The sequence below is a fragment of the Astatotilapia calliptera genome, chromosome 22 (assembly GCF_964374335.1).
Source record: "Astatotilapia calliptera chromosome 22, fAstCal68.1, whole genome shotgun sequence".
NCBI classification, from domain to species: domain Eukaryota; kingdom Metazoa; phylum Chordata; class Actinopteri; order Cichliformes; family Cichlidae; genus Astatotilapia; species Astatotilapia calliptera.
This window is the reverse complement of record NC_137442.1, coordinates 17,454,510-17,509,204: the sequence shown is the minus strand read 5'-3', so window position 1 is coordinate 17,509,204 and position 54,695 is coordinate 17,454,510. Positions and strand designations below refer to the sequence as shown.

General features: G+C 42.8%; 2 protein-coding genes and 1 long non-coding RNA gene across 3 annotated transcripts in view; 2 read left to right on the top strand and 1 right to left on the bottom strand.

Moving 5' to 3' along the window:
• Window positions 1-4,000: 4,000 nt before the first annotated feature.
• On the top strand, window positions 4,001-14,073 carry stmn2b (stathmin 2b). The gene is made up of 5 exons (XM_026155816.2): window positions 4,001-4,206; window positions 10,134-10,229; window positions 10,344-10,516; window positions 11,099-11,290; window positions 12,227-14,073. Exons 1-5 carry the CDS (start codon window positions 4,188-4,190, stop codon window positions 12,284-12,286), a joined length of 540 nt encoding a protein of 179 aa, XP_026011601.1. The 5' UTR covers window positions 4,001-4,187; the 3' UTR covers window positions 12,287-14,073.
• Window positions 14,074-16,929: 2,856 nt separating this feature from the next.
• Window positions 16,930-19,642, bottom strand: hey1 (hes-related family bHLH transcription factor with YRPW motif 1). Its single transcript, XM_026156142.2, has 5 exons — window positions 19,451-19,642; window positions 19,257-19,332; window positions 19,084-19,167; window positions 18,887-18,968; window positions 16,930-18,689 (listed from the first exon to the last, which is right to left on the bottom strand). Exons 1-5 carry the CDS (start codon window positions 19,534-19,536, stop codon window positions 18,022-18,024), a joined length of 996 nt encoding a protein of 331 aa, XP_026011927.1. The 5' UTR covers window positions 19,537-19,642; the 3' UTR covers window positions 16,930-18,021.
• A 19,039-nt stretch (window positions 19,643-38,681) lies between these two features.
• Window positions 38,682-54,695, top strand: part of LOC145423437 (uncharacterized) — a 21,366-nt gene continuing 5,352 nt past the window's right edge. Inside the window, exons 1-2 of the long non-coding RNA XR_013904473.1 lie at window positions 38,682-38,820; window positions 48,802-48,864. This is a non-coding gene — a long non-coding RNA (uncharacterized LOC145423437). The remainder of the gene's footprint in view (window positions 38,821-48,801; window positions 48,865-54,695) is intronic.

The window sequence follows — 54,695 nt, the reverse complement described above, 5'->3', positions numbered from 1 at the left end:
AACATTGCATAAGATACTTTAATAAATAACAGAGGAAATAAAGTTCATCGCGTGTCGCTTCTCACCCTATTGTTAGCATTTCGGGTGAGCGATGATTTGATCTGTTTGAAGAGTAGACAGTAAGACAGTTGAAGCTCTGTCAAGCAATGAAAATGGATTTTTTTTCTTTAGCTCTGGAGACTGTGGGTGGGTACACTGTAGTCATAAAAGATGGACCAGTAATCATATAGACTGTAGTTTTTTATGTAACGTTTAGTTGATTTTAAAGGGCTCAAAGTGTGCCAGGAAAATACTCCCCACACAGGGGCGGATCTAGAAGGGTGGCATGTGCCACCCTAAAATGATCACTTGCCATCTTGGTTTTGAATATGACAATGTTGTTTATTAAAAAAAGATAGCATTAACACTTTGAGCCTAGCTACAGTTAACCCTGAATATAAATTCTAAAACTGAATATATTGCATAATGTTACCCCCCACCACCACCACCAATATTAACAAATGGTTCAGCCCATAGCACAGAAAATTGTTAATTTAAGCATGTAACAATTTGATTTTTTTTCTAACAAAAAACAGTGAAACTTAAGTTATACTTGTGTCTGTAAATGAACCGCCCCATGTGGTATAGCTTTCTGTGGATTTTGATTGTATAAATATATTCGTTTATTTCTTATAAAGGCTATACAGTGCATAAAATCAAAATGCACATGTTTTATGTAACTGAAATGTTTAATTATGAGGGCTACAGAGAATAATTAAGTTATACATCCATTCGCTTCCGCTTATCCTTTTCAGGGTCGCGGGGGTGCTGGCACCTATCCCAGGTGTCATAGGGCGAGAGGCAGGGTACACCCTGGACAGGTCGCCAGTCTGTCACAGGGCCAACACACAGGGACAGACAACCATTCGCACTCACATTCATCTGCACCTAGTGACAATTTGGATTATCCAATTAACCTATCCCCACAAGCTGCATGTCTTTGGACGGTGGGAGGAAGCCGGAGTACCCGGAGGGAACCCACGCAAACACAGGGAGAACATGCAAACTCCACACAGAAAGACCCCGGCCTGATGTTGGAATTGAACTCAGGACCTTCTTGCTGTGCGGCAACAGTGCTAACCATCGTGCCACCGTGCTGTCAAGTTATACAATATTTATATAATATTTATATGAAACGTGTATATTTACTACATTTGAATCATTTTAACCATAATGGGATGGCTTTATTTCGCCACCCCATTTCATTTCCATGCCACCCTAAGAAAATTTCTCTAGATCCGCCCCTGTCCCCACACCATTACACCACCAGCACGAGCCTGAACTGTTGAGCCTATCCCTACTATCACAGGGCGAGTGGCAGGGTACACCCTGACAGGTTGAAAGTCTTACACAGGGCAAACGCAGAGACAGACACCCTTTATTTCATGTTATTTACATTCTTCCACTCTTCTGCTGTTCAGTTTTGGTGAGCCCATGGGAATTATACCATCAGTACTGACAGCAGTGGCACCAAGTGTGGTCTTCTGCTGCTGTAGCCCATCTGCTCTTCAGAGAGACTTTTTCACCCAACTGCTGCTCACTGGATATCTTCTCTTTTTGAGACCAAAATAATTGAAATCTTCTTTCTTTCAAATTATGCTGGTCAATTAAAACTTCAGTAGGTCGACCCGTACTGATTTACAGCCATGTGATTGGCTGATCAGATATTTGCATTAATGAACTATTGAACAGGTTTATGTAATAAGTAGTAACTGTACATCAGTAGAATCCCATAAATAATAAAACAACAAATAGAAAGGATGAAGAGGCTCAAACCGTTTACTAGGTTAAAGTTATTTTACTTTAGCCTAGTAAATGGTTTGAGTTGTAAATTGTGAGTGGCGATCGTGGCTAAAGAGTTGGGAGTTCGCCTTGTAATCGGAAGGTTGCTGGTTTGAGCCCCGGCTTGGACAGTCTCGGTCGTTGTGTCCTTGGGCAAGATACTTCACACGTTGCCTACTGGTGGTGGTCAGAGGGCCCGGTGGCGCCAGTGTCCGGCAGCCTCGCCTCTGTCAGTGCGCCTCAGGGTGGCTGTGGCTACAATGTAGCTGCCATCACCAGTGTGTGAATGTGTTTGTGAATGGGTGGATGACTGGATATGTAAAGCGCTTTGGGGTCCTTAGGGACTAGTAAAGCGCTATATAAATACAGGCCATTCATTCCATTCATGCCACCTTATTACAAGCCACAGCTACAAACATTGGTATATTGTTGGGCCTAGTTAAACATTGGCTTTTTACAGAACCTCTCACTACACATGAATAAACAGTGGGCACATATCGACTTTGTTATCTATGCAAGCGCATGCTTTGTGATAAGGACCCTGTACTTTAGGATAGTATGGAAAAAACTTCTAAAGAAATTCTATCTTTGTGCTCAAATTTTTGGAAATAAAATTGAAAAAGAGAAAAGGGAGTGCAATTTCCTGTCTAGTGGAAATAAGGTCAGGCATTCCACCAATCTCTGATAGCTTTCTTTGGAAATGCTACTATAGTGTTAATGTTCTCATCTTTTTCGTCCTTTTGCTGTTCTCTGCCTTCTATTTCTGCAAACACCTTGTATCATGGTTCCTGGGGTTGACACAATTTGCAGACACAGACAGAATATCAATATATCAGAAAATAAATAAATACATAAGATACATTATACACAGTAAAATAAATGAACAAAATGATGAATAAATGATTATTCAAAGAGGAAATATAGACAATAGATTAATGAATGAAAATTCAATAGTAACTAACAATGGACTTACATTTTCTGTTTGCCTGTATTTCTTTTATATATCATATTAGGTGCATTGTCTTGGATATTGGATGATGTTTTTTTGAGTCATTAGTTGATGTATTGTTATTGCCAGTTTTGACAGGAACTTTTCTCCGCGTACCCTACAGACTTGAGATTTGCTGCCACCTAGAGGCTATTCTTTTAATAATTCAAGTTTGGTGGTCTTTTGCCTTTGCATATAGCTAGCTTTACATCTTTATATACCCATAGATATATAGATATAGATATAACACACACACACACACACACACACACACACACACACACACACACACACACACACACACACACACACACACACACACGCACAATTGTTTCACCTCTAACCGTTTATCAGAAACAAAAGAGGAGACTCCCTCACTATCAGCTGTCACAGCAGGGTTGGCGCTCTGTTATGCAGGAGGACATTAGGTGTGTCAGAGTTTGCCTGGAGGAGAGGAGACTGTGGTAGAGTGCATTACATGGTAAAGCGCTCATTACAGGCACCGCCAAGTCAACTGGATTAGATGTTGGGAGTCCCTGCAATTGATTTCAAAATAAAACACACGTATTTAGAATATATTTAGCTTTTCCATAATGTTTGACGTTTACGCAAATTGTTGGGGAGCCTCACAGTTTAATTAAAAAAAACAAACAAACAAATAAAAAAAACAAAAAACAAATATTCTCTCCTCTTAGCATATTACATATACTTCACATGCACCTGTTAAGAGTTTATGATTATTGTCTGGCTGTATAAAATGTTAGCTGGCAATGAGAAAACCAGTTTTCAGTTCTAAATTTAATGTAATTTGTTTATAGATTTTATAGTGCTTAAAAAAGAAAAAAACCGTACATATTCCGGTTATTTAAGCCATCGCGTTTATAAGTTGGAGCCATGACACCAGCATTTATTTTTCAGTGCATTTCTTATTGCATTTTATTCCGATATTAATTCTGCGTTGTCTGTTTTAATTTGAAGCAAGAAAAAAATTCTTTGTTAGACTAAAACATTTTGAGACTTGAGTCTTGTATAAATGCTGCTGTGCAAATATTATTTATTTGTTTGTTTGTTAGTTTATTGTTATATTATATTTTTATTTTTTAAATATTATTTTGTAATTATTTATTTTTGCTTCCACTCTTTGGTCCCTCAGTAAAATGATTCATGGCTACTTTTATTCCGGAGGGGTGCGCACTTCCGCTCATGCCTTCGTTATTGGCCAGCTGCTTGACGCAGCTCGTCACAGACCACCAGGCGCACCGGCAGCCCCCGTCTCTGCTGACTCAGTGCCTTACCAGCAGTCCCTTCACCCCGAGATAGCATCCAGCAACTGACGCACACTCCTCCGGTCAACCCGCCCAGGCACTACCGTACAGAAATGGCTAAGACCGCGATCGGTGAGTTTTGCACTTTATTACGTGTGTGTGTTTTAGTGACATTACAGCGGATTCGCAGTTTGAGGAGGATGAGAGGCAGTGGCGACACCCATGGCACAAAAGGATGCTGAGGGTTGTTGGGAGGGAGCGGCCAGACTCCTCCGCAAGTCGCTGCTAAATATGTGATGAAGTTGTAAATCCGATGCAGCATTTTGAAGATTCATTATTATTATTAAATATTATTTTGGTCTTTAAAAGTCTAATCGATTTTGTCTAATTGTAAATCCAGTTCGGTGTCAATCAGTGAGGGGAGTTTGAGGTTCAGTTTGCCGTGTGAATGACGCATATTTATTTATTCAGCTGAAAGAAAAAAAACATATACATAAATACTCCATAAATGCAAAAGCCGGGCTGTTTTCCCAGCCTGCACAGCATCATCTTGTCGATGCCTGCCTGCCGCACCTGCCTCTTGTTGCCTGACTCAGAGCCGTGCAGCATAATGCAGCGCCAGCGACCCCACCCAACATCTACGGTCCCTTCAAAGCAACCCAGCCGCTCTCCAAGGGTGTGAAATATTTCCCCGTGACAAATCTCATTATTAAAACTGGGCCATCCTATGTAGCTGCGCTGTCTAAAGCCCGCTGAACCAATTTTGTGGTTACCGCCAAAGACGTGAATCAAAGAGAGATAGAGAGGGGGAAGGAAAAAAAGAAAGAAAGAAAGAAAAGGAACTGCTTCGCATTCCAGGGAAGAATTTACAACAAGGGACGGAAATATTAGACATCATTCCTGTTGGCAAGGTTATTGACAGTAATTATATTTGACAGCTATTATATTTGATAAGAGTTTTATGATCGGGCTGCAAATGATGCTTGAAGGCAAACATGACGGCATTTGGCATAAATATTCGGGGGGTGGGAGGGGATAAAATGGGATGCATGCTGTGGCAGGTGGAAGGCCTTGTGTCAGTAAATGCATCTCAACATCCCGGTTTCATTTGGGCTTTTTAACCCATCTCCTCTTCAGACCATAAACACTGCATGGGAGCTGCAGGGTTGCTAAAAAAGAAGCCCTGCCCACCACTAACGTGTGTGCGTGTGTGTTTGAGGAGAAAAAGAGCAGTGTGTGTGTGGTCAGTCTAGGGGATGGTGTGTTTGTTTTCTGCATGGTTGACATGCTGATGGATGCAGGGGCACGCTGAGGGACAGCGGTAAGGGTCCTCGTGTCTGCACTCAGTGAAACCAGCAACTAAACCCTGGCTGTTACATTTATTCCCCCCCTCCTCCCCCTTCTCCTCTTCCTCCTTGTCCTCCTACGCCTTCTCTTTTTTCCTCCGTGATTTGAGCTGTGGACAGGCAGACAGGAAGGGATGGGCATGGAGCAGACACTCCGCCATCATGCCAGTCAGCTTTCATTGGGTCGCTGAGTTCATGTAGGTTGTGCAGAAGCGCAAGAATAGTCTTAATGTTTCAGAACCAAACTGCTGTTTCACGTTGAAAATTATACAACTATATGTAAGGACAGAAAGGGATGATAAATGCCACCAGAAACATGTGATTTTGTTGGTTATCTTAAATTCTTGACAGTATAATATAGATCAGGACCACTCCTGTGTGCTTTAAGGCTTCTAAGCACTCTTCCTGATCCCTATCAGGTCCACTTGTCATATCCAATTAGGTGTGGTTATTCAACTAGCTCCATAAAATCTGTGCACACAACAAAAGCAGCTCAGATAACGGCACATCCCAAATCTCATCTTCACATGTCTCTCAGGTTTGTTTGTCTGTCTCCATGTCTGCCTGCCTGCAAGATCACGCTAAAAACTGCTCTGCGAAAACCTGACGGGGAGGCGGAGCACAGCTAAAAGGAGAAGCCATTAAATTTTGATGCAGAGCCGAGTCACTTTCTTTAAAATTGCGAAATAGGGCACTGGCCTTGGAGGAGGATGCGCTCGCTCTGCCCTTTCCAGTTCATCCTGATTAATCACTCCATCGATCTATGCAGCACACTCCCATTACTGGTTCAGATGACTGTTGCTTTTTAAGATAGGCCGAGAGGAAGAGGTGACATCAGTCCAGTGGTGATCCATGATGTGGTCATAAAAATTTACATGTGGGTTAAAGACAGTTCAGACATTTTAACATCCTTGGCAAGTCTGGTTGTTCTCTACAGACTCAAGAGTATCTTATAGACACAACCTCATTATTTTAAACATGCATTAGAAACCGAATTTTCCCTTTTAATATTTCCTGGCACAGTATCCGCATATTCACCACCTTGATTTAAGCAGTTTGTTGATTAATGATAGTATTTGGTGTATGCAGTTAGTTTGGGTTTATATTACAGATATTAGAGCACACTAAATAACTACGTCACAGCCGTACAGCCTGTCATCATCACCTAGGGGAGCAGCATCTACCTACAAGTGATTTGTAGACATCCATCACACTGTCAGCTTAGCGAGATGTCTATGATCAGCTTTCAAATGACAACATTTTCTCCCACTTTGTATACTCATATACTCGGTTTCTGTATGTTCACGTGTCCATACCTCTTTCCTTCATTTCCAGGGAACAGTTGTCAGCATTTTTACTGATATTTTCGCGCATTTGAGCACAGACTGTCATGTTTCAAGCAAAAGTGCTAAAACATACTAAAATTGGGGGGATTTGATCCTCTTTGCTTGTGATGCTCAGCTGATGATATTAATTGTGGCTGTTAGCTGCAGGCTCACATATTGATAGCTATTAGAAATTTTCCCTACCTGCCCTTCATCGTCCGGCTGCTCTAATATTTCCCGTAATGGCTAATTTTGCTCTTAATAACCTTGTGATTTTATTGCTGATGGGCGATTTGACTGTAAAGGGCTGGTATGTGCCGAACAGGAGCGCCAAACTCGCACTGCTGTGACTCTACAGCACCCAAGAGGGCAGTGATGATTTGATGCACAGGGTCATATTTTGTAGGGCAAGTTTTGTAGCCAATTTGCTCCTAGTGCTGCTAAGAGTGTCATTTCATTTGTTTTTCCACCCCGTGTGCCTTTTTACTCAACGTGGCTATCCCATAAATTCTTGTAATGGTGTTTTTTAAGACTGCATGAAGAAGAAGGGAGGAAGAGTGTGGCTGAGGGGGGGGGGGGGGGAAGGCTCCAGGAAAAATACCAAATAGGGGTGTGGCGGTTTGTGGCAACGCACTCTCTCTGAGGAGATGCTGGGAGCGTGGGTGAAAAAATAGAGAAAGAGAGTGAGAGGGAGAGTGCACCAGCGACAGATGAGACGGAGGCTTGGGGATGCAGAAGGTGCTGGGGAAGAGGGATGCTTGCGGGGGTGGAGGTAGTGTGGATATTGATGATCTGCACTCTTTCGGCTGATGGATTGGAAGAGGAAGTGCAGTTTGATGGCTGTGTCTGTGGTTGTGGGACGGGAGGAGCAGCTCTGACTGGTTGGAACCAGCCTGATGGATTGGAGTGGGAGCAGTAAAGTGTTGATGTCCCCGTCTGAAATTACTTCATCTCATCTTAAACTGACATATATCGCTTCAGCACGCCTGAAGCTCTGCCAGAAACCTTTGTTTGGAACGCCGTAGCTAGCCATTTTAATGTTTGTGATCCTCTGGGAATGACCATATTATTACACTGCTTACAGAAGGAATTCTCTCAGGAGGAATACAGTAGCACTTTAATGTTTCTACATAATAGTGACTCTCATATATTTTTGATTATGGAAATGAAAGGGGGGGGGGGGGGGGAATGTGGGTTTCAGACATGGAGAGCTGTTTCAGTTCACAGCAAGCGGTTCTTCTTAAGAGAATCAATTTAATTTAACAGTCATAGAAAAGCAAAAAAAAGTTTTTGCACCTTTATTAATAACCAGGATAGAGCTGCAATCATGGGCGAATTTATCCACTCGTCCATCAATGCAGATAAAGTCTCCTTTTTTATGTGATATGCTGCTTTTTTCCAGCTAAAATGAGATGCCTAACAAGCTCCTCTTAACCAGAGACTTCAGTGATTAACCAATTTGTCAAGAAAATCACCATCGAATTAACAGATTATGAAAAAATCATTAGTTGCAGCCAGAACTGCAGAAACTGTAGATCCACAGGAAAAAAAAGGACCCGCCCAGACTCAGCAACCAGTAAAGAGGAATATCTACTGATCTGCTCCATTAACCCAAATTATCTGCTCCACTGAATTGTTAACTGTCTGAGTCTTTAGCTGTCAAGCGGAGTTGTACGTACGAGAACATGGCTGCTGGGCCTTGACATATACACAGCCCCGTAATGAGCCAGTGACACCCTCCCCCACCCCCATCAGCAGAAATGGTGCAGTCCAGTAATTATGAGTTTAAGTGGCATCCACCTGACTTGGCTCCTTCCATTTAGCTGTCCTGAGGGCAGTCAGCGGTGGAGGGAGCTGATAATCCTTCCGTCTGTGATTTCAGTTTAAGTCAGAAAGGCGTTGGCACCATCGCAGGGCTACACCTCACCACTCGAGTGTTTTCTCCCCCTCTCACCCCTTTTCACTCTCTCTCTCCTTTCATCTCATAGAAATTGCACTATTTTCTGTTTCTTTCATCTTCATTCCTATTCTCTCTCTCTCCTTTCTTCCAATAATTCTCGTTTTTTTTATCAGCCTCCCTCCTGCTGTGCTCTTACTCTTTCCCTCTTCCTCCTCAGGGAAGGGGCTAACAAGGCCATCGGAGAATAGCAAGAGCTACATCTGAGAGTTTATCACATTACGGTGGCGTCTGCCCGTCTGCAGGGCAGAAAGTGAGACGCAGGGAGTGAGAGTGAGAGAGTGAGAAGGGAATGAGAGAAAAGAAGCGGCTTGTATTAATCACACTGTACCCCACCACAGAGAAGCTCTTTCCCAGTAAATCTAATTTCAGACGTTGGTACTGTGGCCTTCTGCAAATCATGAATCAATGTGCCACATTTCAGCCCTGAAGGCCTTGTGCTCTGGGTGATGGATTATGCCATACAATGACAGTTGGCATGCAAATCTGCCCCATGAGGCAGTGCACCTTGACAGATGTGCAAACGCAGAATATTTCACAACCTGCAGCGTGTTGCAGATACTTTTGCCTTCTCTCTGCTGGGACTGCTGCTGAACTTAAAGCACAAATTACAAAGGAGTAGGTGCCAAAAACACAAGAATGAAAAAAAAGAAAAAAGAACAAGGTTACACAAGGTTGTTCTTTTCATACTTTTATTTTCTGTCTGCCCTTCGGAGTATTTGTTCCTCCCTGCAGGGGCGTAGGTTGCCAAACACAGCAACTATGAATTGCTGCCAGCTTCACTTCAATGTTATTAAGTTTTTGGACTGTAAATGGACCATGGGATGGACAGCCATACTGCTGTGCTATGCTGATAAGCTAAACCAGTAGCTGTTAGCCTCCTCTATCCATAAGCCACAGTCTAAGAAGATAAAAAACCCAAAGATTATCTGGCTTCTAAAATTACCTGAAAACCATACAACTAATCGCTGATTACCTACAGAAAAGCTGTGGAGCACAAGGGCGTTGGTCTGCCGGCGTTAATAAATAATAGGCCGAAATAAATGCATAGCTAATGATGTGTGGAGAATCCTGTGGGGATGGAAGCATCTTGACTGTTGGGGAAATTAGGTCAAGTAAGGACACATCCGTCATGCTCCCCTCAGTGGAAACAAAAGCCTCAAAATGTCTGCAAAACCCTGAGCAGTTCAGCTGCAGCAGACATCCTTTGATGAGATTTCCTTTTGGACGTCTTGATGAATAATTATCCCTCCAAAAATGTTAATATTTACATCAAAGACCTCCCGTGGAAGTAGAAGTAGGTTACAGATGTTTCATCTTTTTTCTGTGTTACTGGGTTAATATTTTGCCTGTGTGCATGTTAGAGGCGCGGCCCTAAGTGTGCACGACAGCAAAGTAAGCAGAAGTAATATTTCACATTTGTATCCGCAGCTTACAAAGAGAAGATGAAGGAGATTTCAGTTCTCTCGCTCATCTGCTCCTGTCTGTATCCCGAGAGCCGCAAAAATATCATGGGCGACTATGAAGGTAGGGTGGATATAAGCCTCCTGTTTTATCCAAAAGCACCTGAAGGAAGAAAGAAAGGCAGAGAAAAGTGAGAATTGTCTTTCTTTTGTTCGTTTTTGTTGCACACGCATGCAGATATGGACATAAAGCCCATTAACAAGCGCGCCTCAGGCCAGGCCTTTGAGGTCATCCTGAAGCCGACCTCCCCTGTATCTGAAGTGGCCCACTGCATCACCAGTCCCCCAAAGAGGGACATTTCCCTGGAGGATATCCAAAAGAAGCTGGAGGCAGCTGAGGACCGAAGACGGGTAAGGATTTTCCCCCCACAGAGACACAAAAACATCAAGTGTAAGAAAACAAAATAATGCCAAACAAAAGCACAAAATCATCTTCGAGCTTACAAAATATTGCTGCTATGATGTTATAATCGGTTGGCTTCCCTTGAAATCTAATTTCACATAAATGTGCATCACATTGGCTGCTGCACCCTCAAGCCTGTCATGAAAAATCGAGGCTGACATCGGCTAATTCCTGCATCCCATTGATTCGAATGTCAATAGAGTGAGTCCAGCACCTGACGAATCCAACAAACCAGCACCAAATCAATCAACCAATCAATATCACTGATTTTTTTTTAACTCCGACTACCCAATACTGTCAGGAAATATAAATTATAATAGTAAATAATTCATTATAGTTTTTAAAAAAATTAAGCCGGTGAGGAAAGACCTTTTCCTAGATCGTTTAAACATCTGCATCTGTTGCACCATCTCTGACTCACTCTCAGAGACATAAATCAATGAGTGGTCAGATTTCAGTAAATCACATTTAAGAACAAATTTAGGAAGACATCTTCTCTCTTCTTTCTCCTTCTCCTCTTCCTCCTCCAGTGCCAGGAGGCGCATGTGCTTCAGACCTTGGCTGAGAAGCGAGAGCACGAGCGCGACGTGCTGATGAAGGCCATGGAGGAAAACAGCAACTTCAGCCGCATGGCTGAAGAGAAGCTCCAGATGAAGATGGAGCAAATCGAGGAGAACCGGATGGCTTACCTGGCCGCCATGATGGAGCGCCTGCAGGAGAAGGTGAGGAGCGGAGAGAGTCCCATCTGAAAATTATTCTTCTTATTATCCGGCTAATAATAAAAATTATGTCACTGTGAGACTTTGCAAACAGGCAAATAAATATTTTAGTTGTTACTTCATATTGTGTATAATACATACTGATGTCAGTGTGAATAAGAAACGGTCATTCTCGTTGTGTTGCTCCAACTACAAAATCCCCAGACAAAATATTGACGGTGTGACCTCAGAAAAGCTGAGAAATCTTAAAGAATGCTTGTATTCATAAATCTATCACTAAGTCAAAGTAGTATCTGCTATTTTCTGATTCGCACTATGAAAACTTAATAACATTTGTCTTTGCTATAAGAGTCCAAAACAAACAGCTGAACAAACTGAAAGTGACTCTGCCGTTACACACAGTGACATAATTACCATCAATGTTTTATTACAGTTATGAATCTGACAATGAAACAAACCAGTAAAGACAAATGTGTTTTAGAGCTGAAGTACTGGATAATATTCTCATGTTCATAAAGACAAGAATAAATAGGAACCATATTATTTAGCAAGCTAAGGACAGTCACCACCAGTTGGGAGTTAGTTGCTTATTCAGTACTCGTGTTCTCCACCATCATTTTGAAAAGTCTTGCACATTTATCAAGTTATCATTAGCAAAAGACAGAATGACATTTAAACTCAAAATTGCCTTTGGGTAGTAGGTCTGGAAATAGATTTTACTGCACAAACACACATTCGCACACACATACATGGACTCGAAAGAGGAAAACAATACAAGCCGTGCTGTCACGGCTGGTAAATATAGCAAGAGGGGAAATGAAGTCCAAGGGTCAGCATAGGGAAACTGTTGCTGTGAACAAGGGGGAAAAAATGTCAGGAAACGGCTGGCAGCAGAGAAAAACGTGACATCCTCAATGTGTGTGTTTATGTTTTTTCTAGGAGAAGCATGCACAGGAGGTGCGCAGGAACAAGGAATTGAGAGAAGCACTGACAGCGTGAGAAACCCCAACTGGTTCCATGTCCCACCTCCACACCCTCCACCGCCTTCCCCAGCCCTGAGGAACGCCCCACCCCGCTCCTTTCCCCACCCGTATCCCACATTTCCCCACCTCTCCACCCCCACCACCATACTCCCCCCTACACTAGTACAAACCACCACAGCCTGAGGTGCCACCCCGACACAGCGGGAGCTTCAAATGGAGTTGGGGGTGGGAAAAATGCAAAAATGATTAAAAACAAAAGAAAGATCAATGTATCCTGTCCACTCTTCCCAAAAAAAAGAATGTTTTCGCTCCGTTTCAAATGAGAGGAAAAGAAAAAAAAAATCAAATTGACAAGTGACAGTGGTTTTTGTAAATACTTCCTTTTTTTGTTATATACAGTACGATACAAGCAGCAAAAGTATTGATTGCAGTGTGCCATTTTTATATATAAGTTTCTTCTCCTTGCATATATGGATGTAATAATTTGTTCATTTTCATGTTTACTTTTTTTTGTTCATTTCAGCCTGAGAATGTTTTCTCTTTTAGATTTCTCTTGTGTGATTACAGGCTTAGGTGTTTGTTGTGAGTTTGCCAGCTAGCTGATGGTTGGCGGTGACTGCTTGCGTCCTCACACGGCCCGCATCCTGGCTCAGTTCCCTTCGCCCCTGCAAGTGGCCGCTTACTCATCTGACCCAGCAGATCTGCGAGGCAAAATTAGATCCATCCGGTTTATGCCAGTATTCAATCAGTGAGGAGCAAGTGCAGGAAAGCTGACAGAGGGCAAAGGGGGACAGTTTTGCGTTCATGTGAGGACCGCAAGCCGTCGTCGCACATCCACTCCTGTGAGGTAGGGTAGTGACTGTACCACAGGAGGCCACTTTAGCATTTAATGAGCCCATCCTCATCCTTCTTCCTTCCGTCTGCAAACTCTTCATCTCTCCACATACAACATATATATATATCTACTGTAAAAGCACTCACTCACATGCTCTCCACACAGGCAACCACAGAGCTCAGGCAGAGCGTGCTAATTTCTGTCCATCTGGCACCGGAAAGCTCATCCCTGACAAATGGCGGGCCTCTTATATTCCTCTGAAAACAGGCTTCCAGTCACATTTAAATCACATGTTACTGTAACGTACGACACCACTGGGGACAAAGTGCATCCTGAGAATGCTGAAGTGCAAAAACAAAATAATAATAATAAAACCTGCTACTGTGAAGCTTAATTTGGAGAAAAAAACAAAATAAATCCCAGTTTTCTCCATTTCACAAAGGCTAGAGTAGTCCGCGACATCGCCATCACCTACTGGGAACCATCGCACTTCACTCCGAGACACTTTAAATGCCACTGTAAGGTCAGCACAAGAAAGACTTCTAAGCCATAAAGACAGGTATCACTGCAGCAGCGATTCACAGTATTTCCATCTGTAAAGGTGTATATGAGTGTGATAAAGTATCCGAATGGTTTGTAACCAGGGTGTTGAAGCCTGAGGTTGAACCCTGTTGGTCACGCACGCACAGTTGACCCATAAATGTGTGTGAGTGTGTGTGTGTGCAAGTGTGTGTGTATTTCAGAAACGGCGGGTAGATAAACCAACCCTTGTGCCATATGATATTGATCCGGTTAAATATAAATAAACACCATTACAGTCAGAAGTTCAGCACAGACAGCGACTCTCCTACCTGCCTCTCTCACTCTCTCTCTTTGTCTCCTCTATCCATTTGTGTGTTTCCCCCTCTCCACATATATCTTTGTGAGCAAGCAGTGGTTAATAAAGATTTGGGGTTCAGTGAATGAAACCGGCTCTCAGACTGACTTCTTTCCTGCACGCTTGTGTTTCCAGTGGACTATTTTCTTTATGTAACTGAAACAAAATGTCAGGTCAGAACAATGCGTGGATAAACACGTCTGTAGGTGAATTATTCAGCTTCAATAACTCTTTGGACTGTACAACAATCACCACCTGGATTTAACTAAGCAAACAGGTATGAGCCTTCCACTGGATAATTACTGCAATGATTAACCTGTTTCGGCTGCCAACAGGTTATTTAACCCTAACCGATGCAGTAATTAGTTTCTCATTTCTTAAACCAGAAGGTGCTAAATATTAACCGGCATCAAGCAAAGAAAACTACTAAGGAGACTGCTGAAACTGCTAAAGAACTGTACAATGCATTATGAAAATGTGGAAGGACAGAAGTGTGTTAGCGGATACCCACATGCTAAGTGCAAAGGGAACTCAGGGGATTGGGACTAAACAGCTTTTAGATTTAAGAAAACCACTTATCATTGAGGAAAACTGGGAAAAAAAACATGCTTTAATTTGGTAGGGAGAATGAAGATTGGACTGGATGTTGAAGGAAAAAGGTCGTGTTCTCAGATGAATTCTGTTCCTGATGAGTGTATGAGGGTAAAAAGAGAGGTGGATAAGGTGGTGCACCCATCGTGCTTAGTGCCCCCAGTACAAGCCTGTGGGGCAGGCTTATAAGCTTGGGTTGCTTCAGTTAGTCCACTCCAGATTCAGCATTAAAAAAAAATAGATTCTTCCATCAGTGTAGTTTTTCTTCCTTCATGCAGTGAGGATATTGCAAGGTGACAGCGTCAGGATTCATCGGGCTCAGACTGTGAAAGAGTGGTACATGGAGCACGAGGCAGACCATTAACCCCACTGAGACTGGAGAAGTCGTCTGACTCTCTCATCGTGAATACAAGATATCAGTGAAAAATGAATACAGCTGTGCAGGAAATAAATGCCATGAGGTTATCAAAATGCTGTGTTTTGTTTTATATACTTTTTAAAATTATTGTTGATTTTATTTTAAATATTTAGATATAAATAAGTAACAAAAAATACTGATTTTTACTGACTCTACCTATGTATTATTTTAACATTTATCATGTATTTATTTGTTCTGCAAAACTTAGCATTAGTGTGAGCGAATCAGAGAACAGCTTTATATTGTAAGGTAGACCCTACAATAATACATACAGAGAAAAACCCAACAATCAAATGACCCCTATGAGCAACCACTTTGGCGACAGTGGGAAGGAAAAACTCCCTTTTAACAGGAAGAAACCTTGGGCAGATCCAGACTCAGGGAGGGGCGGCCATCTGCCCGACTGGTTGGGGTGAGAGATCAATACCTGAACCAGTTTAAGGCTACTAAAGTAACTTCTCTGGCATTTGTTATGGGCATAGTGCTGCAGTCAGCTGTTTTACACAAACACCAAAGAAAAAGAGACACAAAGTCATAAACATAGATAAAACATTACAGATTAGATGGTACCTAACTACACATAAAATCATGAAGAAAGAAAAAATCACAGCCTCTAATGATGAATTTGATTGAGCGCCTTTTGTTTTTTTAATAACTGTCTGCAGATTTTGAGTTAACGTTGTTATTTGATCACAAAAAAGCATAAAGTGAAAATCTGACATCAGCCCCAGTTATAAAAGGAAAGTGAGAATAATGAAGGCCGTATTTGCACATTAGCTTTTCCTGCTATGACAAGTAGAAGGGCAGTTTACGAGGCTTTAATTTGAGTTGTATGGTTCCAACTTGTTTATTATACATGACCAGCTTTTTAAAACGTTCATCAAGATTATATGGAGACATAGAAGTACAGCATAAATGCCTGTGCATTTCCATTACATCTATAGAGAGTGTTTATACTCTTATCTGTTTGTACTATTATCTGCTCTAAAACATTTTTAAAATAAACTTTGAAAATGTACTTTTTCAGTGGATTAATATAACAAGAAAACATTCTAATGCTATTAGAATAATGTGCATTTTTGCTGTATTGCTTTAACCTAAAAAATATACGATTTCATTACGCATAATAGGTTTCCTTAACTTCTTTCAGTCCTTTTCCTTGTGAAATATTCCCATTTTGCTGTGATTAACAAAACATCCTTTGCCCGCGATGACTTGAAGCACCACTTATGACCAGTTGAGGGCGACAAAAGACAAGCTGTCTTCGCTCCACTTCACTGATCTTGCCTTTCGGCTGCACAGAGAGGCTTACATCACTACCTGGCTCTGCATCATCATCAGGAAATGAAAGGAGGATGACTAGACAGAAGCGGAGAGAGGCGACAGCAAAGAAATAAAAGAGTCAGAGTTACGCAGGCGACCGGGCCGACTATTTGGGCCACTGTGCTGAGAACAGAAGGTGCAGCTGGTGCAAGCTGAAATGATGGCAAAGAGACAAAAACCTTTGATGCACACTTCCTTTCTCACAGGTTCCTGCTCCCTCTCTCCTTTGACTCTGCCACCCCTCCCATTGCTTTCTTCGCCCTTTTCTCTTCATCTGCTACCCAATACTCCATCCCTCCTTACTTTCCTCCTTCATCCTCTTCCAACCTTTCCTCCCTCCTTTTTCCCTCCTCTAGTTCCCACGGAGCACATGGGGCCAGGCAGGCTGCTATTGTCCAGGATATCCCCTCCTTGTTAATGGTTTCCTGTGCACACACAGAGGACTGCTGAGAGAAACAAGCAGCCTCATCTGATACCAGGCGTCGCCATGTACTGCACACACACACACAAACAACTGGAGGCATCAACAAGCAAACACACGTACCATACCACACCAAAGCACATTCACACCGCAATGAATAAAATCCCAGCACACTTGAACAAATACGCAGGTGATTTATCAGAACTCTTTTTTTATTGCAAGGAACTTGTCGTTACCACCAGCAAGACCTTTGAAAAGCAGGCAAATCTGATTTGTCAGCGCTTGCTTGTGTTTTGTACAACCATGAAATGCACACAGTCACAGTGAGGTTTGCTAGGAGACACCAAAACATCACCTGGAAATAAAGCAATTGCATTTAGAAATCTGTCTACAGGCTTTGGAAATGTAATGATGTTATTTACTTTTTATTTACTACAACTGTTCTTACAGACGGAGATGAGCTTCCTGTTGGTAACTTCTGACTCTAAACGCTGATGCAAAAAAACTTTTGAGACTAGGTGATAAGAAGAAAAAAAACAGCCTAACATCTTTTACATTAGGAAGAAGCAGGAACTTTGCTATAGCTGTTAAAAAGCTGTTAATCAGTTGATTGTTAAGGACAGGATTTACTGTAGAGAGGAAGTTTAAGTTGAGGGAAGCGAGTTTAAATAACAACGCTTTACATGAACACTGGAGGCTGTGGGTAAATCACATTTAGCTTTGTTTTAACCAAGCTGGTAGCTGACGTCTGCTCCCACTATCAGTCAGACGAGCACCTGGTTTTGGTTATTCCACCCCATAAAATGTTGTAAATAGGGGGTGACTCTCAATCCCCTGTAACTGTGGTACCAACACCCGAGTTCCAGGGTGAAAGTGTCCCCCCCCCTTTCACCCAGGAACTCGACAGGCTGCTTGACCATCTGGAAAAGCCATTCCTGATAGACTGACTACAGTGGGTGAAACTTCTAAAAGGGGTGGGCAGGAACAGAGATCAATCAACATAGTAAATCACACTTGTTGCCTTTTAGTCACGGTCTCCCTCGTCACTGATTTTTTCTTCTCTTCTATACAAAGAACAACAACAACAAAAAAAAAAACATTACAGATGATTAAAAAAAAAAGGACTATAACTAGGTATATCCTCTGTGGGATGTCATCATCATCATCATCACCATCATAGAAAAAAATAGCACTTTCTTAGCAGGAAAATAAAGAATTTGAGTCCTTGAGTCCAGCTCAGCTGGGAAGTGAGTCGAGTCTGTACGCAGATTGAGTTTTCATTTTAGTCAGAAAGCTCCTATCTCCATACCCCAGGGTCTGTAGGGTTTGGCCACGCCGGAGTTCTGGGTCGGGGGGCTGATGGCAGTAGTGGGTGAGATGAGGGGGAAGGTGCTGAAGGTGAAGGGGAACGCCGAGAGAGAGGAGAGGAGTGGAGGGGAGAGCTTGGAGGCCGACGAGGGGACCAGAGCAGGATGCAGGACGGTGGTGGGAGCGGCAGTGGTGGAGGGAATCCTGATCGGACCTTGATCGGAGTGTGGGGTGACGCTGCCGCTGCGCCTGCCCGGGATGTGAGTCTCTGCAACCAGCGCGGAGGATGACGGCGAGGAGGAGGACGGCGATGAATTGGAGGTGGATGACAGAGGAGTTTGTGGGCTGCTGGTGGTGCTGCGGGGTAGAGGCGCCAGCGGTGCACCCTGTTGGTGCTGGAGGAGGAGGGGGTGTGTGAGGTGGGCAGCGGGGGATCCGAAAGCAGAACCCCACGCCAGGTGACTCAGGCCGGAGTGAGCCTCACGCTGACTGGCGTAGTTGTTGAGGTGAGAGACTAGACGGATCCGCAGAGGGTCTGCGCTGTCCAAGCCTTCGATTATGCTCAGATAACGAGCCGTCTCAGCCAGGCACTCCCTGAAACCCAAACCACGGTAGTCCATCGCGAGGGCGTGGGCGTCAAAGTAACCTGAAGAAGACAGTAAATTAGATTCTATAACCGCCAACTCCTCTGAACTTTAAAAAAGAAACCGTTATGAACCATTGAGCCCTTGCTTTTGGGATAATGACATATCAGTCACACAAAAAGAGACTACTTCCACTGCTGATCTGGTCAGACCAGCTATGTGTGTCTCATTTAAACATATTTAAAATTAATAAGTGTACCTTTGCCTCCAGCAGCATGAAGCATCTTCAGATGATCAACAGTCATCTGCAAAATCTCTGCTTTCTCCAGCTTGGCTGAACCCTTCAGGGAGGAAAGAAAATGGAAAAGATAAGATTTTAACAATCCAACAGATTTTAGGTAAACAGTGAGCTTTCCTGAGTGTTAACTGCTCATTAGGCTGGGAGACTTCGCGTACTTGTTTCTCGTAGGCGCTGGGAACCAGCCTGCGGAGCTCGCTGAGGCTGTTATTGATTCTGTCACGGCGTCGCTTCTCAATAATCTGAGAAAAGATCATTAAAGATTAGAGATGAGACCTGCTAAATGTGACATTTGGTGACAAACAAGGTCAAGAAAGATAAATTCACTTACTCCTCGACGCCTTTTCCTCGCCTGCACCTGAGTGGATGTTGAGGGAGACATGGAGCCGAGAGGGGAGCTCATATTCCTGAAAGAAGGTGGAACGGGGAGGTTTGGTCAATATCCGCACAGTAAAGTTTTACAGAGATATTCACAAACTTGAACCACTTCAGAGGAAGGAAACACTTCAGGGCCAAATGACTTACCCATTCTCATCTGCGCTCTCCTTCTCCACTTCAATAGTTTCATCCAGCTCGCTGTCCGAGGAGCTAAAATCGTGATTCCTCTTCATTTTGATTCGTGCGCAGTAGTTCCTTCAGTGCGTCAGCTTTGTGAGCCAAACTCGCTTCTGCCCAGGTTTGCCCGGAGCGCCTCTGTTTGAAGCGCTCAGCTTTCCCACGGTGTCATTTCAACGGTGCAGTCGGGCAACGGGGGCGGTGACCCGCGCCAAATCAGCCAATCACAAAGCTGTCTCGGGTTTGAAAGACAGCAGTTAGCCCAAGCACGTCTTCGTGCGCTTTGAGGGCTGGGGGAGAGTTAAGATCTCCCACTCTGAGGCTGTTTCGATGCCCTGAAAAACCTTCAATACTTTTCACCTGTAACGGAAGCTTATGTAAAAAAGAGCGGTGGGTCATGACTTATGAGCGTTTGCAAATTATGAGTACATTTTAATGACCATGACTGCGACTTTTACTTTTCACAATAAACAAAACTTTAAACCTTTTATGTATTTTAAAAATTGTATCTATTTAATTAATTTTTGAAGTTTAGTGATGTAAATGTGCCTGTGAACGTCTGTTGTTTAAGTGTGCTATATAGGCTATAAATTAAACAGACGTGACTGACAACATAAAAAGATTCAGATGTTTTTCATAGTGCATGTTTGGGATATATTTTATATCGCAGAACAGTTCAGTCTGCTAAATATTGAAGATTTGGGCCGACCTGCCCTGGGACTACAGATGGAAATCAGCAGTTTAGTTATAATCTTTACATTTAATATGTTTGTTACACTGATGTCCATTAACACACGTTGTTCCTGTTGAATCGATTTAATAATATTTTTCTTTAAGACCACAGACAGCCTTTGTTACCACTTTATGTTCCCCTTCTTAAATACTTTCATGCTTTTTTCTTTTCATTCGGCGTCTTTTTTCTGAAATCACAGCTGAGTTTTTAAAGAAAAACAGGTTTCACGACGTGATTTGGGATTTTTTCCCCCCCTCAATTTCAGAGTGACTGATCTTGCCAAACACGGAGGATCTTTGGAGAAACTTTGACATCGGTCCAATGGACTTTCGGTCCATGACTGTCCACCCCCCGCCCCCAACCACCCTGCTCCCGCGAGTCCGCCCCCTCCTCCCCCGTGTGTGTCCCCGGTGGTGATGAGGAGTGGCTGGCCGGCTGTCAGCACGCGCTGGCCGTGGGAAAGTTCCCTAACCGGCGCTGATAACCAATCAGAGGCCGACGGCCGGCTCCAGCGCTGGAATGAATGGAGCAATTGGTCGGGGCGACGGGCGGTCTGCGAGCGAGCGTGTGAACCTGTAATCCAATACTAACTCAGCCCGGGAGGAGAGACAGGGAGCGCTGCCGCAACCAGAGGAAGCCACCAAGTCTAATCTTACCCCACAGAGAGACCTCATGCACGGTAAAGACTCCGTGGGCACTTCAAGGGCTTGTGAGAGCAGTCAGCGAGAGGCCCGTAATGCAATCAAAGCGGTTTGTCCGCTCTCCCTGGAGTTTCCATATCATCACCAGCGCACGACTGATGGCTCCTATAATGGTCACACTCCCCAAATAATTTGACAAGAGCTGCTGCTGTGTGTTTGTATATGCGTGCAGCACTCATGTAATGCATATGGAGCTGGAGCCCCTCAGGCGACGGTCTCCTGCAGGGACCGGTCTGCGGCATATTTAAACAACAGTGCGGTGTTTTAAAGAATAGTGCACAGTGATAGACATGAAAAACGCCTGAATCATTAACAGTATATAAGTAATCATCTCTCTCATAGGCTGCAGTGGCTTCTATTTCATTTCATTTGAGGAACATATTAAAGCCAAATTTTACTCCACGGTTTTATTGTTGTTCACATTTAACACCTCTTTCTAATAGTCTGTAAAGGGCATTAATAAAATGACACCACCTCAGTTTACATTAGGTCTAACCTGCCTGGTATAGTGTTAAACTCCTCAGCTATTAATGTTTCTGAGGCCTGATAATGATCCAGTAATATAATGGTTATCAAAGATGGGGCTCAATTTATTTAATGAGTATTTTTTCTCAGTATTTTACAAAATGAGTCTGCTATGACATCGAAGTCTGGTGATATAAGAGTTACAGCAGAGAAACAGAAAAGAACTAAGTTTATTTTGCATTCAGCAAAAAACTTAAAATAAATCTGTCGACCAAAACAGGCGAATCACAAAAGAGCTATTTGTTTAAAAAAAAAGTTGCAGTGCCTTTGATCATTTCTGAGTAAGCTGTATTACATTTAATAAAAGCTCACCTATAATTAACAGAGTAAACAAAGAACAACCTGACGTAAAATTAAATAATAAAGAATAAAAGAATAAAAATACTAAATTATGAAAAAGCACACTCCCACTGCCCAGTTTGCTCACTTTAAACACGATGATGTAATGTTTATGTTTCACTGCATTTATAAGATAATCCTCAAAGACTCCTGTGTGTGATGTCACTGCAGAGGTACAGCTGGAATTATGGGAACAAACTGGTGGCAAACTGACATTTTTATCCCGGCTCGCGTTAAAAAAAAAGAGAAGCCAAAATTGTCACTGAAGGCAGTTTCATTTAATGCATCCTGCAAAATATCTGCACCAGGCAGCAACAATGAAGGGCTATGAATAAAGCGAGGAAATGTGCTCTGTGAGGATGTAATGAGGAAACATAAAACCTCAATTCATCAGACTTTTTAAACATTTATTGTGATATATAAGATCGTAGTGCACCTCCACTCATTCTCCGAGGGGCTGTGGGATTGTCGTTTTAATCTTACGCTAATAAAGAGCAACAGAAAAATCAGTCATTAGGAGCATGCCTGCACAGACACACACACACGCACAGACACACACACACGCACTCAGGGTAATATGGAGATCCTTATCAGTGGGAGCCGAAGGCAACCCGAGGCGTAATAGTCATCTCAGAGAGAAGGCCTGCCTTGTTTGGTTTATATGAATGAGAGGAAGCACTTAGGGCTGTTTTCATCTTATTGTTGTTGTACAAGGCTACGCTTATATCAGCACACACACACACACACACACACAGACAAGGTACAACCTTTTGCTGAGCTGATCAGCGGTGAGCTGGTGCCTGTGTGAGTGTGTGTGTTGGGAGTGGGCGAGCGAGTTGCGTTCACACACGTTCCGAGTGCATGCAACCTGAAGCTTTTGTCACAATAAACACAGGTGTGCGTCCACATTAGTTTCGGACTTTGTGTGTGTGTGTTTGTGTATTGAGCGTGGAGGGAGGAGGAGGTGGAGGCGGGGGGTGTGAGCCCTCTTGTTGTATTTCAAGTTCACCCAGAGTTCCCACGCTGTTATTTTCTGCCCGGCTGTCTTTGTTCTACCGGTCTCATCACATGTTGTGATTAGTAGGGCCTTTCAGAGGCCGCCCTTTGAAGGTGAGGGCCCGTAACACCACATCATCAAATCCACCCCTCCCCTCCCCTTCCCCACAGCCGCCCTCCTCTTCTCCCGCCGCGGATCAGGCCACCAAATCGAATGATACTCAGGCCCAGGACTCGGTGACGGCTCACCTCCGATGCCCTTTCTGTCTCGTATTCGCTTCTTTTCTCATTTCATGTCTAATTTCCTGTTTTCACATATTTTCCTCCGTCTCCTTTTCTCCAATGACAGCCCCGCTTTGCATGTCCTCTCCCTCAGACAGTCATTTGGTCTCTGCAAATGCTGCAGAGCTGCCAAATCCTCTCAAACGGCGAATATTGATGCACGTGGTGTGAGCTCAGTTCAAAATGTGAAACGTTAAAGCACTGATTTAGAAATTAACTTCTTGATTCCACGTCCTCTGCTGTCTTCTACTGTACAATCATAAAGGGTTTTGAATTCCAGTTTATTAGTAAGCCACAAGGGTTTTTTTCCCTCTTTTTTTGGGCTGCAATTACATATAATCAGTGCAGACATAAATTGAGTCTAGACTGTCTTACCAGAAGGAAATGTTTGAAGTATTTGTGCACATTCGGGCTTTGAAGTTGTTTTAAAGGGAGATTTCACCAACAAATTCAGCTCGGTGCTGCATGCCGCCTGTATTTTCTGCATTACGCTACTTTGGCTGTAGATATTTATACAATGGTCCACATGTCATCGGGTTTTTAGTTGTATTGGTTTATTTAGATGTGACTTCCTGAACAGAGCTTATGTGGCTGGGAGCGTAAATCAAGCAGGACTGCAGCGCTGACAGACTGACTTTGATGAACGATGCTGAACTCGCATTCAGGAACTCTCGGTTACTCCTTAACAAAACAAAGTCACGAAAAACTGTTAATGTGCTAAAGTCTTCCCGATGTTCTGCTCGAACTTTGCCAGCAGATGCAACGGTGAAGGTGAGGTCTGTTTCCCACCAATTATATTAATGCGCACAAAAGTCATAAACACAATTAATTAACAAGGTTGAGTATGAAACAGTCGCGCTATTCGAAAAGGGACAAACTGAGATTACAAAGAAATCTCATGAGGTTTTGAGGAATTTACGAAAATATAAAATAAGAATCTCCTTTAAATCATAAAGCCGCAACAAATCATCACTTCTTAATTTAATTTCAAGCTGCTCATCATCTTCTCCTTTTGGGAAAAAGAATAAAAATTAAATCCTGACTCACTCAGCTGGTGGCTAATAATTTAATCTTTACGTCTTCTCTATCTCATCCCATCCCTGCGTTTATAAAGCCCTAAAATAAGCTTCATAAGTGGGAAGGTCCTGAGAAGAAACAGAGGAGCGATTGTTCTCGCAGGATTACTGGTTGTCTTGACTTGATTCACTGGAAGTGCTGAAAACATATTTAAAGCCTTAAAATGAAATAAATAAAAATGTTAAAAGATACACATACAATGTAACTTTACTGAGAGGAAGCAATCCCTCAACTAAGGCTGCGTCCTTGGAGTCAGCTCGAGTCATCAGAATGAATTTCTGTATAAAACTGTTGCTACCTAATGAACTTCACTGTTTATTTTTTAAACGTGCTCCTCCTAGAGACCTCCTGCCATTACCTAACCAAGTTATGGACGGGAACTGGCTGTGGCTCAGTGAAATTAGTCACACAGAAGGTGCGTCACCAAAAGCCTCTCAGTGATTGCTTTGGTTGCTATCAGATTGCTCCAGCAACCTGCTAGCAACTAAATCAATCTCAAAGCTTTAGGTGTGGCACCGTATACCAGTTTCACACAAGATCACTGCCAGCAACTTCCAGCAACCGCTTATAACCCATTTGTGAAATACACAATTTCACTGGCTGGGCTTGAGGTCTGCCTGACTGGGGCTCTGAAAATCAATCTCCCAAACTGTCAGTGAATACATATTTTCTACCCAGTGGCAAAGGGTTGCCAGACGGTTGTTGAAATGTCTAAAGACCGATGTGACTGAGGCCTTTGTTCAAAATGGGAATGAAATAATTCTAGTCTAATGTCAGGAATGGAGCTGGACAAAAAATGAAATTAGACACAAAAAGTAAAACAAAAATGCAAAAGATTTATTATTTCAGAAAATGTCTGAAAAACATCATTTTTTTGCATCGTACAAACATTTTTGAAAGCAAATTCATTTTAGAAACAATATTTCCTTTACAAGTTAAACTGCTGGATGCACGGTGCTGTTCTGAATCAGAAGTTTGTGTAAGCTGCGTAGTCAACTATGACTGACTTCCATTTGTGATGTCACAAAATCCTGCTTACAAATTAAATGCCAGTGTTATTCTTTCCTCATTCGCAAGTACACGAGGGTCTGCTGTGGTCCGCGGGGTGTAAGGTTGTGTCACAGCTGCACATGTGCTGCACAGCAAGATTGGATGCTGAATCTGAGACTGTGGGGGGGAAAAGTCAGTCGCTACCCACATCTCTATAATTTATCTTTAAAATTATATAAAGGAAATTAAATTGAAATAAATCAGGAATGGAACTTGGCCGGACTTTGGGAAAAGAAGAATAAGCCTTTCTGTAGACATGTGACACATCCTCAAAGCAGCCTGGAGAGCAGTATGAGAACACCTCGGTGTCTGTGCTGTCTACAAGAAAGGCTTACAGGAGCCTTAAACCCAAACTTTATGTGTGCCAGAGAAACCCTCAACACATGACAGCTGCAAACTTTATACGTTCATAATTCTAAATGGAGCTCAAGCATCCAAAAAAGTGGAGCTCTAAACGCGTTAACCTGCAGGACTTCTAGGTAAAACTAAGTGATAAAGTTTCTGAAGGTGTGCCCCTCACTGACTCAGAGCTGAGGATCTGCGGCGTCTGCACATTAGCCACAGACAGATGTTCATCCGCTCGAAACAATGCGTGGAGCTGCTCTCTGGTGAAGCCCTGCAGAGGGTGAGCCTTGTTATTGTTTATAAATAGAGCTGCGCGGAGCTCTGAGGAAGGCTAACTTTGTTTCTCCTGACAGGGAGAGGAAGCAACGGCTAATTCTGCTCCAGACATGTATGACACCCGACTATTGTCCCTTAGCGAGACAGGGGGTGAGAGCGAGAGAGACATTGTTAATGAATGTGAGTGTCTTTAAGAGGGTGGGCTGTTTGTAAGGCAGGGGTGAGGGCTGTGTGAGTGTGTGTGAAACCCTGGCATTGTCTTTCAGGAGGGTGGGGGTTTGAACGTGGTCGCATTGTTTGTGCGTGTCAATCATTGTTAGTTGCCCTGTGAGTTTTGTTGACGGGCCCTCTCGTTCACCCCTCTTGACTCGTATTCTTCTCCCCTTTCCGCAACGCACAACACATCAGTCAGCGTGTGTGCGGATTGAGGAAGTGAAGGATGTGTCAAAGTTGACCCACTGACACTCATCACTGTCTTGCTTCCCCATGGGAAGCGTTGGAGGGCCTCCCACACTCTCTCTGTCACACACACAGAAACCGAAACACACAGAAGGAGAGAAAAACAGAAAATTTCCTAATTCTTAAAAATTGTTCTTGAGGTCCATAAGATTGATTTTCTCTCAATCTGAATAAACACTTGTTTCAGATGTAGAGCACCACTCGTAGAGCAACATATTGAGCATTGCTGTGCAGCATCATTTATTTATATTATTACCTTATTTATGCGCTTAGTTCCAGGAGTCTTTGGACATTAAAATATAATTTTTTGTAGCTTTGATTCAGTAGATTTTAAATCACATGATTATTATGGGGTTCAGGTTGACTGAACAAAAGCAGCTGGGTAGTTGACTTTTTTATCTGGTTTTTTTGTTTCCCTGAATACTCAGTTTGAGGTCCAAAGTCATGTCGATGCAAGTGAGGGAGGCTATCATTAGGCTGAAAATAGCAGCATGATAGCAAAAGCTTTAGGAGTGGCCAACTTAACATTCTGGTTCATTCCTCAAAAGAATGAATGAACAGGCCAGCTAAGCAACACCGAGAGGCCTCGAAGACCACAGAAGACAACTAAAGTGGAAGATGACAGAATCTTTTTCCATGTTTGAGAGAAAACAGCTTCGCAACGTCTCACCAAGTCAAGCACACACTCAAGGAGGTAGATGTATCATTGTCAAAGTCTACAAACATCCAAAAGAGCATGAAGAAAACATTTGGACAGATGAAACCAAGATGAACTTGTACCAGAATGATGGAAGAGAAAAATATGTCGAAGGGGAGAAGCAGCTCAGGAAGCGAAGCAAACCACATCATCTGTCAAACATGGTGGAGGCAGTGTTATGGTATTGGATATAGAAGTTGCTGGAGGAACTCTGAAGAGTACAGAACTGTACTCTGTGCTCAGATTCAGCCAAAGTCTGCAAAAAGTCATGTCAGCCACCTGATCTCAGTCCAGTAGATTTACTGAGGACAAAACTGAAGCCAAACAAGCTGAAGGTGGCTTCAGTAAAAGTCTAGCAGAGCATCTCAAAGGGGGAAACACAGCATTTGATGTTGTTCATGGGTTCTAGACTTTAAGCAGTCCGTGATTTTTATCCAAGTATTTTAAGAAAACAACAACAACAATATATTAAAATATTGTGGTGCGTTTGTTTCCGGAAAACTTTCTACTCATACTCACTTAAGTGCAGTGGTTGGGGGCTTTTTTCAGCTGTAAATAAATACATACTTGATGTTAGTGAATATGCACCAACATTTACATACATAGACATTAGCATGGGGTGGACTCACATGAAGAGCATAGCAGTGACATACACATATCCACTAACCCACCACACTTCCCACGCAGCCCATCATCGTTCCTATTACAGCCAAACAAAGAATTCAAGACAGGCCGAAGTTCAGGTATTATATACTGATGTCTGCAAGCGGAGTACAAAGTGTAAAAGTGAGATTTCACCGATGATTCTAAACATGTATTTTTGTTTCCTTATCCTCCTAGTAAGTGATTGATATTTGTGCATTAAGTCTATGTACTCTACGCTTTTAAACTTGTATGTGGTGTTGCTCTCATTTTTACAGCAAGAACGAGTTGCTGGTGGTGTTCCTCTCTTCCAGTGAATCTGAAAAATGAAGGCGGAAGAAGGAATAGCTGGAAATGTACAAGAGGAAATGGAAGCACGAAATTCCAAGTTGAAACTTTCTCCACAGTCATGATAGGAGGATTGGTCTTATTGTTAGTGCAATTGTTGGAAAAGTACAAATACAGCAACAATTCTTCTAAGAAATAGAAAACATGTAGGATATTCACTTGACTCGAGTAGTGAGTTTGTTCTGTTTTAGAAAGAGTTCCCGGAGAGCTTGAATGTGAAGGCACCTGCCTCAGATCGGGAGCTAGTGGACATATGTTACAAGGATCAAGTTTTTTTGCTCAGGAAACACAGACAACCTGAACACACCCCTTCATCTGCAGCTCTCTGATGTTCTAGCTGGTGCTCTAATCCTCAGTCTGGAACATTTGATATCTAAATTCAACAGGTGGGTGGGATGAAGAACTCCGTATATTTGACTCCCATTTGTTGCATCCTGTCAAGTCAAATCAAAAAGTACCTGCTGGTCACAATCGGCGCTGTGTGACTTTAATCTGGAGACAAAATGGGAAGTGGAGTGGCTGGGTTTTTTTCTTGGGGGGGGGGAAGTGGGTTGGGTGTGACTCATGTCTGGAATCAGTGAAACTCCTGGTGGGTGGTCACTGTGAGAGGAGACAGTGAGAAAGAAAGTCGAAGAGAACAAAGGCAGTTATTTAACTTTCATCTTGGCCTGAGGTGATTATTCGCTTTGAGTTTGACCCGGTCACACTTTCAAACGGGCCCTGTGCCCTTGGCAGACAGTTAATCTTGACCTGTTTTGACATTTCATACACTGTGGTAGCTATATATATTATAGGAATACGTACAAGAATGACAGCTGAGATCAGAGAAAGGACAGGCTGCTAGCATGTGACAGAAGTCGGGAGTAGCCTGAGAAGTTGATTGTTTGTGGCTGGATATGACTAAGATCTCATCCCCTGATGTGGCTGGCATGAAGGTATGTTGAAATGTGAGGCGGTGAACAACACTGGCTTTCACACATTTCACACACACACTCGCACACACTCCTAATGCACACAGACTTCTAATCACTCATTTCTACTCGCTAATTCGATAACAAGCTCGAACAGTCGAAACATGTTTTAACGTTTGACATTTGACCCCGGGATGAGAAAGCGAGAGAACTAAATGGGCCCCCTCCTGTATGTTGGCAGTGTTTGGATGGAGCAATGGAGCAGAGCCCCCCAGCCTTCTCCTGCTGCAGCGAGGGGTTGCTGGTCCTCTGACCCCCCGTAATGATGGAGGGTCAGGAGTCAGGCTGTGTGAAGAAACCGTCTGGGTCTGCAGACCGCGTGAGCAGCGCCTGGGAACCGGAGCTCGCTGTGCGATCCTGTGAAATTGATCTCTCCAGAGGGGGCCGGCGGTGTGTAGTTATTTGTGTTGTGGTTGTGTGTTATGTGTGTAGGAGGGGAGCGACTGCGACAGGAGGCACGCCAACGGAAATGGTAGATCCCAGCGGTTGGGCGGTTGGGCTGTTGTGCTGCGACCAAGGAGTGCTGCCTGCCTGCCTTTCAGCATCAGCAGGGGAGAGCGTAGGGAAAAGACTCAGCTGAGATGACTCAACCCATCACTGGCAATAAAGAGAAATATATGAAGGGGCTCCTTATGCTTTTTTATGCCGGACACCTTTCCTGACGCATCCCCAAAGATCCCTAAACCAGGGATCTTTTGCTAGGTGAATGTGTAAAGTATGCCCTGTCATGCGTTTAGCATTATCGGCACATTTCGATTACACTTGATGGTGTAGGTGTGATTAAATCTTATTTCACTTCAGCTCCAAGCCCAGGAGAATCTGGCTCTCCACCGATGAAGAGCTCAGTCATTCAAGAGGGACTCTGAGTAGAGTCACTGCTACTCTACATTAAAACGAGCTAGTTGAGGTGCTCCGGGCATCTGACTGGGACATGCCCGAAACAAGACCTACCAGGAGGAGGCCCTGGGGCACACCCAGGACTTGCTGGAGTGATTTTATCGCTCGGCTGGCCTGTGAATGACTCCGTATACCCCTTGGTGATCAGGAAGAGACTTGTGCCCTCACAGCCAAACCTGGATAAGCAGTAGAAAATGGATGGATGGCAGCATAAGTGCAAAGCACCTAGGCTGTATCAATATAAGTGTATGACTGGTTAATTGAGACTTGCCACAGAAAATGCTTTGAGTGCTCACCTGTAGGGATGGGTATCGTTTAGGTTTTATCCGATACCGGTGCCAAATCGGTACTTTTGAAACGGTGCCGGTGCTTAAACGGTGCTCAAACCAGTGCTTAAAGAATGGAGAACACAAACTTTGTCCAAAAACCTCTCATGTTCAGCTGTTTTTTTTTGTAAAAAGATAACAATGTGTGCCTTTTCTGCAGCTATGTGGCATATATGGTATCACTCTTGGCTGGAAGCAGTGCTTAATCAATGGAAAAAACACAAACTTTGTCCAAAAACCTCTCATGTTTAACTGTTTTCCACTTTTTCTTTGGTCATTTTAGCCTTTTTGGCCAGGGTGAAGGGAGTATCTGCCATCAAACAAGAAGACAGCCGCATGTAGCTATGATGATGTTTGCTAGTTCACCTTACCTGCATTAATGTAATAACATGGTTAGCCTACTCAACGTAAATTACACACGAACATTAAGCTACTCACGCAGAGAAGAACGGCTGCTGCGCATCATCATCCATCATCATTTCTGCTACACTGGCAGGGCTAGGGGCCAGGACTCTATTCTTCGGGTTTTTGGGGGATGTTGCTCCGGGTCCGATAACTGGCAACCCACCCGACGTGCACGGTGTGAGGTCTCGCAGCAAGCTATCAAATGCGGCGCATTTCTCGGCTTTTAAAAAAAACGCTATGCGTCGCCAGCTGTTTAATCGGATTCTTGGTGTTACCTCCTTTGACAGTATCACAGTATCAGCTTAAAGCACTTGTTGCAGGCTGCTGAGTTTGCATATTTTGCTGTGAAGTACAGCCAGACTTTTGACCGCTTCGCCTTGGGCATTTTTAATCTGTAGCTCTGCTCTAACAGAACGTACGTACCTGGCCTACTATCCTCGGAAACGTAAAATGATTGGCTAGAAGTGTATCACAGCTCAGGAAAAAAAAGCACCGAAATAAAGCACCGAAATGTGCGCTGCTTTTCGGTCTGGTTACTACCGTTTATGTCAGACACCGGTACCCATCCCTACTCACCTGAGAGGAAAGGTGCTATGTAGGTACGAGCTGATTGTTGGTAAATGTTTAAGTAACACTTTAAATGAAGGCTTGCAGCATTCATTTTTCATTCTCACATTTGTAAGCCAAAAGAGATGAGAATGAGAAGGACTTACATGTTTTCAAGCAATTTAAATTTGTTCACACCATCATGGAAAGAAATTAGCTTGCAGATTTTTACCTTTTTTTCTAGACATCACATAAAAGACGGGCATGTAAGAAAACAGCATTGGGCATTAAGCTCCCAGCTCCCCACATCTGTAAGACGTGAGAGTCATGCATGATAACGGTCCAGTACTTTCACCGTTAGCAAGTGGCTGCCATGTGTGCCGCCTCCTGCGTGTTCTCTCGAGCTCCCATCAGCTAAACCTCACAGAGTTATCCGGCAGTGAGGTTTCGTTCCTGCTGTGTGTTACATGTGAGCAAGGAAAACTGTGGAAATTCTGACCGGGTTCTCTGAAACTGCTTTAAAGTTTTATGATTGAAAGCTACAAACGGGCTATGTGGTGAGATTGTTTTATCAAATGGTATTTCTGCATTTAATGATGCAGAGAATCGGCGTATTTGTTGCCGCACTCGAGTGGCTGCGCAGATCCGTTACGCGTGCTTTTATGTATGCTAGCGCATCGTCTCGTTCAATTTAAACAGACTTTAAACACATTTCAAGGGAGAAGGGTTTGCACTGAAGAAAGCAAAACTCATGCAGAGTGCGAGTGTGTATATGTCTCAGACAGACCCCCTCCAGTGAAGGCCTGGCGGTTCTTTCATCTTCAGCATCTGCTATTCTTCTTATAGCGCTCTCTCTCAGGCCAAACCTCCGCTGTCTGTCTGCTCGGCCTATTCAGATGCGACCACTTCAGTCATATCTGCAGGCTTGTTATGGCAGCTACAAAACCAATCCCTTCTTGTGCTTATTCAATCACAGAGGGATCTCGGGAGCTCTTTTGTCTGTCTGCCCACTCTCAGAGGCTTTGTGCAGACATTTTGAAACAATCACATCTATTAGTTGGGACTTGTGATGTCTGATCCCTTTGCTGTACATGGGGGCTGCATTAAAATGTGGCACACCCCATTCAGAAATTCCTTGAGGTCTGCTTTAAACGGAGAAGCATTTTTTTGAGAATCCGGTCACAACGTACCTTTGAAGACGTGCTATGAATGTCTCACAGAACTGATTGTGAAGGATGGTTACGGGGTTTCATATCAAGCGAACAGATCTTCACGTTGCTCTTAAATTAATCAAAGAGGCAGAGAGGTATGCGACGAGGCCGAGCGATTATTTGGAGCCAGAATCTGTTCAGATTGGAAAGCTGGAAACACACAAAGGAAGTCAATTTAAACAAACCGTGTCTCACTTTTCACTGGCTTCTTATTATTTTTGCACATTTTGCAGTAAGTCCTAACATTACTTAAACAGTACATTAGATTGCCATTTCTTGCACTGAGCCTAATATGATGCATATCATAAATAGAAAAATCGATCCACTCACTCAGGGACTGTTTTCGTTCTTTGATGACCTCAACCAGGTGAGGAAAGGTGAGTATAACTGGTAATTGTTTGAGATGGTGTGGTGTTTCATCTCTTTTGATCAGACAGTCGTTTACAATCAAAACTGTTGTCGCCTTTTCCACCATGCTACTATCCATTCATCATCTGGAGGCAGGATGTCCACTTCTGGGACTACTATAGCACTGTGTTAACACCAGAGATGGGCACTAACTAAAGTAATCCGATTACTTTTTAAAGTAATGAGTAAAGTAAGGGATTACTATTGAAAAAAGTAATTAGATTACTGTTACTCTGCGTTACTAAACCTTGATTTTGTTTGTGAGAGTGTCTCATTACAATGACGTGGCAGTACGACCGTGCAGCGTTTAAGGCTTGGACGTACTAACGTTACTTTGAGTTTGATTCGTAAAAAGTGACTGAACATTAGCATCTGATGTACACGCTGCGTGGGAAGAAAACGTCTTTCTACAGCGAAAAATTACGCTTTAAATCTGAGCAAGCACCGAGCACGCTGCCACAGGAATGTGAAATTCACAGAGAAACCCACGGATCCCCCCACTGACATGACTGCTGCGGCACCGAGCGAATCTCCACCGGCCTCACTCCTGTTGGTCTATTGCTTTATTACTTATTCAGGTTGTAAATCATGTTTTTAAAAAGTAACTAAGTAATAAAGTAACTAGTTAGTTTTGAAAATAAGTAATCTGTAAACTAACAGGATTACTTTCTTGGAGAAGTAATCAGAAATTAGTAACTATTTACTATTTTCAAGTAACTTAACCAACACTGGTTGTTTGTCTTCCTATAAAGTAAAAATAACCTGTATTATGCACGGGTGCACTGTGCCGACATACAGGTTTGTATTGTATTTCTCTAATTTCTTTATATTTTCACATTGTGCACCTGAAGTTACTTAAAGTAAAATGGCAAAAGCAGTGATACTAAAGTGCATTGCAGTATTTCTCACTGACCTCTAGAGTCACACACAGACAGTAAGGTAGTGCAACCCACATGAAAGATAAGTGTCTCTTCTTGACAGAAAATCTGGATTATATAAACCAAAAATCTTAAAACCATAATTTTAATGTTTCTTTAACCACCTGCAGATTATCATGAATGTCGCAGGTGAGATGTTGTGGGTGTGTTGTACCCACTGGAAGTCAAATCCAGCTCTGTGGGAAGTCACACGCTCACTGTGCTGAGAGCCTATGACTGCATGACTTACGTGTTGTCATTACATCACTCAGAGGCCAGATTCAAAACATTAATTAGACAGACTTCCCCGGCTTGTTTGCTTTTGGCCTTGTGAGTGACGTGTGTATGCATTCGTGTGCATGCTTGTGCTCGTGTGGATTTGTGTGTGTGCACATAAGCATGCCCTTCTGTGCAATGCGTGTGGTTGCTGTGTTTGAGCATGGCTTCGCTCACCGAGCTGTACGGCTTGCAGTGTGTGCGTGTGCGTGCGTGTGTGTGTTTGTCACAGAGCAGTTAGCGCAACGCTGATTGCTGTTTATTTGGTCTGTGGGTTGACACAGAGCCTAGCAGTCAGGAGCACTCCTGACAGCTCTGTTTTTATTGGGTCCCTGTGGCAGCACCAACACTAACACTGGGGTCACGCTCTTCCCTCTGTCCCCCACCCCGAAGACTCCCACACCAAGCTTCCCGTCTGTGCTGCGAAATAGCAAGCAGTTAATGGACATTACTGCAACAAGAAATGTGCAAAATGTAGAGTCGGGGTAGCAATGCTGAGACAGATGTGGTGTCAAAGGGAGATAAAAGCTGCTCTGCAACTACTATGAACACAACCATTTTTAGGCAATAATTGACCCCCAAAATCTGTATGGGGCTGCAAAACTTGCCCGAGCCTTAAAAGATCTACTTAGTCAAGCCTTAGCAGGGTGTTTGTCCTGCTTAACTTCCTTTTTTTTTCATTTGCCATGAGAAAATAATTACACAACGTTGTCATAAATGAGGCATATCTTCTCTAATCCTAGGATATCTTAATGAAGGATATAAAGCCTGTTAAGTACAAATTAGCCTATCAGTATTATAGCAGCAGGATATTGAGAATTATGCATTTATGAAAGAACTGTATATTATTATAGAACTAAAACAGTTTACTTAAGATTTACCAATAAAATGGATCAACTGTTAATGTGACAAGTAAAATTATCTATTAGTTTTTGTAGGCTTTCTTTTTGTGTGTGTGGAGTGTGCGTGTTCCCTGCGTCTCTGTGGCTGTGGATGTGGGTGTGAGTGTGTTTGTCTGTCTCTCTGTTTTGGCCCTGTGATGGACAGGCAACCCACTGGGCTCCTTGAATTTAATACACGTTTACGAAGATGGATTGATGGGTAGCTATAAAATCATAAGCTGTCCAGGCCACTTTGAGGGCCCGTCCACATGTACACAGCTATTGTTTTGTCTGCGTTGTTTTTTTCCTGAGTTTTGGCCTGTTGTCCACACATAAACAGTTTTTGTATCACTGAAAACAGATCATTCGGAAAAGTCCAAAGATTCAAGAGGAGAAATTGAAGAAATTGAGAAAAATTCAAATTCTGTATTTAGGTGTGGACGAGGAAAACGGAGGGTTTGTGTTGCAACATCAAACGTCTGCACCTTTATCTCCTTCTTTGACGTCAGAGAGTGTGCTGTGTTGTTGTATGTGGGCTTTTGATTGGCCAATATTTCTATACACTCATGGTTGTATCGCCACCTGTTCCACTGACAAGCTGTTGATGGTACTCGAGATATTTTCATAGCAAATGTGGAAAAATCCTCCTTTTATGTTTAACTCACTGGATTGTACAGGTGAGCAGGTGAGTCCTGCCCAAAGGCCATTTACTGTATGTTTTTCTCCAAGCTTTCCTGTCCCGAATCCTGTTTATTGCCAAAGTTATTTTAAAAATGGGAACGTGTTAATTTGATTTTGACTGAAGTCCCCTAACAACTCAACTATACCTGTAAGCAGCCAGCGGCACTGGCAGTGACAAAAAAGTCTGTGAAATTTCAAGAGGCCTCTTCTTTCGTCAGCTTTGAGCTTTTGGTTTTAATAAAGTTTAATTGTTTAATTAAAGTTTAAAGTAAAAGGTTTGACTTTACTTCCTCCTGAGTGTATTATCACCACCTGTTTGACTGTCTACTGGTGCTGCCCAAAAAAGACTTACAACTCAGAAACAATCAGACCGAAGAAATGCAAAACAAGAATCGAGAAAGAGAATAAATGTGACTTTTTTAAATTGTTGTCTAAACTTTGCTGACTGGACCCTGTATCTGTATGCTAGCTTTTTATCATCGTAGCTCATGGTGTTTCATGGTTGAACCCCTGCCCACACAGATGCAAGATAAATGTACACACACACACAAACACACACACACACATGCTGACATGTACAAGATGGTAAATGGTACATGAACACTTAGTCAACCATGTAATGTGACCCTGTCTCAGCCAACACACCCACACATACACTTGGAAAGAGGTCACCGCTTTGCCGTCTGGTGGTCATACCCCCACCACACACACACACACGCTCGTACAATAACCCTTGAAGTCTGCAGCACCATTCTACATACAGGAGAACCATTTTTTTCCTCTTTACCCGACCTAACAAATGACCTGGTTACGTGTACACAAACGCACACATGTACACACACAGTGATCTCCTTGGTCCAGCTGACATCTCCCTTTACAGAGAAGAAGCAGTGATTAGAGTATTAGGGGAGGAGAGGGTGGGATAGAGTTGGATGTCGTGATGAGACGGCTGTGTGTGTGTGTGGGTCCTTGCTGTAACGGCTGCTCCCGGCCGTCCACACAGCTGTCCGCTAAACGCACTCACACACACCACACAAACGCGCGCACACTGAGCGGCTGTGAGAGATCCCCCCCACGACTGCTTCCCAGGCCTGTGACTGAGCGAAAGGAAAGTAGGGGAAACGGCTGGAGGGGATTACACACACAATCACACACTTGCACACCAACAAACCCACATGGAACATGCGCACGCAGCGGATTTGGAAAGCCCCCAGACCTTTAATTTTAAATTGTGTTTTTCACTAGACTCAATAACCCTGATTGACAAAGTAAAAATATGCTTCGCAAAATGTTCACAAATTTTCTCAGGAAACTTGTCGGATCCATATTCAGGACGGTGAGGCGGAACCTTTGGCAGCCATTACAGCTTTGAGTCTTCTTGAGTATGAGTTTTGCACACTTGGATTTGGAGGTTTATCCCATCCTTCCTGCCAGATCCACTCAAGCTCCATCAGACTGGCCCTTGATGGCACTCTGGAGTTTGAGTCCAGGCTTTGGCTTGTCCTGGCTGAACGCTTTGGATCTTCAGCCTCTGATTGCTGAACTCCAGAGCAGATTTCCTTCAATGCTTTCTATGTCTTCACTGCATTCATCCTTGCTCAGTTCTGACCATCGATTCTGTTTTTTCTTTGAGGAGCACCCCGTGGTTCTGCTGCTACCATCCATTGAGCCTGGGATTAGCATTGGGGAACAAGTACCTGGAGATCTGCCCAAATATACTCATCATACATGGCCTCAATTTCTTGAGGACACCGTGCACGTTGTGTCTAGATACACCGAGCTTTTAGCTAATGGCTCTTTCAGAATCATATTGTCATGTTCGCGTACCGGCAGGCAAGGAGAGAAGGACCCAAAATGCAGGTTTCAGCGTGAGGCGAAGTAGAACTCAAAGTAACCGCTTTATTAGCAGGTTGTCGGTAAACAGTGGACCAACTAAACTGGGAAAATACAAACTAACAGGCAGATACACACAGGCGGAAAACAGAGTACAGAATGAAGGTGAGTAGACATTAACGATGCGACAGAGAACAAAGGTAACACAGGGCTAATATACACACGGCAGTAATCAAGGGATGAGGCACAGGAGGGGAACACACCTGGGAGAAATCGCAGCTGACGAGACAGGGGAATAGTAAACCGCACACACTGACACCAGACATGAACCTCTAAAGTAAAACAGGAAACCAGAAACAACTTACGAGGAGGCAGAAGACGCTGCACTTAATCTAGAATAATAATCAACACTATAGAAACATACCAAAATATAAAGAACTGAAGACGCTGGTTCAGAATGACCCAGAACCGTGACACTTAATTTCCTGGTACAGAAATAACTTTTTAGGCGTGTCAAGTCAAGTTGACATTTTTTGTTGATTCAACCAAAGAAACTGAAACACATGATGTGTATTTGTGACATGCTAACAAATTCTGTTATGTGTAGACAAAACACTGGTTCATCCCTCGAGTTAGGAGCCTTTTTTATTCTCGAATGATTCATAGGTCAGCAGTAAGTAGCTTAACAAATTAAAAGCTATGGCTCAAGCTCCAGGGAAGCAAAACAGTCCTTTGACCAGATTAAGGCGCCAAGCAGTGTTTTTGCCTTCTGTTCACATTTTCTGGACAGCCTCTGTCAGTTGAGTCAAATGAGGACAGAAAACAGTTGAGTCACCTCCACGTTTCCTAATAAAATAATACATCGATAGATGTCCGGTGATTGCCAGCACAGAGTCAGTGGGCTCTCCGCTCTGTCACCAGGAAATTGTTCATAGTTAACAGGAAGGAGGACCATAGTCTCAACAGGAAGCAATGGGCAGCCACTTTGGAGAACCTAAACCTCTCCAGAGCCTAAAGGTGAAAGGTGCATTTTTGGAAAACATATGTCACTTGTACAAATCTTCTCCTCAGCGGATACGAAAATGTGTCAAACAGTATGTTTTCTTGAGTGTGTTTTGGTTCGCAGATGCGTGTTGTCCCAAAAAACACAGATTTGTTAAGTAAATGAACACTTCCTGTGCGAGAGTGTAGGTTTTTAGTCTCGAAATGTTTAGATTGAAGGAACTGTGCTATTTTAGTTATTTATCGAGGGCTTGATGGCATTTCGGACATGCCCTGCGAAAACACACGGCGGACTCAGGAATATTCCCCGTGTTTATGTTTTTATCAGGCGCTTGACGCTGTGTTTGTTATCCCTGCTGATGGAAATAGACAGAAGCTGGAGGTTCACAGGCACAGGAAAGGCTTTGTTGGCAACCAGAGCCTTCAGCGCTTGTCACTGCAGGCGTTAGCCTCTGGAAATCTCCACTGATACACTGTAGCCCGAGTCCTTGATGGTGGTCGGCTTCAGCTGAGGAGGTATTGTATGCATTTGGTGGGTTTTAATTAGAGACTACTGTTAGAAACAAAGACAATGAAAAAGACAGAAAAAAACAAATTCAAATGACTTGACAGGATGAGGAAAATCAAAGTTGTGACATCCCTGCAAATGACTGCAGACCCCAGATTCAAAGCCTGGCATTCACCACACATATTTGCTTTGTAGCTTTTTAGCGATTCTCATGAATATTTGCGAGCATGCTGTTTGGGCGACAGAGGGATCCGCTCTGTGTCTGTTTGCGTGTGTGTGGTGTGCGTGAGCACTGTTGTGGTTATTGATGCATGCTTCTTATGAGGCACGACATTATGAGGCGGCCAGAAGTTAAAAGGGTGGTGGTGTGTTTGTTGTGTGTGTCGAGAGTGTGGGAGCGAGACAGAGAGGAGAGACAAAGACACAGAGGGAAAAATAAGGAAGCAAGACATACTCGGAGTAAAATTAAAAGGGGTCAGAGGATGATAGAGAGAGAGGCACTCACGCCAAAACATATCGAAAGCATGTGTGGCTTTATGAGGGGAGGGGAGTCGTAAAAAAAAGAGTTGTGCAAACGGGGATAAAAGCAAGAAAAGTGTAAATGTGCATGCATGTGTGTGTGTGCGTGTGTGATACAGTGGCAACCTGATCCAGTGGGAACGTGGGTTAAACGTGGGCCGCATGGAGCCATAAGCATAACAACAGGAAACCCTGAGTACAATCATGGTCTTAACCCGAACTTAACCCAAACTGTTCCGTAGTGCAAGTAATATGCGTATGTTCGTACTGTGTATACATCTATTGTTATTCCTGATTATCACTTGCAGTTGCACGTAATCAACCCTGTCCCTGTTTACATGCAGCAAATTTGCAACATCAGGTAAGCAGAATTTTGGAGAATTAGCAATCACGCTTACGTGAAATAGTCACCGGCTTCGCTTTTTAATTTGATTTTGGAGATTTTGTTGACAACCAAAGTAATATTATGCCTTCTCATGGCCGTGGCAGTACTTGGCCAAGGTCGGGGGATGATTATGGTCTTTGTCAACACGCAAACCGAAGAGCTTTTGCCGCTTAAACTAAAAATCCCAGTCACTTAAGTCAAAGTCTTGTATTCTGTGCAGCCACGACACTGGGAAAGTTCACTGATGTAGGTAGGTGCTTCGCCATGCAAAGTCCTAGAGGTGAAAAGCAGAATTCTGAATTGAATAGGAAACCAGTTCAGTGAGATCAGCAGAGGTGTGACATGAGAACATCTGGAGGATCTGGTTAGGAGCCTAGCAGCAGCATTCTGTACAAGCTGCACATGATCCAAGTAGGTTTTACTGAGGCAGGTAAAGAGTGATTTACAATAATCCAGGCAAGATGAAATCAAAGCATGAACAACAATCTAAGGATTAATAATTTCTTTTTATCTCAAAATTTTCAAACTTTAGTCCACAAGCCAATGGTTTAGGTCAAGCTGGCCATATTGGTCTTTTGTACAATCGATGCCTCAGTTAAACTGTAGGCCTGCAAAATGCATATAATACTTACATAATCATGTATGATTGAGTAATAAATTATTACCAAACTTGTTTATTTTGGTCCATGTGGCAATAAAAAAAAGAAAGTAAGGGAAATAAGTGCAAAGAACAAATGAATCATCCAAACCTGATAAATATTGAATATTTTGAAGCTTTAGATCTACAAATGAAAGACCCTGACAGGACTCATGGGTTCAGACCAAAACAAGTTTTGTTTACTCTTTAATTCATTATTTGTCATATTTGTCAATAAATAAAGTGAAGATGAAAAGAATAATGGAATATGCACCATGTTCTCTCTCACTCACACTCGCACACACGCTCATCCACACTGCAGATCTAAATCTTGTTCTCATACAGACATTTGGCCGTGAATCACCATTGCTAAAGAAATTATGTTCAATTTAGAAAATATGTTATTTTAACAAAGTGGACTGTTTTTAAAGCACATCTGGGTTCTCACACTGATTTGACAGTAACTCCTCTATGTGTGTGTGTGTGTGTGTGTGTGTGTGTGTGTGTGTGTGTGTGTGTGTGTGTGTGTGTGTGTGTGTGTGTGTTAATGGGTGTGGGATCTGCAACAGCAGCTGGTGGATTATACAGAGCTGATGTATCCCTCATGTCCTTCAAAAGCTTTCGTCATGCTTCCTGTATTTTGGCCAGTGGTACATGATGTCACTTCCTGTGCTGGATAGCGTATGTGTTTGGGTGTTCGAGGGTGTGGACCATACTGAGACCCAGCTGTACTCGACTGTCCGTCTGTCCCAAATTGATTTTAATGACAGAACAAAGGGCAGATATGATTACAGGACTTGGAGTGAAATCAGGTAAATTTCTTATAAGCTGAAACTGTTTCTTCAGACTTAGGAAATAAATGTAACCACATACTTGTGTCGCAGCATTTCTAAACTCATATATGTAATGGAAGGTTTTTGAGCTTTAGTAAATGGACTGGTGCTCATATAATCCTGCTGTGCTCTAACTGAGCAAACAAAGCACTATTTACTACTTCATTCATTCCCACACAGCTTTATTTTGTCCCTTTAAGCACCTTTAAAGGCCTTTTAAAGATGAAAATATTTTATGCATTTAAAGTTTTTTCCAGACTGATCTATTCTGAATGCAGATGTTCACACCACTCACGTAATTTACAAGGATACATTTGTGGCCTTTGTCATTTCAGATCAAGCTTGATTTTTCTGATTTTTCAGATGTGAATAAACAGATCTGACCAATCAGATCACTGCACCTGGCAACAACCATGCTTGTAGCTCAAAATGCTCACTGGTATCGAATACACAATGATATGGAAATAGTAAAATAATACTATTCTAACTCAGACACACTGATAGACGCTGCTCCGGGTCAATCAGTTTGCTGTAGTTATTCCTCTGGCTTCTCAGATGTAGCCCCAACTCTGCCAGCAAGAGCTCAAACTGTCCCACTGACATCCTGAAATATTTACGAAAGTGGTGGTGATCCAGTTTTGACTCAAACCATGAAGCTCTCTCTTCAGGACCAGCTCATCATCACTTGATGTCAATTTGATTTTTTCACAGTACATTTTTTGAGGATGATTTTTCCGACTCTTTCAGTGAGTATTTACCTTACACGACAAATTCGCATCCAAAAAACTCCTTTGTGCCTTAACTATCACTCACACTGATGGATCCATCGAGGAAAACTTTGAGTTCAGGATTTTCCTGAAGGATACTTCAACTCAGGGGAGGCAGACGAGGGTTTAAACCACCAAAATGTCCAATTATTAGGAGACCTGCTCTACCTACAGAGTTGCAGCCGCCTGGTTAGCTCAGCTTCTGGGTTAGCTGACAACACAGTTGATCCTCATCTTTGCAAAGTCTCCACCACACTTCCGCCTTTCATGTTCATGTTCATGTTTACTTAATCGGGGTCATGTCTGTTGTCACCGATGTCTGCTTGGTTTGTTTCTGGCCTCTCCAAAACAAAGCTTTGCCAACAAATAATAATGGTTGCAGATGAACTCACCCTCTTTTCATCACAGAGGTCTAATCTGAACTTTGATCTTTTCATTAAATGGGATACTAAACAAATAGAGTTTGCATATAAAACTCGAACATTGTTTGAACTCTGTGAACCTTGACTAGGAGCCGTGAATGCAGTGCACTGCGCGTGCTTGTCTGCACGGGTTTGTGTTCTGACAACGCAGCCCCGCTGAACCCAGTCTGCATGACCACTTGACGAAGTTTAACGAGCAAATCAGTGTAGAGCCTGATGGAAAACACCCCACATTTTAATGCAGATTGTACCCACTAGGCGTGACAAAACAAGTCAGTATGTCAGCCGCATTGGAAAATAATTTGAAATGTTACACGGAGCTGAAGCATCCACCCAGTCCTGGTAAATATCTGAAAGTGACTGATGACAAAAAAGAAATCATTACCAAAGAGCAGGACTATGGGCCAAGAGCCACACGAGTTTCTATAGAGATGAATTAGCGCTGTAAACCAATCTGTTTTTCATTTTTTTCTGCTTTATGACACATTGTTTAGTTAGTGAAGGCCATAGTTCGCATTTTCTTCATCGTAGAAAATGTGATGCATTACTTTTACAACAGCAGAATAAACGTGATATGATTACTTTAAGTTAAAATTCAAAATTATGAACACAGGCTGCATGGAGTTTGCATGATCTCCCCGTGTCCAGGTACTTGGGCTTCCTCCAAAGACATGCAGTTAAGTGGGGTTAGGATAACTGGAGATTCTGATTGACCCTTGGTTTGAATGTGAGAGTGAATAGTTGTCTTCACTCTGTGTCAGCCCTGCAACACAGCAGGCTGGTGACCTGTCCAGGGTTTATCCCACCTCTTGCGCTATGGTAGCTGGGTCAGGTTCCAGTCCTCCTTCAACCCTGAATTGGTTAAGTGGAAGAGAATGGACGGATGAACACTTGCTAGTTCATTTCAATTTTCCTCTCTTTGTAATCACATCTTCATCCATAGTTTCACGTTTACAAACCGTCCCCTGTGAATCCATCTATTCATTCCTCCATCTCCCTGCTCTTCTCATGTATGTTCCCTCCACTTCCCCTTTCATCTAACTGTTCTTGTTAGTGTGACCCCATTAAGGAGTCTATGGTTGGCAGCCCGGCTGCTGGGACACGTGGTTCATTGACTGGAACTGGCCTGGTCTGGCAACACACTCTGTCTTTTCTCTCACACCATTTATTATCTGTACTGGGATACTCCCAGGACCCAGGAACTTGTGCTCACATGAACGCTGACGCAAACACGCACACTGAGACAGACACTCGCACACACTGGAATATAAGCAGCTCTCTCGCTCTCAGTGTGAGAACTTCGGCAAGGTCTCTTCACCCGAGTCACACAGATGTTCCTCTTGGCACCTCAGCAGGTTGTGGTGTGGCGGCTCCGGGGGCCTTTCTGGGGTCTGGAGGGGGGGGGGGGGGGGGGGGGGGGGTTGCTGAGGGCCAAGCAGGGCCCCAGAGCCTGGATGATAGCTTCCTTTGTGGGACACAAAGCATTGTCTGTGCTGGGAAAGGCCATGGGGATGGGAACACCGCCCAGAGCTGGACACTGAGCAGCGATTTGAGCTTTCTGTGTGTGTGTTTATGTGAGAGTGAGACACAAGCAGTGAGTCTGAGTGTGGGAGAGAGAAAGTGTGTCCTCACACATGACACGCAGTAAGAAGAGTGTGTGTGTGCGTGTGTGTGTGTGTGCATGTGAAAGCCTGTCTGAGAAGGTGAGAGAGCAGTTGGAAGGACAACATCAGAGTAGTTCACTACTTTTCTCTTTGGGGTCTCAGCTCAGCTGCCCCCTTTTTAAAAGATGTATTTCCAGAGACTTATTGTGTGTTGGGACACATAATAGACCGCTAAGAGCATTTGCTTTTTTTGCCTCACATTTAACTCTATTAGGATCACTCGACTGTCGACACTTTACATGTTAAAGATTGTAAACATTAAACTCAATTTAATTTAGTTCACTGGAGAAACATCTGTCTTAAGTCCACATACGAGGTGAGGAATCACACCAACATGAACTTCCTCATAAAAATATAACAACTTACACAATTTAAATGTGTTTAAAGGCAAGTCCCTCAAAACCACCAGTTACAAGTGTGTATTCCCCAACCGGATGGCAAGTGTTTGCAGGAGGTTGCTGGCTGTTGTTAGGTGAAATCGGAGGATGCCGAATCAGAAACTTGCTTGAGATTGATTTGGTCGCCACAGACTGTCACGGCCACCCACAGTTTGAATGGATGACAACAGCTTTTCTGTTAACACTCACCATTTACTCTCTGAGCTGTAGTGAAGTTTGCAGTGAAGTGCAGAGCAGACTGGAAACAGAGAATGTTCACCTCAAAGTAAAAGTTCTTGCCTTTTACTTGAGCCTTGCAGCTGCAACCAACAGATCTGGAAAAAGTGCAACTTTGTCTCCGGTTTGCGTCACACGTCTCACAGGCGCACTACAGCTCGGAAAGTAGTTTGCAGGTGTTTGCAGACAAGTTGGCAACTTCTGTGCAAACTACTGGTGATCAACCAAACTGCTCGCAACCAAAGCAATGCCATGCAAGTTTTCAATACAGATATTTGTTGCTGGCAATTTTCATGCAACTGCTCATCCACCAGTTGCAAAATGCAAGCTTTTCTCTAACAATCGGTGGTTTCCAGAGCATCACTAACTGGACTCTTATCATCTTTGACTGAAGCCTTAGACATTCCTCTCAGACGGTACTTATTAGTGCTTATTTTAAGTCAAACTCAATTCAAACTCAAACTCAAACTCAACTCAATTTTAACTAAAGTCCTACTCTGATCACTTTGATTAGTGTGTTTGTTATGCACACTGGATCCATTGCACCAAACCATCCAACCATCAAACTCAAATGTAATTTCTGGTAAAAGGAAGAAGAGGCCAAAAGACCAAGGGTTGTTTTTTAGTGTGGCCATAAAAAATCCACATCAACAGTCTTAATGTGGGGGACTAATTTATAGCAAGTACCACCATCTAACACCAAAATAAAAAAATACTTTTGCCTTCCTTGGGCTTGGACACCTCTCAGAACCAGTGATGATCCCTAACATGTAAGGCATTTGAGTTTAACACAGGAGTTGATGTCTGGACTAGTTTGAGGTTTTTGGTGAAACTGCAAACTCACAAGTGCTTCCAGTCTGATCTGAAAATAGAAACAGCACTCCAACTGATCCAAAGCTGCACAAGGAGACGGTTTTGAGAAATCGATAAATATTTTGATAGTTTTTATTATTCCATTGAAAACTAACACGTGCCATAAATAAATGTATCGTATTAAGAGTCATTTTTTCAAGTTTAATTTATAAAGTGACAAAAAAATAACTTTTACTGCCCTGTGAGCTTTGCAGGAGCGGGTGGATAAAAATGGGAGCAATACTGCGTTTTCAAACAGAAACAACATCAAGGCAGCATCAAATTAACCCAGGGATAAAGCTGTTACCATAACAACAGTCAGCCTGACAAGCAGTCCCACCCAGCTTTTCTTTCAAATATGATAAGATATGGTGCTGATGAAGGACCAGGAAGCATGGAGGCTATTTTAAGACTTTGGGAACTGTCGCTTGCAAAGTAAAAAGAGAAAGAGAAAAAAAAAAGCTGGCCTGAGCCAAAAGAGTGAGGTTGCATGTGTGCGTGAGCGTGAGTGGGGGTTTCGGGGACGGTGGGAATGGATGAGGAATGTCAGAAAGCCAAAGAAGGGGAAAGAATGAAAACAAAAAAGCAAAGAAGTGGTTTATGCCCACAGAACAAAGATGGAGAGAGGGGTTTTTTATAATTGGCCTTTTCCTTCGGGTCCCAGACTCACTGGCTGAGAGGAGGAGACAGGGGGACAGAGGAGTACTCTCTCTCTCCAACACACACACAGACACACACAGACCGCAAAGACAGCTCAAACTGTGGAGGAGTCCAGGAAGACACCAGGAGAGTTTGGGACCGAGGTGATGTGGAAACCTCGATAAACCATCGCCGTCTAATTACTGTCGCCACGGTTCTTTCCTTGGCCAAGCTCGTTACACCAAAACAAAACACGCACATGCACTGACTCACAAAACAACACACAACCACAGCTGTTAGAAAAGCTTCTGAAAACACACACACACACACTAAAACAGTACGCTCCACCGCTGCACATGTGAACATCAGAGCAACTTGGCCTCAGGCCATGACGCTCTCTGTGGGTAGCTGTGTTTTACATAAGACAAGCGTGACCCTAAAGCACCGCGAGGAACGTGTGTGTGTGTGTGTGTGTGTGTGTCCACTCTGCAAACCACCTCGGAAAGCCCCGCTCCTTAAAAGCCATGTGGGTCTACAAACCCTGCAGAGCTGCTGTCTCATAGTTTATTCAGTTATTTCGAGTAGCAGAAGATATTCCAGCATTTAAGAAAGAAGGAAACCTGAGATGATTTGTGTGGTGGTTTGTTCTCTCACAGGGAGGTGCAGGAAAATTGGAGGTTGGTGTTTTTGGTATTGTTCTCCGCTGTGTTGCTGGGATCCAAAATCCCAAATCCAACACTTGGACTTTGATGAAGTGTGCACAAATCATGTTTAACATAAAATAATGTTTAAAAAACATAATTTGAATGCACTGGATGGTGAACAGATTTTTTAAAAAAAGTAAAAATCTGCCCTAGAAAAACAACAAACGTGATTTTTTCCACATTCTCGCACAGGAAAAAACCTCAAAAGAGGAGGAGGAGGGGGAAAAGTGGGTGTTTTTTTTGTTTGCTTGTTTATTTTTCCTAGACTTTATTCAAAAACAGCACTCAAAGTCTTGGCTGGTATTTTCTGCATCATTTCACAACAAATGTGATTGGTTGGTTTGGGTCTGATGATGAGTCGCACTGGGAGGAGTCTTGCAATGCGATCGAGAACCAGACTTTTGAGCTGGTGATCAAAAAGTGAACCTGAACAAGTAGATCGACGTGTAAAGGGATAAAGGTTTTCTTTTAAAAGCAAACCTTTCCCCAAACAGGAACATGTGTGAGTGCTGAACAGGTGCTCAAAGTTCCTGTTAACACAAAGGTTTGGTTACTTAAATTTAAGAAGGGAGACGAAATGCACATGATTGCCAATCAGACTGTGTGTCTTCACACACACTCAGGCAGTAGTTCGGTGGATGTTGGCAGCGAGCAGGCTGCAGTAGCTCTGGTCGCAGTGTCTAGTTTCCACATGATGAGTGCGTAATCCTTGCAGGTTCCTGCCTGCTGCTTTGTTTTTCCTCACTGTCTGACTCATCCCTCCAACCTGTGGGAAGGAGGGAGGGATGGACTATGTCACTGTCATAATATGGGATTACTGTCTACAATACACTTTCTCAAAAGGATGGGAAAGATGCCCGGGAGGCTTTTTTTTTCTCTCTTCTGTCTTTCAATTGTTCTCAAATTGCAAATTTTGTTCAGTTTTTTGTTCTTTTCCTTCCTCCTTTATCCTCTCCTTTCTTCTGCAGTTTTCTGAGTTGCATTCAGTTTCTTAATAGACACACAGTTGGGTTTTATCCCTAAATATAAGATCGCCCAAATCATCTGGCGTCTTTCAGATTTTGTTCTTTAATCTTGTTTTATTTATGAATTCTTAATCCCCCCCCAAAAAAGACTGGTTTTAATTCCACTTTATCCCTTTAAAGCACACTATCACTTTTCACAGTGATTTAATAACACAGCCCTGGAAATTTAATGTCTTAGAATTATGTCAAAGTTGTTGATCACGCTGCAGGAACTAAATCTATCCGAGAGAGACCCTGCTTCAGGTTTCTGTCAGGACATTTAGTTTTGATAAAAGTGATTAACGGGGCTGATATGGGAAAAGGAAATGTGCTTGATTATGGAATAATTTGCTGAACAAGTAGTTTACAAATCACTTTGGCTGGTTGGATTTTAATTAAAGTAAATATTATAGTAGGAATTACACTTAGAGTGTTTTTAATGAAGTGAAGAGGCAACATTAAGACTTACTTAGTGCACGAGTAACTTTCCAAAGCAACTCTTAGGTGACTAAAATATCATTAACTCGTAGATGGAGTGAAGCGGCTTAACCTCGTCTAACTTCTGGGTATTTACGGAAAAGGAGACACAAATTATACTGTACGTAATTTTAAGTAGTGTGTAATTATCTGGTAACTTTGCAGAAAATCTATGTTTTCCCATCTTACATCATCTGTTCGCTGTACTTTTCAGGAGTCAGGCTGTATTATGGAGTGACTTAAGCTTGCATTTTTACATCTCTATATTTATATTGTTATTTAATATTCATTATTGTTCAGTTTCATTGGGGTTCTGTTTCACTTAGGCACAACGCATTTACCATCTAAGAAATGAGGAAATATATTTCCACTAAATTACCGGGAAATTATAAAGTACTTAAAATTACTTACAGTATAATTATTTCTTTGTTTTCTGTCGACCTGGTGTACCCTGCATCTCACCCCATGACAGCTGGGATAGCTCCGCACCTCCACAGCCCTGAATTGGATTATCGGAAAAGGATGGATGTTTACGGTAAAAGCCTGACTTGTTATCCTTTATTCTAGTGTACCTACCTGTAAGTATTTGTATGATGATTTAATTATAATGGAGAGCATACAAGATTTATAAGCTGTTTAGTAAGTGTTTATGCACCTTCATGTTTACAAAATTAGTTAGGAAATGATTAAATGCACATGTTTACACTTATCAAAGAGTTTTTGTGTATATGTGTGTGTTACCAGGTAATAGGAAACTGTCTGAAATGTAAAAAACAAGAAAAGAATCCTGGAAAAAGAAATTATGTGGCGCTGTGGAGAAATCATAATTTACTTTGGCCTTGAAAAGGTGGAAATTAATAGCAAGCATAATAGTGCCAAAAGTGATATAACATAATGCAACTTTCTCTCGAGTCACTCCTACTCCTAGTCAGTCCCATCAATCCCAGGTCTTATCAGTCGGCACCTGCGCCACTGCTCAGCTTTAGCTAACTAAATCTATCTGGATCAGGGTTAAACTGTGTGGGATTACAGCTCCGTTTAACACTGACGCAGAGACTGAATGCCTCTCTGAGTCTACCTTCCAACACTTTAACAATCGTGCCTTTTCACACCCGTTTGATGTGAGGTGACCTGCCAAAAGCCATCTGTCTTTCAGCTTTTGATAATGTAACAAAGCATCCATTTAACCATGCACGCCCAAAACTTTTTTTTATTTCATACTGTATCAAAGAGCGCCCTGGCGGAGAGCAATGAAGCAAGTTTCATTTAATGACCCTAAAGCGGCCTGGGGCATTACATACATTTATATCAGAACGTTGACTTGAGTTTCAACAAATTGACAGTTCCAAGGAAAACAATTTCCACCTCTTTCAAGATCCTACATGCAGCTACAATGGATCTGAGATGCGTGCTGCAGAGGCTCGATGATTTGCCCTTTGGGTGGAGTAGCAACATCAAAAGCTTCACACACACTGCTTTCCTGGGTGCCAAACAGGCTTAAGAAAATACACTTGAGCTTAAAGCTCATCTTAGACAATGCTAGCATACGGCCGTCCACCTGGCAGGAAGCACAGAGCCAATAACGAAAGATCACCTGCACCTGTGCTTATTACCCAACCTCAATGTTTCAAAAAATCCACCCCAAACGAACGGAAGGAAAAGTCAAAAGACTTCAAGTGGTCCGTGTCAAGGCTGAGCTTGACGTGTGTTTTTGAACTTTGAGGTCTGAAATGATTTTTTTTTTCCGCCCCAGGAGTGGAGATGGGGCACCTAAACAAGGCTGGTAAGAAAAACAAATGAAGGTCGGGGTATTTTTGTCTGGAAGAAAAGGAGGAAGCTTTGAATTCCGAATGCCAACAGTTCAAAGAGCTGCACTGGTGGTTAGGAGCATATATGCACACACACACATCCATATGTATACATGTAGCCATTCAGTTTAAAGAAACAGGGTGCCTCTTGGATCTTCACAAGGCCATGTTCATGGTTACCGTGGCTGCCAGTCACACACACATATAAGACAAACTTTCAAACTGAAACATCCACTTGAGCAGGTTGCATTAGGTTCACACATGGAGATGTGGGCCATCTTCTTCCCTTTAAGCCATCTTAGACCAGTAGTGCGTACAGACACACACACAGGATGGGCCTCGTGTGCGAGAACTTGCAGCAACTGTGGCGGTAGCTGCACAGTGACCTTTAATCCCTGACCGCATGGGAAAGTGGCTGCTCTCAGCTGTCGGGACCCTGGGGGACCCTCTATAATAGTTAAAGGATGATTAGGCATCAATGGAAAGACATCCACAACATGCAGCAAGGAATTCTGCATTCACAGTTTAACATGTTCTCATTCCCAGGGGTGTAAAATTGAGATGTTTTGCCAGACAAAGAGACCCATCTCCACTGCCACTGATGTACCAGACACATCAATTTTATAATAATTTCAAATCTAAAATGATATATCTATTAATATAGAATAAAATGAGATCATCGATGAGAGTTCACAGCCTTGTTTAAGAGCAAGAAAATTCAGGAAAGCAGTCAGGAGACAGGAGACAGGAGACGTGGTGTTAATCACAGGTTTGTCAGCCGGGAGCCTGCAGTGTGTATACTGTGTGAGACATTTGTGCTTTGTTTTGCCCCCTGTTTAGTTTGGCTTTGGCTCGCTGTTTAGTTAGAAGAAGAAGACGTACTCTGAGAAATTACTGTTATAGCAGCAAAACATGAGACACACTTGGCTCGATAAAGTCGATGCAAAATTACAGAAGATACAGCTCAGAAAGGTGAAAACTGCATTGAAGAAGAAGCTCAATAAATAGAAAAAAGAGAGAATAAATGAAGTGAAAAAAATCACTGAATTAAAAACTAACAAATAAGGGAGTTGAACTCTATGGACAAAGTACTGGGCAGCCTGCGGGAGCTGCTGAGCCACAATGTGAAGCTCCTGGAGAATAACTGTTGTGCTGATGTTAATGTCAGAGGAGGCTTGGAGGTCTGACGTTAGCTGAGATTCATCAACTTTTACTTGCAAAAATGAATGTTTAAAGTGTTCCTATTTCCAAAATACAGCCATTTATGTGCCTCAGTACCCCACTCTGTAATTTTACATGAGGTGATGTAAACGCTTCCACTTTGCAATAATGCCATTTGCTGTTGATTTGTGGAACTAAGAGGGAAGAAATTTCACAAACGTGGCTTGTTTCCCAAAATCAGTGAGCTCTTTAGAATGACCCTGTCTTTCACCAGTGTTTGCATAGGTAGACTGTGTGTATATACACTGTAAATCTAAAATGAATGCATGTATTGTGGAATGAGCGGGTAAAGATATGTTCTTGTGCTAGCAGAGCTGAAACAGATGTTAGAGAAGGCATCCAGCTGCATGTACAGTAAGAGTTGTAGTGGATGGGTTAGTTATCCATAGGCATTCATCACAGGCACAGTCATTTGGATGGCGTGTGGCTCAGCTGATGGAGGAATCCAAAAAGTATGTCGATTCAAATTTGATTCAAACAGCAACAACAACGGCGAATTCCCTCTGCAAATACAAGGGAGTGATTCCCACAACTACCAGTTCAATATCTGGGCAACAGAAATATCCCTTTTGTAGTAATTTGGCTGAGATTACACCAAAACTAGTGCAGTACCTCCATTCAGGTCAAAATATTTCACTTGACGCTGTTAAAAATGACGCTGTTCATGAGCAGGTATGAATCGATGGATGGAGCTGAGACCAACACCAAAGGACGCCTGGTATAGATCTCTGATATACAAGTTTATGAGAATACAGTAAAAAAAAAAGCATGCTGAGGTTTCTCATGTGACATCTTGTGCATGTTGCTCAAGAGTTGTCTGACATATTGTATGTGATACAACCGCTGGATGCTAGAGAAAAATGTGCATTCAATGAGTGATTCCTACTGGCTGCCAAGCGCTCAGTTGGAAAAAAGCCACTGCATCAAAAGCCTCCTACTGATTTGTTTTAGTTGCTAGCAGATTTCTCCCTGTAGTTTTTCATGCTTGTCTGTACATGCTGTAGTAGTACTAGCTGTAGTATTAGCAAAATGTGAAAAAGTGCAACCCAAACCAGGAATGGCAAAGGTTCGCCTTCAAAGTAAAGCTGAGTACACGCTGAAGTGACTTGTTCATCATGCTTTGGGGCACATTTTAGGCTCTGGTTGCCTTGGTAACCCTCTAACATATTCACTACCACAGCCTTCGAATGTTAACTCTCAGGTCATATGTCATTAACAGTATTCTTAACTCTCATTGGTAGTTGTTTCAGTTGCTTGGTTATAAGTTGAGAAAAGGTCATCTCAGGTCCCATGCCAGCAGTTATTGCCTGTAGTCATTCACTTTCTGTTGTCTCAGATCACGACGTCACTTCCAGTGTGGACACTGCTTAAAAGCTGTGCCTCAGGGCTGCAGCCAACATGCTTCAAAAGGCATGACTTTAGCTTTAAAGTCCCTTATTTCTGATTCATGTGGCACTTTTCACAGTTTCACTTCAGCTCAAAGAGTAGCCAAACAATGTGTGTAGGACAAGTCCGTCACTTCCCCTCAAACTACGACTAGCGACCAAAACCATCACAACATTGCCAACATGTTTTTCCTGGCCACAGTTGATTACCAGGTTCTGTAGGCTTGTGTGTTACTGGGACTTTAGCAATCATCTTCCCCGCAAGTGCTATAAACCTCCAGAAGACATTCACACCTGTTCGGGAAATACCTGTTTGGTTGCCAGATGATCACAGACCAGTCTCTAGGCCAGCGTGTGACAGGGGCTTTATTCACGTGAGCATTGTGTGATTAGTAGTCCCTGTCTGCAATACAAATTAAAAGTACAGACCCACATGGATGAGTGTACCCAAACCTTTTTACAAAAAGCACATTAATATCATCGAAGAGCAGAGGTCCACTCATTAGTCTCAGCCTCATAAGCCCTTCATGTCAACAGTGATTGCCCAGTCATTGCTCAGCAACTGCATATAGGCTCCAGGGGCACCACCCAGGGGGACCGGGGGGGGGGGGCACTGCCCACCCACCAAAATCTGACAACACCAAATTCTGTTTTTTGTGTGCCACTGCAATATTTTTAGTGGGCCCCATACCGCCACCCCTATGGAAAAAATTCTAGAGGCTTCCCACTTATAGGCTCCACAGCCATCATGGCGAACAGAAACTGTCTTACACGATTGTTTTATTGTACTTTTTATATTTTACATTTATATTTATTATTGAATCTTGCACCAAGGGAGTGGCACTCCAATTTTGTTACACACAAGGTTACGAAACACGACCAACACTTTGCATGTCAAGAGTTTGGAGAGATGCTTCTGTTTTGTTTTTAACTCTTCAAAAGCAAAACAGAAACATTGTGGGGGTTTTTGCTTTCACACAAACTGCAATCATTATGATTTCCATTCAAATAACTTTATACACACACTTGTAACCAATTTACTTCAGAGGCTGAGGAGCACATTCTTAACTTACCACACTAGTTTTGGGGGTTATGTAGGAAAAAAATAAAGCTCAGTTTGATTCTCGCACTTCGACTGAGTGTCGTGAGGATGTGCAGAGGTCGCCCCAGGATGCTAACAGAGTTTGGGCTGCTCTCTCTTGGCTTTGGGCAATTTTTACACTCCAACAACAAGAGTCAACACTGCACACGATTATACAGGCATTACTACATTTAGACATCAGCATGCGTCTGCACGCACACACACACACGTACACACACAGCAGAATTTCTTTCCAGCCATTTAAGACCTAAGAATATTTCTTGCCATGTCTTTTGGTTCTCACAGTCCTCAGTCACTGTAGGAATGCTAAGTATCCAGACACCCCCTCTCCGGTTGAGGGGACCAGTGGTTAGGCCCATGATTTAAAACAACTCGGGTTGTTCCCATGTCACACGCTGTGACAGGGGGCACCATCTATGCCACGGCCCTCAGCAGTCAACTCTCCATGTGCAAGCTACACATACTTGGAGTGTTTCTTCTGGGTGGAGCAGAGACATCCACCTACAGTAACTCTGTGTTGGTGAAATACAGCAATTTGTTTCTGTGCATTCAAGCTTTAGCCTGTTCAGCTAAAATTAAAGCATCATCTCCTTTTTAAGATGCAGATTTCATTTCATTTCTGGACATTTTTAAAGACACCTTGCATGACTTGCAGCAAAGCACCAAAATGCTTAAACGTCCCATAGGAATCCTTAACACCAACAAGTTTTTCATTGCTGTAAAAGGACATCTGATCAAAGCTGCTTTTGCCAAAGTTAAAACAGCTTTGACAGAAAGGTCTACCAAAAAAACCCAAAAAACAAAATGAAAAATAAATCTTAGTGATTAATTATTCTTCTAAAGGAAAAGC

Bases quoted from the DNA above. Each gene is read 5' to 3' on its own strand.
- stmn2b (XM_026155816.2), top strand. The intron at 10,230-10,343 runs GTAGGGTGGATA...ACACGCATGCAG, and splicing joins TATCATGGGCGACTATGAAG to ATATGGACATAAAGCCCATT. The intron at 11,291-12,226 runs GTGAGGAGCGGA...TGTTTTTTCTAG, and splicing joins TGGAGCGCCTGCAGGAGAAG to GAGAAGCATGCACAGGAGGT.
- hey1 (XM_026156142.2), bottom strand. From the start codon at position 19,536: ATGAAGAGGAATCACGATTTTAGCTCCTCGGACAGCGAGCTGGATGAA. The intron at 19,168-19,256 runs GTAAGTGAATTT...ATCTTTTCTCAG, and splicing joins CGAGGAAAAGGCGTCGAGGA to ATTATTGAGAAGCGACGCCG. The intron at 18,969-19,083 runs GTACGCGAAGTC...TCCTCCCTGAAG, and splicing joins CCAGCGCCTACGAGAAACAA to GGTTCAGCCAAGCTGGAGAA.